Source organism: Hypanus sabinus, chromosome 5 (genome assembly GCF_030144855.1).
Source record: "Hypanus sabinus isolate sHypSab1 chromosome 5, sHypSab1.hap1, whole genome shotgun sequence".
NCBI lineage: Eukaryota > Metazoa > Chordata > Chondrichthyes > Myliobatiformes > Dasyatidae > Hypanus > Hypanus sabinus.
The window spans coordinates 180,718,650-180,783,442 of record NC_082710.1 but is presented as its reverse complement, the minus strand read 5'-3'; the positions used below and the strand labels follow the sequence as shown (position 1 = coordinate 180,783,442).

The 64,793-nt window shown below is 44.8% G+C and overlaps 1 protein-coding gene across 1 annotated transcript; it reads right to left on the bottom strand.

Moving 5' to 3' along the window:
* Positions 1-15,008: 15,008 nt before the first annotated feature.
* Positions 15,009-29,558, bottom strand: LOC132393841 (nuclear factor 7, brain-like). Its single transcript, XM_059969233.1, has 6 exons — positions 29,014-29,558; positions 28,826-28,921; positions 22,205-22,438; positions 20,174-20,196; positions 15,942-16,060; positions 15,009-15,578 (listed from the first exon to the last, which is right to left on the bottom strand). Exons 1-6 carry the CDS (start codon positions 29,422-29,424, stop codon positions 15,043-15,045), a joined length of 1,419 nt encoding a protein of 472 aa, XP_059825216.1. The 5' UTR covers positions 29,425-29,558; the 3' UTR covers positions 15,009-15,042.
* Positions 29,559-64,793: the final 35,235 nt, after the last annotated feature.

Sequence of the window (64,793 nt, the reverse complement as noted above, 5' to 3'; positions counted from 1 at the left end):
GCCTTCTCCCGATACCCTTTGATCCCCTGGCTGATCAGGAACCTGTCGATCTCTGCCTTAAACGCACCCAATGACTTGGCCTCCACATCCGCTCGGGGCAACAAATTCCACAGACTTACCACCCTCTGACTAAAGTAATTTCTCCGCATCTCAGATCTAAAAGCTAACTCTTTATAAGCAAGTTACCTGAGAGAACCCTCCTTAAGCACTCTCTCTAGTGGGCTGCTTTGAAGGTCTCTCTCCTCTGAAGCAAACACCATTCTTTTTATATACATGCAGTCACGTACACAGATACATGTGGTTTCACCCCCTTAGTTTCTGTACAGATGAATATTGTTAACTTTCCTCTTGTCCTAGAATCCCCTACCATGAGCAATAACTTTACCATTACTAATCTGTTCAGGCTTTTTGACATTCGGAATGTTTCTATGACACCCCCCTCATTCTACTGAACTCCAGGGAATACAGCCCAAGAGCTGCCAGACTTTCCTCAATGGGTAACCCTTTCATTCCTGGAATCATTCTCGTGAATCTTCTCTGAACCCTCTCCAATGTCAGTATATGCTTTCTAAAATGAGGAGCCCAAAAATGCTCAAAATACTCCAAGTGTGGTCTCCCGAGAGCATCGGAGCCTCAAAATCACATCCCTGTTCTTATATTCTATACCTCTAGAAATGAATGCCAACATTGCATTCACCTTCTTCACCACTGACTCAACTTGGAAGTTAATCTTTAGGGTATCCTGCACAAGGACTCCCAAGTCCCTTTGCATCTCTGCATTTTGAAGTATCTCCCCCTACTTAAATAATTGTCTGCTCATTTACTTCTTCCACAAAAGTGCATGACCATACACTTTCCAACATTGTATTTCATTTGCCACTTCTTTGCCTATTCCCCTAATCTATCTAATTCTCTCTGCAAGCTCTCTGTTTCCTCAACACTGCCCGCTCCACCACTGATATTTGTGTCATCGGCAAATTTAGCCAAAAATCCATTCATCCCATAGTCCAAATCATTGACATACATCATAAAAAGCAGTGGTCCCAACATCGACCCCTGTGGAACTCCACTAGTAACTGGAGGGCAGCCAGAATAGGATCCCTTTATTCCCACTCTCTGATTTCTGTCTATCAGCGAATACTTCACCCATGCGAGTAACTTCCCTGTAATTCCACGGGCTCTTAATCTTGCTTGGCAGCCTCATGTGCGGCACCTTATCAAAAGCCTAAAAATCCAAGTACACCGCAGATACTACATCTCCTTTGTCTACCCTGCTTGTAATTTCCTCAACAATTTGCAGTGGGTTAGTCAGGCAGGATTTTCAGGTGCAACGTGTCCTTTTTGTACTGGTCGTTCCTCCCCCAGTGATCCAGGAACGCAAAACCCTGCCCGCTTCACCAGTCTCTCAACCACACATTAATATGCCTGTTCATGCTATACTTGTGCTCATTACCAATTGTCACAGGCAGCAATCCTGAGATTACTACCCCGGAGGTCCTGCGTTTCAGCTCCCTACCCAACTCCCTGAATTCTCTCTTCAGGTCCTCCTCCCTTTTCCTACCAGTGTCATTGGTATGAACGTGTACCAAGACTTCTGGCTGGTCAACCTCTCCGTTCAATATACTCTGCACCCGATCTGAGACATCCCGTACCCCGGCACCTGGGAGGCAACACACCATGCGGGTATCTCTATCAGGCTGACAGAACCTCCTGTCTGTTCCCCTCACTATGGAATCCCCCTGACTACCGCATTCCTCATCTTCTTCTCTCCCTTCTGCACCACGGAACCAGGCTCAGTGCCAGAGACCCGATCACTGTGGTCATCCTGGGTCAGGGTCACCCCCCTCAACAGCATCCAAAGCGGACCCAGTATATAACCAGGAAATGTGGGAAAAACTCAGCAGGTTGGTCAGGATCTGTAGGGAGAGGAACAGGCTTCACGTTCCACGTCGGTGATTCAATCACTGCCTGCTGTGTTCTGGGTTCAAGTAATTTCTGTTTTGTTTTAGTTCTTCCAGCATCTGATTGAAGAAAATATAGGAGTGCAGTGTAATTTCTTCTGGAAAGGGGGATAAAGGAGGAGGAATGTGATAGGAGAGGGGTGTGGACCATTAGAGAAATCGATGCTCAGGTAGAATCAGTAGAAAGAGCCAGGGAAGTGGTGTTGATCATGTCTAATGGGAGAGCAGGTGAGGGGCTGAATGGCCTCCTTGCTTCTGTTTCTGAGTTCTTCAGAGCAGTGTACAGACTGACCTGAGGGAGGGTAGAAGGGTCCGGGGAATAAATAGAGATGTAAAGCAGGAGGGTGACAAGGTGATTAAATATCGATTATTTAAATTGTCAGGCAAATATCTTTGACACTGAAATGGGGGATCTTGATGCAGCAGAAGATTGTGAGGTGTTGGATACACTGGGATTACTCAAACACGGATGCAGGAAAACTTCCTGACTTCCCCCCTGTACAGCCCTCCTCTGATGTGAGGTCCCACTCTTCCTAATGAGACTAATGGAGGTGACAGCACACACACCGGCCCTTCGACGTAACATGTCCCTGACAACCAAGCTGGCTTCCTCAGCACGTCCCATTTGACAGCATTTGGCCAGCATTCCTCTAAACGTTTTCAATCAAGAACTTGTCCAAATGTCTTAAAAATGTTTCAGTTCTATTAGCATCTACCATTTCCTCTGGCAGCTCATCCCATTTACCGACTGTTGTGAGTGAGGAAACAGATTCGATAGGTATCACAGACAAGGAGTCTGGACAGACAGTCTTCGTAGTAAAGGATTTTATTTACAGAAGGCAAACGTGAGAAAATGGCTACAGGAGCAACACACACACACACACACACACACACACACACACACAATATACAGTAGTTGGATAGGCAATAAAACACACGCGGACAATTAATAACGAACGTGGGAAAACTGCATGGGAACAAAGTACACACACACTCACACACAAACACACTCACACACTCACACACTCTCACACACACACACACACACACACACTCACACACACACACACACACACACACACTCACACACACACACACTCACACACACACACACACACACACACACACACACTCACACACACACACACTCACACACACACACACACACACACACACACACACACACTCACACACACACACACACACACACACACACACACTCACACACACACACACACACACTCACACACACACACACACACACACACACACACACACACACACACACACACACACACACACTCAATACGATATCTGCCCCCCTCGGCTTGTGCAGGCACGGCTCTTCCGCTCGGGGACAATACTCACACTCCAACCCTATTCAATGCACAACTCACCAACAGCTGGGTGGTCCCTCGGAGACAGCAAAAATGACAGCGGCTCAAGCACACGTGGCTTCCTTTATAGTGCAGCAGGACTGGTGAGTCCAGCCCAGGTCATTCACAGGGAAGCCAGTGGCTCGGTGCCAGTCGAGTTAAACTGATTACAAAGGCCAATTGCCAAGTACAAAGGCCAAGTACAGGGCGAATTAAAGGAACCAATGGTCCAATGTGCATTGATGGGTGAGGAGGGGTCAAACTTTGATTGGCAGGTGCTGTGTCTTCCGACCAGGTAATAGGCAGGTGACAGTCACGACCCTTCCAATACACCATCCACCTTCTGTGTGGAAAACTTGCCGCTCAGGTCCCCTGCTAATCTTTACCCTCTGAGCTTAAATCTGTATCCTCTAGTTTAGACTCCCCTCCCCTGGGGAAAGACTGTGACCATCGACCTCATCACTGCCCTGCAGGATTTTATCAATCACAATAATGTCTACCCTCACAAAATGCTGGTGGAACACAGCAGGCCAGGCAGCATCTATAAGGAGAAGCACTGTCGATGTTTTGGGCCGAGACCCTTCGTCAGGACTAACCGAAAGGAAAGATACTAAGAGATTTGAAAGTAGCAGGGGGAGGGGGAAATGCGAAATGATAGGAGAAGACCGGAGGGGGTGGGATGAAGCTAAGAGCTGGAAAGGTGATTGGCAAAAGTGATACAGAGTTGGAGAAGGGAAAGGATCATGGGACGGGATGCCTCGGGAGAGAGAAAGGGGGAGGGGAGCACCAGAGGGAGATGGATAACAGGCAGAGTGATGGGCGGAGAGAGAGAAAAAAACAAACAACTAAATATTGTCAGGGATGGGGTAAGAATGGGAGGGGGGGCATTAATGGAAGTTAGAGAAGTCAATGTTCATGCCATCAGGTTGGAGGCTACCCAGCCGGTATATAAGGTGTTGTTCTTCCAACCTGAGTGTGGCTTCATCTTGACAGTAGAGGAGACATATGCCTTACGAGCCTGACTGAGTTCTTTGAAGATGTAACAAAACACATTGATGATGATAGAGCAGTGGATGTAGTGTGTATGGATTTCAGTAAAGGATGATGGAGCTGGCTGAGTTTACAACTTTTTGCAGCTTTGTGTGCCTGGACCTGTGAACAGCCTCAACCAAACAACCTTCACGTTCCTGTCTGATCCCAGCAGCATTCTGCTTGATCCAATTCAGGACGAGTTCACAGGTATTTCCATGAATATTTTATGTCTAACGGAATGATGGTCACTGGTCCCAACGTGCCCCCACCCCACTGTCACATCCACCACTTGCCCAGAGTCATGTCCTGAAATGGGTCAAGTGTGACCCCTTCTCTAGTCGGGTATCTACACGTCACTTGTGAGACCATTCCAGACCACACTTCACCAATTCTACCCTGTCCGAACCGTCGACACCATGTCTGTCCCAGTCAATGTTAGGGAAGCTGAAGTCTCTGACTATTACAGAGTTATCTGCATTCTCCCTACACATGGGCTCTTCTGATTCTCACTGACATTTGGCATCCTACGGTACAATCCCAGCAAAGTGACAATCTCCATATTTCTGACTCCTACCAGTAACCTACTGGCCGTTCCCCACAAGGATCTCTCTACGTGCTATGGTGATGTTCTCCCGAATCAACATCGCAACTCCCCTTCCTCTCTGACCCCCACTTCTGTCACACCTTTGCATCTGTAGCACAGTGAGGTGGTTTTGATCTTATTCAATGGGAGAGCAGGTGTGAGGGGCTGAACAGCCTCCTCGCTGCTATTTCTGATGTTCAGAGCAGTGAAAAGACTGAGCGGGCATAGAAGGGGTCGGGGAATAAACAGAGGTGTAGAACTGGAGGGTGGTCCCCAGTAAAGAGACACCTGACAAGTGAGCGGCTTTAAAACTGAGTCTGAGGTCTGTAAAGGTTCAGGATCAGCCTGTCCTTGTCAGAGTGAAGGGCAAGACTGGAGGGATGAGGGAACCCTGGCTGACGAGGGTCACTGAGGCTCTGGTTCAGATGGAGTCGTAATTCAGGGGAAACCAGCTGGGGTCCTTGAGGAGTAGAAGGGGTGTGGAGAACACTGCAGAGAGAAAATCAGGAGAGCAAAAGGGGACAAGAGAAAGCTTTAGCAGGTCAGATAAAGGTGATTCCAAACAGATTCTGTGAGTCTGTGGAAAACAAAAGGGTAACTGGTGAGGGAATATGTCCCTTGAAGGATCAGTATGGTCATCTATGTGTGGAGTACACAGCAGATGGGTGAGGTCTGAAATAAATACTTCTCATCTGTATTGACTGTGGAGAAGGTGACGGAAGCTGGGGAATTCCGGGAGGAGAATACGAATGTCCTGAAACATACCGACATTACAAAGGAGGCAAATCAGTTTTCTCTCCCGGGTGATCACATGGATCACATGGTGATCACAATAATAAAATAAAACGGGCGGCATGGTGCCCTGTTGCCTTGTGGGATTCAGTGAAAACTAGAGTTAAGATTGTATCAGTCATGATCTTGTTGAATAGTGGAGCAGGCTTGAGGGACCGATTGGCCTACTCCTGCTCCTATCTCTTATGTTCTTATGAGGCTGCTCAGCTTAAACACAGAAACCTGAATAAATCCCGCGGTCTGATCCAGTGCATCCTCTGTCATGGTGGGAATCCAGGGAAGAAATTGCTGGGCCCCTGGCTGTGATATTTCAAACACTGAGCACAGAACAGTACAGCACAGGAACAGGCCATTCTGCCCACGCTCTCTATGTTGACCATGATGTAACCACATTTGCCCGCAAAAGATCCATAAACTCCATTCGCTGTCTGTTCATTTCCCTGTTTAAATGTCTGATAAATATCACGATCGTATCTGCTTTCACCACTCCCCATCCCGGCCGTGCGTTCCAGGAAGATACTATTCATTGTGTCCAATAACATGTCTTGAACATCTCAGTTCAATTTTGAAGATCTTACTTTAAAGCTTTACCCTTCATAGAGAGATCTAGGAATAACAGTGCATAGTTCCCTGAAGGTGGAGTCTCATATAGATAGGGTGGTGAAGAAGGCTTTTGGAACGCTGGCCTTTATAAATCAAAGCATTGAGTATAGAAGTTGGGATGTAATGTTAAAATGGTACAAGGCATTGGTAAGGCCAAATTTGGAATATTGTGTGCAGTTCTGGTCAACGAATTATAGGAAAGATATCAATAAATTAGAGAGAGTGCAGAGACGAATTACTAGGATGCTACCTGGGTTTCAGCACTTAAGTTACAGAGAAAGGTTGAACAAGTTAGGTCTCTATTCATTGGAGCGTAGAAGGCTGAGGGGGGGATTTGATCGAGGTACTTAAAATTTGAGAGGGATAGATAGAGTTGACGTGAATAGGCTGTTTCCATTGAGAGTAAGGGAGATTCAAACGAGAGGACATGATTTGAGAGTTAGGGGGCAGAAGTTTAAGGGAAACACGAGGGGGTATTTCTTTACTCAGAGAGTGATAGCTGTGTGGAATGAGCTACCTGTAGAAGTCGTAGAGGCCAGTTCAGTTGTGTCATTTAAGGTAAAATTGGATAGGTATATGGACAGGAAAGGAGTGGAGGGTTATGGGCTGAGTGCGGGTAGGTGGGACTAGGTGAGATTAAGAGTTCGGCACAGACTAGGAGGGCCGAGATGGCCTGTTTCTGTGCTGTGATTGTTATATGGTTATATGGTTATATAGTGTCCTCGGGGAGATTACACTGACTGAAACTGTCTCGGAATTAGAAGAGGTGGTCTCACAGGGTAGAGGCAGGAATGATCTTTCCCCTGGATGGGGTGTGGAACCAGGGGTCACAGACTCACAATCAGCCATCACCTCAGCAGGACAGAGATAAGGAAAAATTCCTCTCCCAGTGTGTGGTGAATCTGTGGAATTCTCTACAAAATATTTCTGGATTTAAGAGGAACAGCGATGATGGGATGGTGCAGGAAATTGGCACTGAGGTCAATGATCAGCCATGATCTGAGTGACGGTCAGATCAGGAGCAAGGGGCCAAATGGCCACAACTGCTCCTGTTTCTCAATTTCTTGAAACACAAATCGATCTTTGTGTCTTTTAATTTTTTGGTCTTCAGTCTGTTGGATTACACAGGGGAACGGTAACCAATGCACTCTGTGTAGAGCATCCTCTGTACCCCGTGTTGACTGTATTCACTCCACTGTCCCCAGTGTTTGTAACAGGATGCAGAGTTTGTTGTGTTCATTGTTTTTGTGCCCAGTGAGAAAAACGACTGTGTAAACACCCGGGACACTTTACTGCATTTACACAGCGACTGTACCTAAATACCAGTTGTAGTTGTTGACGGCTGCGTCAACAGCTACTGAACATAGAACACTGAACAATACAGCGCAGGAACAGGCCATTCGGCCCACAAGTCTGTGCTGAACATTGTGCCAATTCAATCTCATCCCATCTGCTTGTACGTGGTCCACAACCCTCCATTCCCTGTCTGTTCATGTGTCTGTCTGAATGTCACTGAAATGTTGTTGTTGCATCTGTTTCCACCACCTCCCCTGACAGCACATTCCGGCACCGACCATTCTGTGTAAAAAAATACTTGCCTCATCAATCTCCTTTAAACCTTCTCCTCTCACCTGTCGTATTTACACCCTGTAGTGTTTGACATTCCCACGCTGAGGATAAAGAGACTCTGACTGTCTATCATGTCTGTGTCAGTTGGTGACTGTTTCCTCGACAGCTGCTGAATCACTGTGTTCCAAGACCTCTGTACCTTGTGATCCGCTCAGTCTGTGAGGATCCCTCCCTGGTGAGGAGAGGGAGTGTGGACTAGACCAAGACTGTTGTAGCGTGTCAAACAACGTCTGCAGAGGCAAAGGGATGGCGGCGATTCACGGTGCAGGATCGCCACCGGCTGCTCGAAGCCGGTACTGCAGAGAGAACTGAGTCAAGATTAAATTTATCATCAAAGTACTTATATTGTATGTCACCATATAGTGTCTTTAGATTCATTTTCTTTCAGGAAAAAAATACAATAGACTTTATGGAAAAACTATGCTGAAACAAAGTCTGGCAAACAACCAATGTGTAAAAGAAGACAAATCGTGCAAACAACAACAATAAAATCATAAATAACACAGAGAACTTGAGATGTAGAGTCTTTGAAATCGAGTCTCTAGATTGTGGAGACAGTTCAGTGTTGTTGTGAACAGCTGTCCACGCTGGTTCACGAACCTGACTGTTGTAGTGTAATAACTACCTGAAATATGACTTGTGGATAGGTGGGTTAATTGGAAACCGTGTTCCTTGTGTGTGTCTGTAGTCGAATCTGAAGAGTGTTAATGAGATCACAGGGAGAATTCTTTTAAAATACTATCTATGTATTAATGTTGAATTAATGGTATTAGACAGCGAGGACTCTTTAATATACTACTGTCTGTCAGCAGGAATTCAAGAGTTAATAGGCATCTGCTGTCAAATCATCAACACAGTTTTGTATGCTCAATAATTGCTGGTCTTCAAATGTAACAAGATGTCGTTCAGTGAATGCTGATGACTGGCACATAAGAACGTGAGAAATAGGAGCAGGAGTAGGCCATCCGGCCCATCGAGCCTGTTCCACAATTCAATAAGATATTGGCTGATCTGTCCGTAAACTCAGCTCCATCTACCTGCCTTTTCCCCATCACCCTTAATTCCTCTAGTATGTAAAAATCTATCTAACTGCATCTCTAATATATCTAGTGAGGAAGCCTCAACAGCTTCCCTGGGCAGAGAATTCCACAGATTCACTGCTCCCTGGGAAAAACAGTTTCTCATCATCTCCATCCTAAATCTTCTCCAATGAATCTTGAGGCAATGCCCTCTAGTTCTAATCTCATCTACCAATGGAAACAGCTTTCCTACTTCAATTTTATCTATTCCTTTGAAAATTTTGTGTGTTTCTATAAGATCCCCTCTCATTCTTCTGAATTCCAGAGAGTATAGTCCCAGGCGACTCAATCTCTCCACATTGGTTAGTCCCTTCATCTCATCTACTCTGCACTGCCTCCAAAGCCAGTATATCCTTCCTCAAGTATGTAGACCATAACTGCACGCAGTACTCCAGGTGCAGCCTCTCCAGGACCCTGTATAGTTGCAGCATGATCTCCCTGCTCTTGAATTCAATCCCTCCAGCAATGAAGGCCAACATTCTGTTTGCCTTCTAAATAACCTGTTGTACTTGTAAGCCAACTTTTTGCGATTCATGCACAAGCACTCCCAAGTCCCTCAGCACAACAGCAGTCTGCAATCTTTCACCATTTTAATAATAATCTGCTCTTCTAATATTCCTTCCAAAGTGGATGATCTTGCATTTATCAACGTTGTATTCCATCTGCCAGAGCTTGGTCCACTCACTTAACCTATCTATATCCCTCTGCAGACTCTTCACATCCTCTGAACAATTTGCTTCTCCACTCAGTTTAGTGTCATCAGCAAATTTCGACAGGCATATATCAGGACTTCGCGTTGAGGATGCCCCGAAGCGCAGTGTCCTGGTGGAGTCTGACCTCAGGCTCCTGTACATCTAGCCCAGAGCAGCCTTTGCCTCAGAACGTCGAGACTCAGGTTATATCCTGACATAGGTTGCTGTTCATGTGGAGTTGGCACGTCCACCATGTGACCACATGTGTATCCCTGGATGCTCAACTTTATTCCCACTCCTCAAAGACGCATGGGTTGTTGTCAGAGAAACTAATTCATTCACATAAACACTCTAGACAGTCAGAGATAATAGAGACACAATGTCGTGTGGGGGCCCGATCCCCTAACATTGGGATCCCCACCTGCGAAGACCAAGACAAGCACACCTTTATTTATACAGAAAGTTGAGACACGTTACGGGGCAACAGTTGTACAAACATCTCTGATGGTTAGCTATAACTCACATACGTTATATATGTCTGTCATACACATATATATATGTATACATATATATACACATACGTCTGTCATCGTGCATAGATTGATTTGTCTCGCAGGCATGCCTGTCATGTTTTCAGCTAAGGAATGTATCACATTCGAAAAGCTTCATTAAATCCTTAGATAGAGTAAGTCATTTAAGTACGAAGATATAATTTGTTTTATGTTAGTAGCTAAGAGGTGAAGAACAAAACAGGATCTTTTTCAATTATCAGAAACTTGACAGCTGACAGGGTCCTCCCAACAATTTATGTCCTTCACTGTCTTTATATTATTTACCCAGCTGTGTTAAGCACGAACACCAGCACTAGACATATTGATCATTAAGTGAAGGTACATGGTGTTAACAACTCAGGTATTTTAACCCTTTATTCAAAATCTTCCTCCACAATTGTTGATTTCTTTGGACGCTATTGATTACAGCTCGATTGTGTGGTAGAATCTTGATGGAGTTGATGAGAATGCAGGAGGACTCTTCTTAACAAAATATTTATTATTAATAATGTAGATGGACAATTGAGGACTTTTGAAATACTGGCTGTTACCGGAGACTCAAGCGTTAACAGCCATCTGCTGTAAGACATGGTCAGACCACACTGACAGTAGGCTCGGTAATAGTGAGTCCCTTGTCTAAGGAGGGATGTGTTGGCACTGGAAAGAGAGCAGAGTATGTTCACGAGAGTGATTCCAGGTATGAAAGAGTTAAGGCATAAGTAGTGTTTTTATAGCTCTGGGCCTGTGCTCAATGGAGCTCAGAAGAATGTCCAGGGACCTCATTGAAATCCATTGAATGTTGAAAGGCCCAGATAGTGTGGAGTGGAGAAGAGAGAAGGGGGGGGGGGTGGAGAGAGAGTGGGGGGGGGAGAGAGAGGGGAGGTGGAGAGAGAGAGGGGGGGGGGAGAGAGAGAGAGACTATAAAACCCTGCTGAAGTCACATCGTTCAACTGAAACTCACTTACTCTACCAAGCTAAATATTTATACTAATAAAGAGTGTCTCTCACTGAGTTGATGATCTTCCAGCAGCAGTTTCCGTGCTGAATGACTCAATGACACCGAGATCACCGGAAACAGGAACGTCAGCACTGAGGCCGGCAGGTCAAATGTCTCTTGTTTACAGAGGGACGATGAAATATTGCAACCTGCAGTAGCCCTGGCCTGACTTGAGGGTCCTGACTTCTGTAAGATCTCACTGTTGTGGAGGGAAGGAGTTGTGTTCACAGTTCTGTGTGTGTGGGGGTAGGGGTGACCCGATGGATGAATGGAGAAATTATGGGGTGTTGGGAGGGTTTACACACACGATATGAAGAGGTCGGATCAGGCAGGTCACTGGGCCTGACTAATCTGCAATTGGGTTTATTATTGTAGTGATGGCTTGCAGCAGGCTGAAAAGTTTGAGCAGGTAGATATTCAGTAAGAGGATGTGCTGGAGCTACTGGAAAGCATCAAGTTGATTAAGTCGTCAGATCCGGATGAGATGTACCCCAGACTACTGTGGGAGGCGAGGGAGGAGATTGCTGAGCCTCTGGCGATGATCTTTGCATCATCAATGGCTATGGGAGAGGTTCCGGAGGATTGGAAGGTTGCGGAAGTTGTTTCTTTATTCAAGAAAGGAAGTAGAGATAGCCCAGGAAATGATAGACCAGTGAGTCTTACATCAGTGGTTGGTAAGTTGATGGAAAAGATCCTGAGAGGCAGGATTTACGAACATTTGGAGAAGTATAATATGATTAGGAATAGTCAGCATGGCATTGTCAAGGGCAGGTCGTGCCTTATGAGCCTGATTGAATTTTTTGAGGATGAGACTAAACACATTAATGAAGGAAGAGCAGTAGATGTAGTGTATACGGATTCAAGCATGGCATTTGATAAGGTACCCCATGCAAGGTTTATTGAACAAGTAAGGAGGCATGGGATCCAAGGCAACATTGCTTTGTGGATCCAGAACTGGCTTACCAACAGAAGGCAAAGGGTGGTTGTAGACGGGTCATATTTTGCATGGAGGTCGGTGACCAGTGGTGTGCCTCAGGGATCTGTTCTGGGACCCTTACTTTTCGTGATTTTTATAAATGACCCTGATGAGGAAGTGGAGGGATGGGTTAGCAAATTTGCTGATGACACAAAGGTTGGAGGTGTTGTGGATGGTATGGAAGGCTGTCAGAGGTTAGAGCGGGTCATTGATAGAATGCAAGACTGGGCTGAGAAGCCGCAAATGGTGTTCAACCCAGATAACTGTGCAGTGGTTAAGTTTGGTAGGTCAAATCTGATGACAGAATGTAGTATTGAAGTTAAGACTCTTGGCAGTGTGGAGGATTAGAGAGATCTTGGGGTCTGAGTCCATAGAATGCTCAAAGCAGCTGCGCAGGTTGATTCTGTGGTTAAGAAGGCATATGGCGTATTGGCCTTCATCAATCGTGGGATTGAGTTTAAGAGCCGAGAGGTAATGTTGCAGCTATATAGGACCCTGGTCAGACCCCACTTGGAGTACTGTACTCAGTTCTGGTCGCCTCACTACAGGAAGGATATGGAAACCATAGAAACGGTGCAGAGAGGGTTTACAAGGATGTTGCCTGGATTGGGGAGCATGCCTTATGAAAACAGGTTGAGTGAATATGCAGGAGGAAATCTGCAGATGCTGGAAATTCAAACAACACTCACAAAATGCTGGTGGAATACCGCAGGCCAGGCAGCATCTATAGGGAGAAGCACTGTCGACGTTTCGGGCCGAGACCCTTCGTCAGGACTAACCGAAAGGAAAGATAGTAAGAGATTTGAAAGTAGGAAGGGGAGGGGGAAATGCGAAATGATAGGAGAAGACCAGAGAGGGTGGGATGAAGCTAAGAGCTGGAAAGGTGATTGGCGAAAGGGATAGAGAGCTGGAGAAGGGAAAGGATCAAGGGATGGGAGGCCTCAGGAGAAAGAAAGGGGGTGGGGGGAAGCACCAGAGGGAGATGGAGAACAGGCAAACAACTAAATATGTCAGGGATGGGGTAAGAAGGGGAGGAGGGGCATTACCGGAAGTTAGAGAAGTCAATGTTAGAATCAGGTTGGAGGGTACCCAGCCGGTATATAAGGTGTTGTTCCTCCAACCTGAGTTTGGATTCATTTTGACAATAGAGGAGACCATGGATAGACATATCAGAATGGGAATGGGACATGGAATTAAAATATGTGGCCACTGGGAGATCTTGCTTTTTCTGGCGGAACAAGCGTAGGTGTTCAGCGAAATGGTCTCCCAGTCTGCGTCGGGTCTCACCAATATATAAAAGGGAGCACAAAACACAATATACCACACCAGCTGACTCACAAGTGAAGTGTCGCCTCACCTGGAAGGACTGTCTGGGGCCCTGAATGGTGGTGAGGGAGAAAGTATAAGGGCAGGTGTAAAACTTGTTCCGTTTACAAGGATAAGTGCTAGGAGGGAGATCGGTGGGGAGGGATGGGGGGGGGGGAACGAGTGGACAAGGGAGTAGCATAGGGAGCGATCCCTGCGAAAAGCAGAAGGGGGGAGGGAAAAATGTGTTAGGTAGTGGGATCCTGTTGGAGGTGGCGGAAATTATGGAGAATTATACGTTGGACCTGGAGGCTGGTGGGGTGGTAGGTAAGGACAAGGGGAACCCTATCCCGAGTGGGGAGGTGGGTGGATGGGGTGAGGGCAGATGTGTGGGAAATGGGAGAGATGCGTTTGAGAGCAGAGTTGATGGTGGAAGAAGGGAAGCCCCTTTGTTTAATAAAGGAAGACATCTCCTTTGTCCTGGAATGAAAAGCCTCATCCTGAGAGCAGATGCGGCGGAGACAGAGGAATTGTGAGAAGGGGATAGCATTTTTGCAAGAGATGGGTGGGAAGAGGAATAGTCCAGATAGCTGTGAGAGTCTGTAGGCTTATAGTAGATCTTTCCTTTCGGTTAGTCCTGACGAAGGGTCTCAGCCCGAAACGTCGACAGCGCTTCTCCCTATAGATGCTGCCTGGCCTGCTATGTTCCACCAGCATTTTGTGTGTGTTGAGTGAATTTGGCCTTTTCTACTTGGACCGACGGAGGATGAGAGGTGACCTGATAGAGGTGTATAAGATGATGAGAGGCATTGATCGTGTGGATAGTCAGAGGCTTTTTCCCAGGGCTGAAATGGTTGCCACAAGAGGACACAGGTTTATGTGCTGGGGAGTAGGTACAGAAGTGATGTCAGGGGTATGTTTTTTTACTCAGAGAATGGCGAGTATGTGGAATGGGGTGCCGGCAATGGTGGTGGAGGCAGATACGACAGGGTCTTTTAAGAGACTTTTTGGATAGGCATACGGAGCTTAGAAGTCTTGAGGGCTATAGGTAAGCCTAGTAATTTCTAATGTAGGGACATGTCCGGCACAACTTTGTGGGCCGAAGGGCCTGTATTGTGCTGTAGGTTTTGAATGTTTCTATGTTTCTAATATCTTTAGCCAAAGGGTGGGGAATCTGTTGAATGCGTTGTCACACGTGTCTGTGGAGGCCGGGTCAATGGAAGTGGTGGATAGGTTCATCATTAATTACGGCGTGAAAGGTTATGTGCTGAAGACATGACAATGCGAATAGGTGGGAAATGGATCGGTCATGGTGAAATGGCAGAGCAGACTCGATGGACCAAAAAGCCTAATTCTGCTCCTATTTCTTAGATTCTTATGGTCTTACTTCAATAAACGAAATGGTACAAAACCCTAAATTCAATTACCTTTATTCACTTTCCAAGCTAATTTACAATCTTTCCGATTTAGACATTCAGAATGGAATCAGAAGCGATGGTCAACCAGTTTCTGTCCAATGTTCGGAAGAAAGGATAAAGTTTCTCCGCGAATCTAAAGTTACTGAATGTGTACAGAAGGGACTTGTTGACCACATTGTAAAATGAAACTGTACCTGCTTCGTAACTGATAAGGACCCCTACCCTTTGGGGAATGGGTTCAGCAGGGAGTTCCAATCGACGTGTAGTATATGCATATATTTTGCTATCCATCTGCCCGATTGCCCAGGTACCATTATATGGTTTTAGTACCAGACGTCCATTCCTCTCTACAGACTCCGCTGCCACTCCCAGAGCCCAGCGCCGATTGTTCCTCACAACCACCTCCCAGTAATGTCTGCCCGATGTGAATCCCTCCGATCCCAGTACACAGGCCCCATATATAAACCTTCGCCCAGTGTCAGGACGACTGCAGCTGGTCCTGATCCATCTCAAACTCTTCCGATCCTCAGACACCTCGAGCCGCAGATGTGCCGTTTCCACGTCCAGAGTCACAGAGGCAGTGTCTAATCGGGGGTGGGGGGAGGTGGGGGAGGAGAAGCAGAGGATTAGAACATCCTGAGAGATCGCGGGGAAACTCAAGGCAGCACAGTACCGAGATCTGAGGAGAAGCCTATTGCTAAACAAAACAACTGTCAGAAGTAGAACTTGGTCCTGGTATATCAGCCTCGTTTATAGGGCAACATAGGTAGGTACCTAGAAAAAAAGGGTTTGGCCGTGTATGGCGAAATGCGGGGAGATTCGACCAGTGTGCTGGCTTCACATGGACGTGTTGGGCTAAGGTCCCGTTACATTCTTGGTGGACTCTAACTACTTACTGCACAGAAATGTTTGATAAATTAGAGTGGAAACAAGAGAGTCAGATTTACCTTCGCTGATGCAATTAATTTCTTCACTCAGCATGGCTTTCAACATACTTGCATGATCCAATTTTTTAACAGTCAGGGTACCGTCTTTTATTAACATTTCACGGACTTCCTCGCTGATCCTGCCAGTATGAAAGTTCAATGATTCAAAGATTCAATATCTTCAAGGCACGACTGTGCAAGCGCGTGGACGTCAGCGGTAAGGATTTAACAGGAAGACAGCTTTATAGAACAGTTGAGGGAGAAAGAGTAGGAGGGCCCTGGCTCAACGGGGCTTAGGTGATAACGAGTCAAAGTGAGGTAAGTTACTTGTGAGGAATAGGACAAATGTCTGTGAGGCCGGTGTTCTGTACTGGGTATCAGATGTGGGATGTCCAGGAGACTCCCTACCTCTTGACGGCCACATCCGCACTAGGTGTGTCGACCTGCAGCTCCTTAGGTACCAGGTTTGGAAATGGAGATGCAGCTCGATGACCTTCGTCTGGACAGGGAAAGTGAGGAGATGACAGAGAGGAGCTATAGGCAAGTAGTCACACTGGGGCCTTGGGAGTCAGGCAAGTGAGTAACTCTCAACATAGGGAAGGGCAAGAGTCACATACTAAAGAGCACCTCAGTGGCTACCCCTCTTAACAATAAGTCCTCTTGTTTGAGTACTGTTGTTGGGGGATGACCTACCTGGGGGAAGCAACAGTGGCCGCGCTGCTAGCACAGAGTCTGTCCTTGTGGCTCAGAAGGGCAGGGAAAAGAAGAAGGCAACAGTGATAAGGGACTCTATAGTTAGAGGTCAGAAAAGCGATACTGTTGACACAGGGAAGAAAGATGGATGGTAGTTTGCCTCCCAGATGCCAGGATCCGGGATGTTTCTGATCACGTACATAATATTCTGAAGTGGGATGGAGAACAACCAGAGGTTGTGGTACATATTGGTACCAACGACATAGATAGGAAAAGGGAGGTGGTCCTGAAAACAGGGAGTTAGGAAGGAAGTTGAGAAGCACGATCTCAGAGGTACTAATCTTGGGATAACCGGCTGTGCCACATGACAGTGCGTATAGGAATAGAGTGATGTGGAGGATAAATGCATGGCTGAGGGATTGGAGCGGGGGGCAGGGATTCAGATTTCTGGATCATTAGGACTTCTTTTGGGACAGACATGACCTGTAGGAAAAGGACGGGTTACATTTGACTCCGGAGGGGACCAGTATCATGGGAGGGAGGTTTGCTAAGGCTACTGGGAGACTTTAAATTAGAATTGCTGTGGAGTGGGAACTGAACTGAAGAGGCGGAGGAAGAGGCGGTTGGCTCAGAAATAAAGAAATCTTGTAGGCAGTGTGAGAAAGAGGATAGGCAGGTGATAGAGAAGGATGCGCTGAGACTGATGATTTTAGATATGTCTATTTTAATCCAAGAAACACCATGAACGAAGCGGATGAGCTTAGAGCCTGGATCAGCACTAGGAGCTAAGATGTTGTGGCCAGTACAGAGGCTTGGATGGCTCAGGGGCTGGAATGGTTACTTCTGATAGACTTCTGATGTTTCAGAAATGACAGGGAGGCAGGCAAAAGAGGTGGGGGCGTGGCACTGCTGGTCAGAGATAGGAGGAAGTCATTAAGAGATTGTCTACTGAGCCTCTGTAGGTGGATGTTAGGAACAGGAAGGGGTCAATAACTCTACCGGGTGCTTTTTATAGACCACCCAATAGTAACAGAGACACCGAGGAGCACATAGGGAGACAGATTCTGGAAAGATGTAATAATAACAGGGTTGTCATGGTGGGAGGTTTTAATTTTCCAAATATCAATTGGCATGTCATTGGAGGGGGAGGGTTAAGAACAGAAAAGTTAGTAAAGCATTTAATTGGAGTAAGGGAAAATATGAAGCTATCAGGCAGGAACATGGAAGCATAAATTGACAACATATGTTCACAGGGAAACGTACGTCAGAAATGTGGCAACTGTTCAGGAGGTATTTCCGTGACGTTCTGCTTAGGTAAGTTCCAATAGGACAGGGAAAGGATGGTGGATACAAAGGCTGGTGCAAATCTAGTCAAGCCAAAAAAGAAAAGCTTACAAAAGGTTCAAAAAAGTAGGCAACAATAGAGATCTAGTAAATTATAAGACTACCAGGAAGGAGTTTAGGAATGAAATTAGGAGAACCAGAAGGGGCCATGAGAAGGCCTTGGCCAGCAGGATTAAGGAAATCTCTGAGGCCTTCTACAGATATATGAAGACCAAAAGGATAAGGCGTGAGAGGATAGGACCTATCAAGTGTGACAGTGGTAAACTGTGTATGGAACGGGAGGAGATAGCAGAGGTACCTAATGAGGACATTGCTTCAGTATTCACTACGGAAAAGAACCTTGTTGGTTGCAGGGATGACTTACAGCGAAATGAAAAACTTGAGCACATAGACATTAAGAAAGAGGATGTGCTCGAACTTTTGGAATGCATCAAGTTGGATAAGTCACCGGGACCGGACGAGATATACCCCAGTCTACTCTGGGAGGCGAGGGAGAAGATCCTCTGGAAATGATCTTTGCATTATGAATGGGGTCTGGAGAGGTTCCGGAGGAGTAGAGGGTTGCAGATGCTGTATTTTTTTCAAGAAAAGGAGTAGAGATAGAAGATCCAGAGAGGCAGGATTTATGAATGTTTAGAGAGTCATAATGTGATTAGGAATAGTTAGCATGGCTTTGTCAAAGGCAGCTTGTGTCTTATGAGGCTGAATGAACTTTCTGAGGATGTGACTAAACACATTGATAAAGGTAGAGCAGTAGATGTAGGGTATATGGATTACAGCAAGGCATTGGATAAGGTACCCCATGCAAAAAATTGAGAAAGTGAGGCATGGGATCCAAGGGGACCTTGCTTTGTGGGTCCAGAATTGCCTTGCTCACAGAAGGCAAAGTGTGGTTGTAGATGTGTCGTATTCTGCATGGAGGTCTGTTCTGGGACTCTTACTCTTTGTGTTTTTTATAAATGATCTGGATGAAGAGATGAAGCGATGAGTTAGTAAATTTGGTGCTGACACAAGGGTTGGGGGTGTCATGGATAGTGTGGAGGGCTGTCAGACGTTACAGTGGGACACCAATAGGATGCAAATCTGGGCTGAGAAGTGACATATGGAGTTCAACGCATGTAAGTGTGAGGTGGTTCATTTTGGTCGGTCCAATATGAGGGCAGAATATAGTATAATGGTAAGACTCTTGGCAGTCTGGAGATTCAGAGGAATCTTGGGGTCCGAGTCAATAGGACACTCAAAGCTGCTGTTGACACAGGTTGACTGTGTGGTTAAGAAGGCATCTGCTGCATTGGACTTCATCAACCATGGGACTGAGTTTAAGAGCTGAGAGGTACTGGTACAGCTATATAGGACCCTTCTCAGACCCCACTTGCAGTACTGTGTTCATTTCTGGTCACCTCACTACAGGAAGGATGTGGAGACTCTAGAAAGGGTGCAGAGGAGATTTACAAGGATGCTGCCTGGATTGGGGAGCATTAGAGTTGACCTGATAGAGGTACATATCGTGATCAGAGGAATTGATCGTGTGGATAGTTAGAGGCTTTTTCCCAATGCTGAAATGGCTAACATGAGAGGGCAGATTTTTAAGGTTTTTGGAAGCAGATACAGAGGAGATGTCAGTGCTAAGTTTTTTTACTCAGAGAGTGGTGAGTGCATGGAATGGGCTGCTGGTGACGGTGACAGTGGAGGCGGATATGATGGGGTATTTTAAGGGACTCCTGGATCGGTATATGGAGCTTAGAAAAATAGAGGGCTATGGGTAACCCTAGGTAATTTCTAAAGTAAGTGCATGTTTGGCACAGCATTGTGGGCTGAAGGGTCTGTATTGTGCTTTAGGTTTCCTATGTTTCTATATATTTATTATCCTAGTATATAGGCAGTATACAATCCTGAGATTCAATTTCCCACAGGCAATCACGGAATAAAGAAACATCTTGGAACCCAGTCAAAGTGAACATCAAAAACCTAACGTGGAAAAATAATAACGAATCACGCAAATGGTAAAAAGACACAGACGAAAGAAAATCAGGCAGAATATAAAACATCAAACCACAGGGTCCTTGAAACAGTGTAGGAATGTTCTTTACAGTTCGGTTCATTTCAATTTGGCGTTGCGTTATCATTCCCGATAATTCCCGATTCCCATAAACATTCCCGATCTTTGGAGATATTGTTTAAATTGGTGCAGATATTTATTAAGTTGCATGTCCTACCTTCTGGTCCCACAAACTTCCTCCTGAAAGAAAAAAAAATGCATGTCTGAATTGTTGGAGAATTGACTTCTACACCCCAACATCAGGTATTCCTTCTCAGTTAATTAACACTGTCATGGATGGTCCCAAGCCGACAGCGAAGGGACGAGTGCTCGGCATAACACTATCAACTCCATGCCGTAAAAACTGAATGCCAGCAAAAGCTCCAAAGACTTCAATCCTGGGAGAGGAAGGTCTATACCTGGGGACAACTTGAACGACTGTCCAGGGGCAGAAGACTCCGGCAGGCTCCTGCTGGTGGCCTGTGCCCCAGCAGCAGTGAATGGCTTAAGTACGTAAGTTGTTCAAACGCTCCCCTCTGAATCAGAACATTTCATTTCGGCAAACGTAACGTTAAAGATTTCAGCAGATCATGCAGATTCTGAGGAGGCAGAGCGATAGGTGATGTTTAGGGCCGACGGTAGCATGCCCTGATCCAGGGTATTGGCCCGAAACATGGGCTATCCGCCAAACTCCACGAAGCGTGTTTGACGCGCTGAGTTCCTCCCAAGTCTTGTTTCCTTTCTGCAGAAAGGCATCTGTAGCGTTTCATTTCTCCCTTTCAACTAAGCTTCTGCAAGATAACAATGTCCCAAGCAATCTGATGTTTGCATAATGGTAGGAATAGGTAACTTCACTAAAGACCAAAGTTCAGGAATTAACGAAATTTACATAGGCAAGAAACACAAATAATCGGGACAAGCTGATGTAACTAGACACATCTCATATGTTGTTCACCTCGAAAATTCAGCACCAGTTCACACTCACTGAGAAGAAACCACTCGCATCCACCACTAAAGATATACCCAGTGGTCACCTCGTTAGCTACACTGGACAGGTCTGAGGAGCAGCTTCATCATTTCTGCCGTCAAATGTCTATATGGACAATGAACCAATGAACGCTAAGAGAAAATCTGCAGACGCTGGAAATCCAAGCCACACAGACAAAATGCTGGAGGAACTAAGCAGGTCAGGCAGCTTCTACGGATAAGAGTACAGTCGATGCTTTGGGCCGAGATCCTTCAGCAGGACTGAATATTACTTCCCTATTTGCACTATATATTCAACCTATACTAGATAAATATGAATATCTTATTGTAATTCAGATTTTATTATCTACATTGCAATGTGCTGAGGCCGCAAAATAACATTTTTCACGCCAGTGATATTAAACCAGATTCAGATTCTCATTACACTCATACACCTGCTCGTTAATGCAAACAGCTAATCAGCCAATCATGTATCAGCGACAATGTACAAAATCATGCAGACGTGGTCTGGGGGGAGCAGAATTAGTTATTCTTCAGACCGAACAGTAGAATTGAGAAGAAATGATCTAACTGACTTTGACTGTGAAATGAATTTTTAGTGTAAGATGGAATGATTTCAGTATCTCAGAAATACTGATCTGGGATTTTCACACTCAGTAGTCTCAAGAACTTACAGATAATGCTTCAGAAAGCAAACCATAAATAAAAATTCCAGTGAGCGGCAGTGTGTGGGTGCAAACAGCTTGTGAGTAATAGAGTTCAGAGGAGAATGATGAGACTGGTTTAGACAGTAAGTCACAGAACTACACATTACCGCAGTGGTATACAGAAGAGCATCTCTGAATATACAACTCATCAAAGCCTAAAGCGCATGGGCTACATTAGCATCAGACAATGAACATACCCTCAGTGGCCACTTCATTAGGTACAGGATTAGCAAGTAAAATGTGCTTTCAGGATACAACTGAATATAGATATGATGTACAGTAGTTTATTACTCATAGATGACTTTTGTGAATATGGAACCGCAGCTGGAAATGTGCCGTTTGCAGGCAGTTCACATAAACTATATAAGACCAATCCGTTGAGTGACAAAGCAGTATGATCCAAGAAACATTGACTGGTTTCAATAAACTGTTGGTACAAACCGACATTGATTTAAAATGTACCCGCCACTTAATGGCTGTGCATTTTTGCATTAAATTGAAATGTAACGCCTTACCTTCAGATATGTTATGCCGTCTTGCAGTTGGATCCTTTCCTGCAATTTTGAGATGTTGAACTGACACGAAGTTAAATACTCTTTAATATTTTGAAGATTATTCTCCATTGGATTTAGAATCCTCTGCTCTTCCTTCCTGACATCCTGGAGTAAATGCTTCTCTTTCTCGAAGAGAATCTGATGCAAATCATCTAATAAGGACTTGATGTGGGACGTCAGACTAACTGACTGTTCCTGTGAAATAAATAGTGACGGATGTTATTATTGCCAATTTAAGATTATGTTAACTTCTGTCTTGTACCGCTTTCGAGGGCATAAAACATAGAAACATTAGTGGGAAGGATGAGGATTGGGAAGCTTTTAAAAATCAGCCGAAGGCAACAGTAAAGTCAAAAGGAGAGAAAAGACAAAATATGAAGGTGGGCCAGTCTATAATATAAAAGAGGATACAATAAAAGCCTGTTGTAGATATATTAAGAGTCAAAGAAAGGCAAGAAATGACGCGGCAGAGGTAGCAATGCGGAGAGGAAATGGCGGAGGAATTTATTGAGCATTTTGCATCAGTCTTCACTGTGGAAGACACCAGCAAGATGCCAGAAATTCAAGGGAGCATGGGGCAGTAGTGAGAGTTAGTGATTACTAAGGAGAAGATGCCTGAGAAGATGATAGACTGAAGATAGGAATGTCATCTGGACCAGTTGGACTACACACCATGTTCCGAAAGAGGTGGCTGAAGAGATTGTGGAGACATTAATAATGATCTTTCAAGAATCATTAGATTCTGGTATGGTCCGGAGGACTGGAAAATTACAAAAGTCATTCCACTCTTTAAGAAGTAAGGCAGGCAGAAGAAATAAATGTATAGTCCAGTTAACCTGACCTGAATTTGGGAAGATGGGTCCATTATTAAGGATGAAGTGTTGGTGTACTTGGAAGCACTTAATGAAAAAGGGCAAAATCAGAATGGTTTCCTTAAGACAAAAATATGCCTGGAAAATCTGTTAGAATCTGTTAAAATCTGTTAAAAACAAAGGGTTCAGAGAGCTTGGTAATGTTAGAGATCTAGAAGATTATAAGGCTAACAGGAAGGAGCTTAAGAAGGACATTAGGAGAGCCACAAGGGGACATGAGAAGGAATTGGCAGGCAGGATTAAGGAAAACCCCAAGGCATTCTACAAGTATGTGATGAGCAAGAGGATAAGACGTGAAAGAACAGGACCTATCAAGTGTGACGGTGGGAAAGTGTGTATGGAACCAGAAGAAATAGCAGAAATACTCTACTTCAGCATTCACTATAGAAAAGGATCTTGGTGATTGCGGCGATGACTTGCAGAGGATTGAATAACTTCAGCATGTAGACATTAAGAAAGAGGGTGTGCTTGAGCTTTTGGAAAGCATCGAGTTGGATACGTTGCCAGGACTAGATGAGATGTACCACAGGCTACTGTGGGAAGATTGCTGAGCCTCTGGCGAAGATCTTTGCATCATCCATGGGGACGGGAGAGGTTCTGGAGGATTGGAGGGTTGCAGAAGTTGTTCCTTTATTCAAGAAAGGGAGGAAATTATTCCTTTTTTTCAGGAAAGGGAGGAATAGCCCAGGAAATTATAGACTAGGGAGTCTTACTTCAGTGCTAAGTTTATTAACATCTGGAGAGGTATAATATGATTAGGAATCATCAGCATGGCTTTATCAAGGGCAGGTCGCACCTTATGTGTCATGGTCCAGTCCGAAGTCCACATTCCGGTTCGCGGTCCGGTCCGCAGACTCCGGACTCCGGGTCCTCCGATGGTCCCTTGCTTTGGTTAGACTCAAGCATTTGCACCTGATGCTCATCTTGGGGCTGGGAATATAAGTGGCTCTGGGATTGAGTGGGGCAGGGCATTCTCTAGGAGCGAATGGCTGGTGGCAGTTTAGAACGGCCACTTGCCATCTTTAGGTTGTGTTGGAGATCCATTGCTTCTTCGAGCCTTGCTGTCAGTAGTCGGAGCTGTCATTGTGGTATTGATTCAGCTGTTTCCTGTGCCAGCTGGGTGGCCGTCAGCCTCTCCGAGCTAGGTAGGGATCCGGTTGTTTCCGTTGCTAGCCGTAATGGCTACTCGGAGCTACCCCGATACAGAGATGGAACTGTCTGTCATTCTTTGTTATTTGTCTCTTCCTGTCCTCGCCCCGTGGAGTAAGTCAGGCTGTTCTGCCATTACCCGATGGATGGTCCTGCCCCACCTTGGTGTGGGGTTAACGATGAGTCCCGGCTTGTTGAAGTGGAAGTCTCGGCTCTATGTCTATGTCCTGTCCAGTCTCACGTTAGCGTCTTGTAAAAGATGAGTCCTGGCTTGTCAAAGGAGAAGTCCAGGCTCTATCCATGTCCTGTCCAATCTCATGTCAGTGTCTCGTTCAAGGTGAGTCCCGGCTTGTCGAAGGAGAAGTCCCGGCTCCATGTTGATGTATAGTTCTTAATCTGCCTCCTAGCTCCAACCTCCGAGTTAGGCAAACCAAGCCTCGACGCAAGCCTCCAGCCCCGGGGCTCGACGCAAGCCTCCAGCCTCGAACCCCAAGTACCCAGGCATCATCACGCCTTCACCTGGTTTGGGGTCGGAGCCCAAGGCAGGACCCAGGTTCTGGATGCTTGTCTGGACTCGGGCTCGGGGTCCACGCCCAGGCTCCTTGTTCCCAGTCCCTCGTCTGGTCCTGCTTCCCTAGCCTAGGCTGCACCCTGTCACTTCCTGTTCCTGGTACTTCAGTGCCTATGTCCTGCATTTGGGTCCTGATTCACCACCCCCATTATGACATTACGAGCCTGAAAAATTTTTGAGGATGTTCATTGATGAAGTGTATCTGGATCTCAGCAAGGCATTTGATAAGGTACCCCATGCAAGGCGTGTTGAGAAAGTAAGGAGGCATGACATGCAGGGGCACATTACTTTGTAGATCCAGAACTGGCTCGCCCACAGAAGGCAGAGTGGTTGTAGACTGCATGAGGTTGGTGATAGTGGAGTACCTAAGGGATCTGTTCTGGGAACCTTACGCTTTGTGACTTTTATAAAGGACCTGGTTGAGGAAGTGGAGGGATGGGTTAGTAAGTTTGCCGATGACACGAAGTTTGGAGGTGTTGTGGATAGTGTTGAGGGCTGTCAGAGTTTGCAGCGGGTCATTGATAGGATGCAAAACTGGGCTGAGAAATGGCAGATGGAGTGCAACCCAGAGAGGTGTGAAGTAGTTCATTTTAGTAGGTCAAATATGATGGCAGAATACGTATGGTATTAATAGTAAGACTCTTGCCAGTGTGGAGGACCAGAGTGATCTTGGGGTCTGAGTCCAGAGGATGCTCAAAGCAGTCACGCAGGTTGACTCTGGTCAAGAAGGCGTACGGTATATTGACCTTCATCAATCGTGGAATTGAATTCAGGAGCCGAGAGGTAATGTTGCAGCTATATAGGACCCTGGTCATATCCCACTTGGAGTACTGTGCTCAGTTCTGGTCGCCTCGCTACCAGAAGGATGTGGAAACTATAGAAAGGGTGCAGAGGAGATTTACAAGGATGTTACCTGGATTGGGGAGCATGCCTTATGAAGACAAGTTGAGTGAACTCAGTCTTTTCTCCTTGGAGTGACCGAGGATGAGAGGTGACCTGATAGAGGTGTATAAGATGATGAGAAGCATTGATCGTGTGGATAGTCAGAGGCTTTTTCCCAGGGCTGAAATGGTTGCCACAAGAGGACACAGATTTAAGGTGCTTGGTAGTGGATACATAGGAGATGTCAGGGGTAAGTTTTTTTTATGCAGAGATTGGTGAGTATGTGAAATAAGCTGCCGGCAACGATGGGGGAGGCGAATACGATGGGGTCTTTTAAAAGACTTTTGGATAGGTACATGGAACTTAGAAAAACAGAGGGCTATGAGTAAGCCTAGTCCTTTCAAAGGTAGGGACAAGTTGGCACAAATTTTTGGGCCGAAGGGCCTGTATTGTGCTGTAGGCTTTCTATGTTTCTATGTTTTTATCTTTCGAGGAAATGACAGGCAGGATAAACCCTTACTCTTTGTGATTTTGATAAACAACCTGGATGAGGAAGTGAAGTGATGGGTTAGTAAGTTTGCTGATGACATGAAATTTGGAGCTGTTGTGGATAGTGTTGAGGGCTGTCAGAGGTTGCAGCGGGTCATTGATGGGATGCAAAATTGGGCTGAGAAATGGAGTGCAACCCAGATAAGGAAGATGAGAGGATGTATAAAATGATAAGAGGCATTGATCGTGTGGATAGAACATAGAATAGTACAGCACGTTACAGGCCCTTCGGCCCACAATGTTTTGCCGACCCTCAAACCCTGCCTCCCATATAACCCCCACCTTAAATTCCTCCATATACCTGTCTAGTAGTCTCTTAAACTTCACTAGTGAATCTGCCTCCACCACTGACTCAGGCAGTGCATTCCACGCACCAACCACTCTGAGTGAAAAACCTTCCTCTAATATCCCCCTTGAATTTCCCTCAACTTTCATTAAAGCCATGTCCTCTTGTACTGAGCAGTGGTGCCCTGGGGAAGAGGCGCTGGCTGTCCACTCTATCTATTCCTCTTAATATCTTGTACACCTCTATCATGTCTCCTCTCATCCTCCTTCTCTCCAAAGAGTAAAGCCCTAGCTCCCTTAATCTCTGATCATAATCCATACTCTCTAAACTAGGCAGCATCCTGGTAAACCTCCTCTGTAGCCTTTCCAATGCTTCCACATCCTTCCTATAGTGAAGCGACCCGAACTGGCCACAATACTCCAAGTGTGGCCTAACCAGAGTTTTATAGAGCTGCATCATTATATCACCTCACTATAGCAATAGTGATGAACTGAGAACTGAGGATAGTCAGAAGCTTTTTTTCCCAGGGCTGAAATGGTTGCCACAAGAGGACACAGGTTTATGTGCTGGAGAGCGGGTACATAGGAGACGTCAGGGGTAAGTTTTTTTTAACGCAGAGATGGGTGACTGTGTGAAATGGGCTGCCAGCAACGACTCTTGGATAAGTACATGGAGCTAGAAAAACAGAGGGCTATGAGTAAGCCTAGTCATTTCAAAGGTAGGGACATGTTGGCACAAATTTGTGGGTCGATGGGCCTGTATTGTGCTGTTGGTTTTCTATGTTTCTATATTTTTATCTTTCGAGGAATTGACGGGCAGGATAGACAGAAAGTCGATGGATCTTCAAAATGACTCTGACAAATTACAGTGCGTGAGCCTGCCTGACACCATGGTATAACAGAAAACACTTTAGCATGGTTATACGATTGGCTGTTTGGCATGAGGCATACAGTGAAAATAAAGAGCAAATTTTCTCGTTGCCTGCATGTGATTGGCGGTGTTCCACGGGATTCGCTGTTGGGACCATCTCTTACCACGTCATACGTCAACGGTTCGGATGATGAGACTGATAGACCAGGTTTACGGACGATACAATTATAGGTGAGGATGTGGGCAGTGCTGAGGAAGCAGGGAGACTGCAGACGGACTGAGACTGATTAGGAGAATGAGCAAATAAATCGCATTTGAAATATGGTAGGGGGATGTGTATGGTCATGCACTTTGGTAGAAAAGTGTAGGTTATTTTTTTTATCGGAAGGAATTTGAAAAAAAAAAATCCGAGGTGAAACGGATTTGGGAGTTCTCGAGCAGGATTCCTTCAAGGTAAATTTGCAGGTTGAGCCTGTGGTAAGGAGTGAGGGCAATTGCAATATTTTTGTTCATTTCGATAGGACAAGAATATAACAACTATTATGTAACGCCGAGGTATTATTAGACACTGCTCCGATCGCATTTGAAGCATTGTGAGTTCTGGGTCCCTTACATAAGCTGTGCTGGCATTGGAGAGGATTCAGAGTAGGTCACAAGAGCGATTCCCCAAAATGAAACCGTGAGCTCGTGATGAACGTTTGTTATCTCTGGGCCTGTACCTGTTCAACTTTAGAATAACTTTCTCATTGAAACCTATTGACAATTTAAAGACCGAGATATAACGGATGTGGGGAGGATGTTTCCTATAATGGGGAAGTCTAGGAACAGAGGACACTGCCTCAGAATAGCGGGACATCTATTTACAACAGAGATTACGGCGAATTTCTTGATCCAGATGGATCTGGACGGCTGTGTAGGCCGAGCCAACAGGTGTATTTCAAACGGCCATTGCTTGATTATCAAAGGCATCAAAGTTTACCGGGTAACGGCAGGAGAATGTGATTGAGAGGAGTAACAGATAAGCCATGATGAAATGACAGCACGGACTGGATGGGCCGAGTGGTCCAATTCTGCTCCTTATTTTATGATCTTATGGTCTAATGAAATATGCGCTGCTGCAAAATTCAAAAACTATATCTAATTCCAAATTTGTACATTGCTACCCGTTCACCTGACTCTATATTGAAACATAGAGCAGTGTGGCTGAGACAGCAGGTATTATACTTGATCTTACAAAGCTTCGGAAAATTCAAACAGGAAAAAGTGCTTGTACCGTACTCCTTTACACTGATACTATTAAAAACTTTATACATAGTGATTGTATCCTGGTGACAACAATTAATCTGCATTTGAAGCTATTATCCAGCGCTCAAGGTCACACAAATGGAAGACACAGAGCGCACCTGAACTTCAGCGATTTTCTGCGCTTGCTGTCGCTCTATTTCCTTGATGGTCGATATCCTCTTTATGAGATTCTCTATGGAACTTTTATCTCGATTCTTGGCGTGAATTTGAAAAGAAGACAACAAAAAGAGTTAGAAATTTCTTTCAAATAAACGAAAGAACGTGATCTACTTCGTTTTCCCTTTACCTTGTACATTTTAACAGCTTCCTCAATCAGCAAGAAGCGGTGTCCTTTGTGTTCGGTATCAGCCACACACCTCACACAGAGCAGGTTCTTATCGGTTGAACAAAACAGCCTGAGTTCTTCCCGATGTTTATCACACTGTGGTTTATTTTCCTCCTCCTTCATAGTCAGAGAGAGTTCTCGCGCTTTCGCAGCCAAACTTCTTAAGGTTAGATTTACCCGGAGCACACGGTCAGAAATCTCGACTCCACATTCCGGGCAGCTGATTCTCTCACCCCTTTCCCAACACTGTGTGATGCAACCGTGGCAGAAGTTGTGTCCACACTCTACTATAACCGGATTGGTGAAGAAATTTAGACAGATCTGGCAATTTACAACTGAGATTAAATTCTCAAACAGTTGGTTCGAAGCCATCTTAACTTCTGTTACTTCGTGATTCAGTATCCTTCCGGCAGAGGAGGAGCTTCTGTTATAGTCGATCCGTACGCTTCAATGAATGAACCACTAATATTCCGGAGGGCGGGTCCCTGACAAATGCCGCAACCATCAGCGTTTAATTCAGCAATGCTGAAATTTACTTTGCTTCTGTTCCCATCACACTCTCTGATTCAATTAAGAATATGTAAAATGCCATAAATCACCGGTTTGTAGCCTGTGGGATCGATGCTCAGAAATGTAGTAGCTCGAGGCTTTTAATGGACAGTAGGCACGGCAAAAGTTTGTCTTCAACCCGACAAACGCAGCTGCTGTCAGTGCTAAAGCAAAATGTAAACCGCGTAAATCAGCACACGGAGGCGGTCGTTAGGGGGCTTTTTATTCGCTTCTTTGTATGTCGACCTATTCATCTCGAAACATTAATAGCTTGAACACCGCGTCCAGTCAGAATGTCGCCTAGTGTCCGAAATTCCCCGTCTTTAGTGTAAACAGGAAGTCAGCACACAGAATATATGCACAGGCGCGTTTACACTTACATCATACACAATTATCAGCGGCATTTGCATTTGTCCAGGGTGTTCAGGATCTTTTTTGAAAACATATTCTGGAAATTTTAAGAAACACACAAACATAAAATGCTGAAGGGTATCAGCAGGCCAGCCAGCAGCATGGAAAGGCATTTCGGGCCGACACCCTTCATCAGGACAGTTTAGTCCTCTCCATGGAAGCTGCCTTACCTGTTGAGTTATGTATTTTGTGTGTTGTGCTTGTTTTAAGCTCAATGGGTGAATGAATACAGCATGCCAGTTGGTGATTTGATACCGTGATCCCCTTTCAGCAAATTAGATCCGTCACAGTGGCGTGTGCCTACAAAGAGGATCATGCTTATGAGAGCCGGAAGTAAAGTGGACAGACAATGTTATCCCCAGAGTTTAAATGACTAACACCAGAGGCATGAATTTAAGGTGAGAGGGTGTAGGGTGTAACTTCAAAGGAGATGTGAGGATAGATTTTTTTACATAAAAAGTGGAGGCTGCCTGGAATGGGTAGAGGGCGAAACATCATGGAGATTTAAAAGGCGTATAGACAGCCACATGATTGTGAGGAAACTGGAAGGGAATGGACAGTTTATAGGCAGAGGGGATTAGTTTAGTTTGCTACGGAATACTAATTTAATTGGTTCGGCCGAAGGGTCTGTTCCTGTGCTGTGGTTTCTATTCTAACGTACCACTCATACAATGATCCTGCAATATCATATCAACAGCGATTTAGTTCTTTCAGCGCCCAACTCAAACTGCCCGCGGATTATACAAAAGGTTGCCCAGAAAAATAATTAATTGGGTGTATACAATTAATTTCTTTACAGCAGCTTGTGCTGGAGCACGATAATTAACGTGTTATTCCGAACATGGTGTTGTTCACTGGGGCACACCAGGGTGCCTAAGATGAACCAAGCCTTATGAGACAGTGCCAATCTGAAATAATTCGTCCACAGAGTCCCACACTCCAGGGAGGGTCCTACACTCCGGCGAGAGAAGCTAAAACCTGGTGTAGCGGTAATAAAGCTGACTTTGCCGAGGATCGTGACCTTGTCAGAACCCACTTGTGCTCAGTTCTGGTCGCCTCACTACAGGAAGGATGTGGAAGCCATAGAAAGGATGCAGAGGAGATTTACAAGGATGTTGCCTGGATTGGGGAGCATGCCTTATGAGAATAAACTCGGCTTTTTTTCATTGGAGCGACGGAGGATGAGAGGTGACCTGATGGAGGTGTATAAGATTATGAGAGACATTAATCGTGTGGAAAGTCAGAGGCTTTTTCCCAGGGCTGAAATAATTGCCCCGAGGACACAGGTTTAAGGTGCTGGGGAGTTGGTACAGAGGAAACGTTAGGGGTAAGTTTTTTTTACTCAGAGAGTGGTGAGTGTGCAATGGGCTGCCTGCAATGGTGGTGGAGGCAGATACGACAGGGTCTTTTAACAGACTTTTGGATAGGTACATGGAGCTTAGAAAATTAGAGGGCTAAATGTGAGACTAGCAATTTCTAAGGTGCATGATCAGACAAAGCAATCTCCTTATACCAGTGGAAGCAAGTTACTGTCTATAAAAAAAAAATAGTCAATTGTGCTGTAGGTTTTCTATTTCTTCTACGTTTTTTACGTTTTGTCCTGGTAGAGAAGATTGTGAGATCCTGAGATCCCAAGAGCTATGCCCCCTGGAGCTTATATCCTTGGCGCTAAGCTCAAGGTGGAGGCTGCAGAAAAAGACGATCCAACCAAGACTACAGTGGTGGACTGGCGGAAGATGATGACAAACACAATGGCAGTGTAGGCCAAGGAAGGCTGTGGTAGTGAAGGATTGTCAGCCGTCTTGCATTACATGCCACTTGCACTGCACCGCCCCACTCGCTCAAGGACTGTGTGGTGGTCACTCGTGCATCAACATCCTTGCGCTAAACAAAGTCACACACAGACATTCTCCATTAAAAGACGAGCACCTTAAGAGAACATTTTAATCGATGCCAGTGATAACACTACTAACTAATAATGTCGAGTAAAAGGCTTGAACAAGCAGCTGGCCAGAGCTGATTGACGGGGTACCATATCAGGGAAGACGGCAGTGCGGCAATCACTGGAGTACAGGTTTCCAACAAGATAATTTGGTCGCAGCGACTTCACCCTGTTCAAAAAATGATGCACACTAGTGTCTGGAACATTTGTTCTAATGCTCGGGACCCTTTTGGACATAGGTAATGTAAAATACTGCAAGTTCTGTCCACTGGTTCATTGGGAAGACCGACGACGGGGCAGCTGCGAGACCTGCGGCGTTGCCTGTTGCAGCCGTCCAGGAGAGGCGGCAGTGTAAGAGAGAACATAGGTGCGGTGGCCGCGTTGGAATGCGAACTGGTTTAGGGAGTCCCTGCAGGACAGCTCTCCCGTCGGTGCTGCGGTCCCTGGAAAAGAACCTGGATTGCGTTCATCTGCGGCTGACCTAGCGGGAGATAAGGTACTGTTGCATTCCTGTTCGTGTAAAAACGTAGCTCCGAGGCAACACCCGTGCACCATCAATCATCAGGCCATTCAACTCCGGACTTGTGTTAATATTATCCTGTGACTGCATGTGCTATCGTTAGTATGTGTGCGGTGTGAAGTGTGTACTATACGGCCTGTGGTTTACACCTTGGCCCTGCAGGAATGCTGTTTCGTTAAGCTGTATACTGTACATGTGTATAGCTGAATGACAGTTAAGTTGAGAGAAAAGTGGGAGCAATGGCAGATTGTCATCCAAAGCAAACAGGAACATACAAAGGGGTAGATGAAGAAATTGCACCTGACAAAGGAAACCAGGATTTGCAGAAAAGACAAAGAGAAGGCACACAATATGGCGAAGAATAGTGGGAAGCACAGCATTGTGCAACGTTTAGAAATTAAAAGAGGCAAAACGATTAATAAATTCCTCCGCCATTTCCTGTCCCGCATTATTACCTCTCTGACGTTATTTCTCGTATTTCTTTGACTCTTATTATATCTACTACAAACTTTTTGTATTCTTTTTTATATTATAGACGGGCTTACCTTCATCTTCCATCTTTTCTCTCCTTTTAACTTTAGCTGGATTTTAAAAGATTCCTAATCCTTCACCTTCCCACCAATGTTTCTATGTTTTATACCCTCGCAAGCATTACTAGACAGAAGTTAACATAATCTTAAATTAGCATTAATAACACCCGTCACCACTTATTTCACAGGAACTGTCAGTTAGTCTGACATCATTAGAGGATTTGCATTAGATTCTCTTTTGAGAAAGAGAAGCTTTACTTCAAAAAGTGGGGGAAGAAGAGCAGAGGATTCTAAATCCGATGGAGAATAATCTTCGAAATGTTAAAGCGAATTTATACAGCTGGAACTCTCAAACCAGCAGGAAAGAATCCATCTGCAAGATAGTATAACGTATCTGAAGGTAAGACGTTACATTTCAATTTAATGCAAATATATATGCCACTAAATGGCGGGTACAACTTTAATTTTAATTAACAGTTCATTGAAACGAGACAATAGTTTTTGTTTTGGATTGTACCGCTTTGACACTCAGTACATTGGTCTAACACAGTTATCTGTGAACTGCCAGCAACCTGCACAGTTGCGTTTTACTGTACCAAGTAGCCACTGAGGGTATGTTCATTGTCTGATGCTAATGTAGCACACACGCTTGAAGCTTCGATGTGTTGTATATTCAGAGATGCTCTTCTGTACACCACTGCGGTAATGGAGCAGTCTCCATTTTGTCAGCTTGTACCACTCACAGCATTCTCCTCTGACCTCTCTTATTCATAAGCTGTTTGCATCCACACACTGCCGCTCACTAGAATCTCTTCTTTTTTTTTCTGCAGCATTATTTGTAAACTCCAGAGACTACTGTGCGTGAACATCTCAGATCAGTGGACTCTGAGATACTGAAATCACTTCATCTTACACCAAAGATCATTTCACAGTCAAACCCAGTTAGATCATTGCTTCCTGATTCCACTGTTCGGTCTGAAGAATAACTAATCCCCCACCCCCCAGACCACGTCTGCATGATTTTGTGCATGGAGCTGCTGTTACATGATTAGCTGATTAGCTGTTTGCATTAACAAGCAGGTGTATGAGTGTAATGAGAATCTGACTCTGGTTTAATATCACTGCAATGAAAATGTTGTTTTGCGGCATCAGTACACAGCAATACAGAATAATAGACACTAAATAACAATAAGATATTCATCTTTATATGGTATAGGTTGAACTAGTAGTGCAAAAAGGGAAAACGTATTCAGTACTGATGAAGGATCTCGGCTCAAAACATCGACTGTACTCTTTTGCATAGAAGCTGCCTGACCTGCTGAGTTCCTCCAGCATTTTTGCGTGTTGCTTGGATTTCCCGCGTCTGCAGATTTTCTCTTAGTGTTCATGAGTTCGTTGTCTATTTAGACACTTGATGATGGGAGTGACGAAACTGCTTCCCGGTCATGTCTAGTGTACCTAACAAGGTGACCAGTGAGTATATCTGTCGTGGCAGATGTAGTTTTTTGCGGATTTGATGTTTCCTTTGAATGGATTCCATGCTGTTTCTTTGTTTCGTGGCTGTCTGTGGGAAGAGAAATCTCAGGGTTGTATACTGCACACATACTTAGATAATAAATGTACTATGCATCTTTGAATCGTTGAACTTTAATGCTGGAAGACAATGAATTGTTAATAATAGATGGTACCCTGACTGTTAAGTTGGACCAAGCAATTATGTTCAAAGCTATATCTGGTGAGAGTTTAATTGCACCAATGAAGGAAAATCTGACTTTCTTATTTTTACTCTAATTTATCAAACAATTTTTGTGTAGGAGTAGGAGTCCTACGAGATTGAAACAGGACCTTGGCCCAACATGTCCATGGTCTCTGTGTTGACCAGCACACTGGTCCCATCTGCCTACATGTGGCCCTACCACTCTAAACTCATTTTTTTCTAGGTTCCTATATACATTGGCCCATGAATATTGCTGATATAACAGGCCCAAGCTCTACAGTTGATTGTTTAGTGACAAATTTCTCCTCAGATCTCGACACCATGCATTGGACAGACATTACTGGGAGGTGGACTTGGCGAGCAATCACCGGGATATGGGAGTCGCCGCAGAGTCTTTAGATACTGAAACCATATAATGGTGCCTGGGCCATCGGCAAGATTCATCTTAATTGGAACTCTCTGCCGAACCCATTCCCCAACGGGTAGGAGTCCTTATCGGTTACGAAGCAGGTACAGTTTCATTTCACAATGTAGTCGACAAGCTCTTTCTGTACGCCTTCAGCGAGTTTAGATACTCGGAGAAACTTTATCCTTTCTTCCAGACATTGGACTTGACCATCCGTTCTGGTTCCATTCCGAACGTCTGTCGGAAAGGTTGTAAATTAGCTTGGAAAAGGAATAAAGATAATTGAATTTAGGGGTTTTGTATCATTTATTCTAGCGAATTAAGACCATAAGACATAGGAGCAGATTTAGGCTATACAGGTCAATTTAGTCTGCTCCATTTCTGCCCATAATCTTTCATGCCCTGTCTAATCAAGAATCTATGAACCTCAGTGACCTGGCCTCCACAGCTGCAAGTGACAAGAAATTCAGCCTATTCGCCATCCTCTGGCTAAAGATGATCCTCTTCATTTCAGTTCTAAAGGAGGATGTGCAAGCTGAATTAACCGCAGCATAACATCAGTGAGACAAACAAGAAGGTTATGTACTTTAGGAGTACTAAGCCTGCAATGCTTCCTGTTAATATTGACGGCGAGAACGTGAATGTGCTGAGGACCTACAAATTTGTGGGTGTTGGGGGGGGGGGGGTGGCGGTGTCCCTGGATGGCATACCTGAGTGGAGCACCAACACAAGGACTGTATACAAGAAAGACAAGAGTTTCCTCTACTTCCTGGGTAGCATGCTGCCCTCTCCTTCCTACCAGTCTGTTGTCGCCAGTTCAATCTTCTATGTGGTGGTGTGTTGGGGCAGTGACATCAGTCCGGGTGATGCCAACAGGCTCAAAAACTGACAAGAAAAGCAAGTTCTGTTATAGGAGTCAAACTGGGCACACTGGAGGCTGTTCTAGACAAATGACCATACAAGATATCCTGGCATTTCTGGACAATGGCTCTCACCTCTGCATGCCACTTTGGCTGAACAGCGGATTAACAGACTAAGTAATAGTCTTAGTAATAGACTAAGACTCACTAGTCTAATAGATTCACTAGTCTATAATTAGCTGGACTATCTCTACTCCCTTTCTTAAATAAGGGAACAACATCCGCAACAGTCCAAACCTCCAGAACCTCTCCCGTCCCCACTGATGATGTAAAGATCATCGCCAGAAGCTCAGTAATCTCCTCTCTCGCCACCCACAGTAGCCTGGGGTTCAGCTCGTCCGGTCCCGGCCATTTATCCTTCTTGATGCTTTCCAAAAGCGCCAACACATCCTCTTTCTTAATATCTACATGCTCGAGCTTTTCAGTTTGCTGCAAGCCATCACTACAATTACCAAAAATCCATTTCCATAGTGAATACTGAAGTAAAGTATTCATTAAGTAACTTTGTTATTTCCTCCGGTTCCATACACACATTGCACTGTCACAGTTGATAAGCCCTATTCTTTCATGTCTTATCCTGTTGCTCTTCACATATTTGTGGAATGTCTTGGTGATCTCCTTAACCCTGCCTTAACACCTGTTCCCAATTTAGGCTTCCAATTTCCTGCCTGATCGCTTCATAATTCCCCTTAATCCAATTAAACGCTTTTCTAACTTGTCTGTTCCTCGCTCTCGCCAATGTTGTTGTAAAGGAGATAGAAGTATGCTCTCCCACTGAGACTTGACACCTGACCAGGTCCATTTCCCTTATCTACATATTGTGTCACGAAACATTCCTGAACACACCTAGAAAATCTTCACCCCATCTAAACCCTTTGCTCCAGGGAGATGCCAATCGATATTTAGGAAATTAAAATCTCCATTACGACAACTCTGTTATTATCACACCCTTCCAGGATCTGTTTCCCTATCTGCTCCTTGATATCCCTGTTACTAATAGGCGGCCTATAAAACACTCAGTAAAGTTATTGATCCCTTTCTGTTCCTAACCTCCACCCATAGAGACTCGGTAGACAATTCTTCCATTTCGTCCACATTTTCGTGGACACGATCTCTGATCAACAGTGCCACTCCTCTACCTCTCTTGCCTCCCTCCCTGTTTTTCCTGAAACATATAAAAACCGGCACTTGAAGTAACCATTCCTGTCCTTGAGTCATCCAAGTCTCTGTAATGGTCACCACATCATTGCTCCAAGTACAGATCCACGCTCTAAACTCATCTGCTTTGATCACAATATTCCTTGCATTAAAACAGACACATCTCAAACCGTCCGTCTTAACGCATCCCTTCTCTATCACCTGTCTATCCTCCCTCGCACACTGTCTCCAAGCTTTCTCTATTTGTGAACCAACCACCTCTTCCTCCGTCTCTTCAGTTCGGTTCCCACCCCCCCCCCCCCCCAGCAATTCTAGATTAAACTCTCCCCAGTAGCCTTAGCAAACCTCCCCACCAGGATATGGGTTTCCCCTGGGATTCAAGTGCAACCCGTCTTTTTTGTACAGGTCACACCTGCCCCAAAAGAGGTCCCAATGATCCAGAAATCTGAATACCTACTCCCGCTCCAATCCCTCAGCCACATATTTATCTTCTACCTCATTCTAATCCTATACTCGCTGTCACATGGCACAGGCAGTAATCCTGAGATTATTACCTTTGTGGTCCTGCTTCTCAACTTCCTTCCTAACTGCCTGTAGTCTGTTTTCAGAACCTCTTCCCTTTTCCTGCCTATGTCTTTGGTACCAATGTGAACCTTGACTTCTGACTGTTCTCCCTTCCATTGCTGGATATCGTAGACACGATCTGAAACATCCCAAACCATGGCACCTGGGAGGCAAACTACCATGCGAGTTTCAATCCTGAATCGCATGTCTCACAGAATCGCCTGTCTGACCCCCGGCCTATAGAGTCAACTATCACTACTGCCTCTCTCTCCCTTTTTGCTAACCCTCTGAACCACAGGGCCGGACTCTGTGCCAGAGGCGCAGCCACTGTTGCTTCCCTCAAGTAGGCTGTCCCCCTCAACAGTACTCAAACAGGAGAACTTATTTTCGAGAGGTACAGCCTGAGGGTTACTCTATAGTACCTAACTCTTCCCCTTCCCTCTCCTGACTGTTACCTACTTGTCTGTCTCCCGTGGCCCCTGTGTGACCACCTGCCTATAACTTCTTTCTATCATCTCCTCGCTCTCCCTGACCAGACCAGGGTCATCGAGATGCAACTCCAGTTCCCTGAAGCATTCCGTTAGGAGCTGCAGCTCAACACACTGGGTGCAGATGTGGCCATCCGGGAGGCTGGGAGACTCCAGGGCCTCCCACATCTGACACCGAGTACAGAAAACTGGCCTCACACACATTCTTCCTTTCCGCAATTAACACAGGTAAACCTACCTCGCCTCGTTACCACCTAAGCCCGCTGAGCCAAAGACGCTCTGCTATGCTCACTCCACTGCCCGCTCCGAACGCTGTCCTCTGGAAATGGCTGTCTTCTTTTTGAACTTTCCCCGCTCTACTGGCTTACGTCACGCGCCTGCGCATTCTTGCCTCTCATTACACCGAATAGTAAAATGCCTTCGCTCGGGAAATCCTTAGCCGTTCCATTCGTAGCCTTCTTCCTCCGAATAAAGTTTTACTCTTTATATAACGTTTCACTCTTTATGTAACTGAATAAACTTCTGTTATCCTACTTTATGTTATTGGCGAGTCTTCCCCCATATTTCCTCTTTCCCCTTTTTGCTGTTTTTTTTTTTGGAGACTTTTGTTGGATTCTAAAAGCTTCCCAATCATCCAATTGCCCATTCACCTTTGCTACCTTATATGCCCTTTCCTTGCTTTTATGCAGTCTTTAACTTCCTTTTTCAGCCGCAAGTGCCATTTGAGAAATTTATTTTATGTGGAACATATCTATACTGCGCCTTCTGAACTGTTCCCAGAAACTTCAGCCATTTCTGCTCTGCCGTGAACCCCACCAGTATCCTCCTCCAATCCACCTGGGCAAGCTCCTCTCTCATGTGTCTGTAATTCACTTTATTCCATTGCGAAACTGATAGAAGTGACTGATGCTCTCCCTCTCAAACTACAGCATGAATAGAGTCATATTATGATCACTGCCTCCCAAGGGCTCCTTTATGTAAAGCTCTCTAATACGGTCTGGGTTATCACACAGTAATCTAAGATAACCTTTCCCCGAGTCGGCTTTAGCACGCGCTGGTACAAGAAGCCATCTCGCAGGCATTCAGCAAATCCCCTCCCTTTCAATCCGGCACCAAAAGAAGGAGCCGGATCACCCTGTGGCCATTCGCATCCCGGGTAAGTATCTCAATTTGGATTGTAGAGGGACGGTGAGAGATGACCACAGCTGTGTGGCACCTTCGGTATCATCTCAATAGGTGATGGCCACTTGAGTTGGTTCCTTACGTTTTCATAGCCGGGGAAGGTGGTGAAGATGAGCTCGCACTCCCAATGGCGTGAACCTCAAATACCTCTGACAGCTCCTGACCTCCATATGTGGTTTAGCTACAGCGAACGGCGGAACTGATTCCACTAACACGAGAAGGGGTAAAGTCGGATTGCTGGTGCCTTAAAACCAGTCGCTCCGGGCAGATGAGGTTCATCAGCCGTGGTTGACAACTCATCTCGGAAAAGGAAACCTCTGATCTCAAACCAGTGTCTTACCGCTATACCCACTCATGGGGAAGTCTTCGGGAGTAAGTCCCGAGGATGAAATCCAGAGCTGGAGTCCCAAAGGTGGTCCTACGCTGAGTTCAACGCAGACTAGCAACTCCTGCCTTACTTCTGGTGCCAAAGTGTATCGGTTTCTGCAGCTCCCGCAGATTTATCAGCTACATTGGGGGGGGGGAGTTTCTTGTACTGAATCATAGGTAACAACCTGCCCTCCACAACATAATTTCCAGGCTTGCAAATCATGTAGACAATTGGGAAGCATCATCCATGATCGACGTCTGACAGCGCAGGGTGGTGTGTGTGTGGTGGTGGGGGGGGGGGGGGGATCTCAAATAAATTATCGTCGATATAATGTGCGTGGCTGGATCTCGCTACCTGAAAAAGGTGAGAGACATAAGCACTCGTCGACGACAGCCGCTGTGACGATGGTTTTCCTTTTACTTGCTCTTACTAATCAATCCCCTATGCCGATTGGTCTCGGGTTAAATCTCTAATAGGCGCCGGGACCCGCTCTTGCAATTTATCCTGGGGAACTGAACCTGAATGAATTCCCCTCCTCTCCAAGCATCCGGTCCGAGTTGGCCGCTGGTCAAAACTCTATATTGGCATGAACACAAAAAATCCATGAGATTGATACACTCACAATTTGCTTTACCATTTCATCGATTCATAGAGCATAGAACAGAAACAGGTCCTTGAGCACATCTAGTCCGTGTAAACCACGAATCTGTCTCGTACCATCGACCTGCACCCGGGCTGTGGCACATCATACGCCTCAAATTGATGCGTCTACCCAAACTTTTCTTAGTTATTGAAATCGAACCTACATCCACCAAATCAGTGGCAGGTTGTTCCACACTCCTACAAATTTCTTCTGAAAGAAACTCCCCCTCATGTTCTGTTTAAATATTTAATCTTTCACTGATAACCCATGACATTTAGTTCTAGTATCGGCCAGCCTCAGTAGAAATAGCCTGCCAGTATTAACCTCACGGAAAAGGATCTTGGCAATTGTAGGGGCGACTTACATCAGATTGAAAAAGCTTGAGCATATAGACATTAAAAAAGAGGATGTGCTGGTTTAAATTTCTGGGACCGGATGAGATGTACCCCAGGCTACTATGGCAGGCAAGAGAAGAGATTGCTGAGCCTCTGGCAACGATCTTTGCATTACACTGGACAACAAAGATTTTGCTTCCTGAATACCTTTAGGTGTATCGTATGAACTTTGGGCTACTGATCATGAAAGCCACCATGAAATTTCCCTACCACGCGTCATTTTAAAAAATCACATGTTTATTATTTCAATTCATAATTCAAGTCTATTAATATATTGCATACAATGTAAGCTGGAAAGTTTCTTATCTTGTCCAGGCATGCATGTTCAGGCGGCGAGGCTGCTGGATGACAAAACAGGGTTTAGTAATAATTATTGGGTTCAGGACTGTAAGGATGGAATTTGCTATCACCAGGCACAAAAATTTCTATGAAGGATTTTGATACTTAATACAGATGCCTCCCAGAATAACTGATGCCAAGATTAAGGAAAGCATTTCTGTTGGTCCACAAATCAAACAGGTCATCAATGACAGGCAACTTGAAGAATTTCTAGTGGGACCAGAGAAAATCACACTGAAGGCATTCAAGGAATTTTTTTCTCGGCATCTGCAGAGCACCAAACTACATGCAGCTGGTTGAAAGCATGCTTCAAGCATATAAAACCATGAAATGCAACTTGCCACTAATGATTCATATTCTGCATTCCCATTTCGACTTCTTCCCTGCAAATCTTGGTGCTGTAAGTGACGAGCATGGTGAAAGGTTTCACCAGGGCATTACAGTCATGGAGAAAAGATGCCAAGGCAACTGAAATCCATTAATGCTGGCAAATTATTGTTGGACACTTAAGCGAGAAGCCTCAGACACTGAGCACAAATGAAAATCATTACAAAATATTTTTAATTTAATTGAACTATTGCAAAGCATCAGCACCATTTTGCAATTAAACACATTATATTCAATAAACGTTAATTTATTGTTTCTCCAAATTCCTACGTGATACAAGTAGTCTGAAATTATAGTTGTGTTCATCTTCAAGCTGTCTATCATAAACAAAAAACAATTCTGAGGAAGCAACACTTTTGAAAAAAAAAATGTTGTCCGTGCTATCAATGAGGACGCGAGAGGTTCTGGAGAATTGGATGGTTGTGGATATTGTTCCCTTATTCAAGGAAGGGAGTAGAGATAGCCCAGGAAGTTTGGAAATTAATGACCAGTGGCTCTTTCATCAGTGGTTGGGAAGTTGATGGAAAAGATTCTGAGAGGCAGGATTTTTGAACATTTTGAGAGGCTTACACTGATCAGGAATAGTCAGCTTGGCTTCGTCAAAGGCAGGTCGCGCCTTACGAGCCTGACTGAATTTTTTGAGGATGTGACTAAACATGTTGATGAAAGCAAAGTAGTAGATGTAGTGTATATGGATTTCAACATGACATTTGATAAAGTACCCCATGCACGGCTTATTGACAAAGTAAGGAGGCATGGGATCCAAGGGGAGATTGCTTTGTGGGTCCGAAACTGGCTTGCCCACCGAAGGCAAAGTGTGGTTGTCGACCAGTCATATTCTGCATGGAGGTCAGTGACCAATGGTGTGCCTCAATCTGATCCCTTCACTTAGTGTTTTTTTCATAAGTGACCTGCATGAGGAAATGGAAAGATGGGTCAGTGAACTTGCTGATGACTCAAAGGTTGGAGCTGTTGTGGATAGTGTGGAGGGCTGTCACAAGTTACAGCAGGACATTGATAGGATGCAAATCTGGGCTGAGAAGTGGCAGAAGGAGTTCAACCCAGATAAGTGTGAGGTGGTTCATTTTGGCAAAATATAGTATTAATGGTAAACTCTTGAGAGTGTGCAGGGTCAGAAGGATCTTGGGGTCCAAGTCAATAGGACATTTAAAGCTGCTGCGCAAGTTGACTCTGTGGTTAAGAAGGCATACGTTGCATAGGCCTTAATGAACCGTGGGATTGAGTTTAAGAACGAGAGGTTATGCTACAGCTATTTAGGACCCTTGTCAAACCCCACATGGAGTACTATGCTCAGTTCTGGTCGGCTCACTATAGAGAGGATGTGGAACCTATAGAAAAGGTGCAGAGGAGATTTACAAGGATGTTGCCTGGATTGGGGAGCATGCCTTATAAGAATAGTTTGAGTGAACTCAGCCTTTTCTCCTTGGAGCTGCGGAAGATGAGAGGTGACCAGGGCTGAAATTGCTACCACGAATCAGCATAGTTTTAAGGTGCTTGGAAGTAGATACAGTGGAGCTGTCAGGGGTAAGTTTTTTACACAGAGAGTGGTGAGTGCGTGGAATGGCCTGCCGGTGACGGTAGTAGAGGCAGAGTTGATAGGGTATTTTTAAGGGACTCCTGGATAGGTACATGGAGTTTTGAAAATAGAGGGCTCCTGCTAACCCTAGGTAATTTCTAAAGTAAGTACATGTTCAATGGTCAGCACAGCATTGTGGGCCGAAGACCTTGTATTATGCTGTAGTTTTTCTATGTTTCTAATATTATATTCAATTTTACTTATGCCCTTTCGGAAGTAGAGCGGTTTTGTGTGTTATAACTGAGGCAGAAATTCCTTTCAACACTTAGAACACAGGAACATTGGAAAGCATTCGACAGAGCAGTTTATTTGGCCCAACAAGACTTGCCAATTCACCTAGTGCATTGAAGTACCTGTGGATTTTAAATTTCAAAGTCGCTAAGGTATTACTCTCAATTACACACCTAGTTAGTTTGTTCCATGTGTCCACAGCTCGTTGTGTATAGAAATGGTTCCTGATGTTAATCTGAAATCTGCCTTTTGAAACCCCGAACCTCCCGTTTCTACTTCCCACCGAAGATCCACAATCACACCTTTCTTGGTAGATCCATTCTTTCAGCTTGTTTCTGCCTCAGTGAGCTCATATCTGCATACCCGGGCTCTGTCTTATCCGCCGTAGTTCAGTCCCTTTCTACTACATCCGTGACACTTCACACACTCTGGATCTTTTCAATCATCTTATTTTCACTGTCACTGCCCATCCCTATATACCTCCAACCCACACCAGGAAGGCCTCAAAGTTCTCCGTTTCTTTCTGGACACCAGACTTAACCAGTTTCACTACACCACCACGCTCCTCCGTCTAGTGGAACTTGTCCGCACTCTCAATAATTTCTCCTTTAGCTCCTCCCACTTCCTTCAAACAAAAGAGGTCGCCATGGGGATTCACATGGGTCCCAGCTTTGCCTGCATTTTTGTCAGCTTCGTGGAACAGATTGGTGTCCGCCCCGCACTTTCCCTGCGCTATATCGACAACTGCATTGGTGCTGTTTCTTGCATCCATGCTGAGCTGGTCGACTTCATCAACTTTGCCTCCAACTTTCACTCTGCCCTCAAACTTACCTCTTCCACTTCTGGCACCTCCCCCACCCCACCCTCCCTTTCTCGATCTTACTGTATCTATCTCTGGGAACAGTTTATCTACTGATGTCTATTATAAACACACGGATTCTCACACAGACTATATCTCTTCCCACCGTGTTACTTGTAAAAACGCCATCTCCTTTTCTCACTTCCTCCATCTCCGCCACATCTGCTCTCGGGATGAGGCTTTTCATTCTTGAACGAAGGAGATGTCCTCCTTTTTCAAAGAATGGGCGTTCCCTTCTTCCACCATCAACTCGGCTCTCAACCGCATCTCTTCCAGTTAACGCACGTGGCTCTTACTGTACCCTCCAGCCACCCTACCAGGGATATGGTTCCTCTTGTCCTCACCTATCACACCAGCAGCCTCCGCGTCCTGCTGCCCCCACCCCCACTTTGTGCTTTTCGCAGGGATATCTCCCTACGCGACTCCCTTGTCTAGTCATCCCTCCTCACTAATCTCCCTCCTGGCACTTACCCTTGCAAGTGGAACAAGTGCTACCCCTGCCCCTACATCTCCTCCCACATTGCCATTCAGGGCCCCAAACAGTCCTTCAAGGTGAGCCCATTGGGGTCATATACTGTGTCCGGTACTCCCAGAGTAGCCTCTTGTTTATTGATGAGATCCAACGTAGGTTGGGAAACTGCTTGACCAAGCACCTGTGCTCCGTCCGCCAGAGGAAGTGGACCACATTTGAATACCACTTCCCATTCCCATTCTGATATGTCAATCCATGGCTTCCTTTACTGTCGCGATGAGGTCACACCCAGGTTGAAGGAACAACACCTTATAGTCTGTCTGGGTCGTCTCCAACCTGATGAAATGAACATCGATTTCCGGTAATGCCACCCCACCTTCACCAGTCCCTATCCCATTTCGCCCCATTCACCTTATATCTCTGCCTGCCCATCGCCTCCCTCTGGTGCTCCTCCGTCCTCTTCTTTCTTCCATGGCCTCCTGTTCTCTTCTATCGGATTCCCACTTCTCCAATCCTGTATCTCTTCTCCTCGTGTTTCTCTCTCCCCTCCCCCAACTTTTAAATTACTCTTCCTCTCTTTTTTTCTCCAGTCCTGCTGAAGGGTGCCGGCCCGAAACGTTGAATCCATTTCTTGCCCTAGATGCTGTCTGTCCTGTGGAATTCCTGCTGCATTTTGTGTGTGTCGCTCTTACCATAATTAACTGCTTTCTGTTTTTGATCCAGGTCTGCACACCTTACCCTGAATTCCTATCTCCTGTAATTTGATTGCCAACTTATTGAGGGGTACCTTGTCAAAAGCCATCTGAACGTCTAAGTAAGTGATATCATCCGCTAAATTGTCATCATAAATTTTATTTGCTTCTTCATAAACGTCCAGCATATTAGTGATACATGATTTCCCCTTCCTGAACCCATGCTGGCCTTCTGCTAACACGCCTGTTCTCCTCAGCTGCTTTTCCATCCCATTCTTCATTAATGTTTCCATTATCTTACCTACGATACAGCTTAGACTCACTGATCTAGAGTTACCAGGGTCATGCATCTGTGAAAGCGTTTGGAAAAGTGGCTTATCTCAAAATCTAGGCACAGCAGAAACTCGGTTGGCAAAACTGAACGGCTAAACAAATCCCTTTTGATCCCAAATTTCACGTGCAGATTAGCTTGTAAATAAAGCAAGGTAATCGCGAGAGAAATATATTTTAAATACTATATATTAGGGCTCTTTAACAGTTAGCTACACAACATCCTTCAAAGGAAAACCACAGTATAGATGGTGCTTTCTGGAATTTCCCTTACCACTAAGTTCTTGGAATGTACCTGCAACTATCGGCAGATATTCGTGAGTTCCTCGCCCCAGCCAAGTCTCTGAGTCATGAATCACTCCCATGCATTCGCTCACTAAGATGTTACATGGGATCAATTCAATATTTTAAGCTCCCAGTCAGTCAGACACCAAAGGCCCACTCGTCGATGCTGGCAAATTGCCAACTAAATCTAGTCTCTTTTGTCTGAGTCTGCCCCACAATCCTCTAACCCTCAAATCTATGTACCTTGGAGATGTATTTTAACCGATGTCTATAACACCATAAGACATTGGAGCAGAAATAAGTCATTCGGCCCATTCGGCAAGTCCGCTCCACAAAATCAGCAACGTACTTACACCAAACTCTGCCACTCCTCTGACAACGCTCTACCTGCATGCCATTCTAGGTCTACAAATGGTGCTCAGTTATCTTTTTAATCTTTCCTCATCAGATGCAAGCTATGCTCTCAACTTTTAAACAACATTACTGGCAGGGGATTCACGCCAGTATTTCCAGTATAAAGCCCCTGTGAAGTGAAACTCAACATCATGAATGACAGTGATGCTTCACTCTCAGATAACCTCAACGCCTTTTATACACGGATTGAAAGGGGGAATAAAACTATAGCAATGAGGATCACTGCAGTGTCCGGTGACCCTGTGATTTCTGTCTCGGAGGGCGACGTCGAAACACCTTTCAACAGGGTGAAGCCTCGCTAGGCGACAGGCCCCGAAAGAGTGCCTAGTAGGGTTCTGAAAACTTGTGTTATGTTGCCAACCAATTGGGTTGGTTCACATACGTTTTCAACCTCTCGGCACTGCAAACGGGCATCCCCACAACCTCAAAAAGTCAACAATCATAGCAGTGCTGAATAAGAGCAGAGTGAGCTGTTTTAAAGACTGTTTCTTCTGCTTCTGCTTGGCACTGCGCAAGCACTGCCGGACGGCTGATATAACGCACAGTCAGTGTGAACGCTGTGGGAGTTAAATTGTAAAGTAAGCTTTTTTGACTAGATCCCCTAAATTGATTTGATTGAGTCTATCTTTCAAAATATTAATGCCAGAAATATTGAACAGGTCTGGCGGCAGAAGATTCCACTCTCTTGTTGATCTTGGGTAGAGGGAGTACTGGGAGCAAATCTTATTGAATGAAGAGGTTTCCAGTGTGTCAGGTCCAGTTTGCTGTCGAGTTGAACTGACCCTGGGACGAATTTGGATGTTTGACGGAGTGATGTTGTGAACTTCTTTGGAAATGAAAATTAACCGTAGTTTAATACGTCGGTTTTCAAGTGATTCCCACTGAAGGTTAGACAGCATGTTGGTGACACTGGATTTCCTGCTGTAATCGTTTAACACAAAGCCAGCAGCTTTGGATTTTTTCGATGGACTTCTTATTGTTAGCTTGATGGGGATCCCATCTGGCCGCGCAATACAAGCTTTGGATGGACGAGTGTGTTGTATACCATGTCCTCGACGGATTCACTACATGGGTGGAGGTTTCATCACCGGATACCAAGCATTTTGTTTGCTTTGGCTGTAATCTGATTGATGTGGCATGTCCAGTTAAGATTCTTGCTAATTTCAACACCAAGATATGGGTGGTGGGTGACTGTTTCAAGAATCTCTCCACTGATGTTGTATGTCGTGTTGATTGGTTTAACTTTGTGACTGACATGCATAGTTGAAGGACAATGTCGTGTTGATTGGTTTAACTTTGTGACTGACATGCATAGTTGAAGGACAATGTCGTGTTGATTGGTTTAACTTTGTGACTGACATGCATAGTTGAAGGACAATGTCGTGTTGATTGGTTTAACTTTGTGACTGACATGCATAGTTGAAGGACAATGTCGTGTTGATTGGTTTAACTTTGTGACTGACATGCATAGTTGAAGGACAATGTCGTGTTGATTGGTTTAACTTTGTGACTGACATGCATAGTTGAAGGGCATTTGCCATGGAGACTCCCATTGACATCATGAATCAACATCGTTTTGCAGCAGCTGAGCACATTGGTCATTTTTTATCTCACGGTAGACTATGCAGTCATCTGCAAAGAGTCTGACTTCGGACTTGACTATACTTGGCAAGTCGTTGATGTAAATGAGAAAAAGTAAGAGTCCCAAAACGGTCCCTTGGGGCACTCCAGGTGTTACTGGAGATTTAGGGGACTCTGCCCCCTCGAGAAGCATACTTTGCTGTCTATTGGTAAAGAACATGTTTAACCAATGTAGAAGGCTGTTGCTAATGCCTACATGTTCAAGCTTACTTAGCAATCTCTGGTGGGGGACCGTGTCCGATGCCTTACTGAAGTCGAGTATGATCAAGTCTTCTTGGCTTCTATTGTCAAGGATCTTTGCTAAGTCACTGATCGACCCTACAAGTTGTGTGTCACAAGATCTGCCCTGTCGGAACCCATGTTGGTGGTGAGGAAGAACATTGTGTCTGTCTGGATGGTCCATAATGTGACGGTGAATAATAGGCTCCAGAGTTTTACAAGGGATGGAATTGAGTGAAACCGGTCTGTAATTTCCCAGATTTATGCGCTCACCCTTCTTATAAATTGGGACGATACTCGCTTTCAACCAATCGTCCGGTAATATCCCAGTATCAATAGACTTCTGGAATATCTTTTGCAAAACAGGAGCTAGACTGGAAGCACAAGTCTTCAGAATCATGGCTGGTATTTGATCAGGTCCTGGTGCTTTCTTGGGCTGTAATTCACCGAGAAGCTACTTAACGCCTGTTACAGTTATAATGAGATCTGCCAAGTCTGGGGTATTGCGGGGGAGTTAAGTGGGGAGTTCATTCAAAATTTCCTTTGTAAACAGAGAGCAAAACTGCTGGTTAAGTGCTTGTGCTTTGTCTGCAGCAAGAGATACAATGCGGCCCCCGGTGAGAGAGACGAAATTCCACAAACTTCGTGCCTTGTAGATTTAATAAAGTTGTCACTCTTTAAGCTCTCACCGATGACCTGATTAATATACTGATGGTAAGCTTTCCTGATATTCCTGTTGTCCGGTAGCACTCTCTTTTATGGTGATGAAGTGCTTTGACATGTTCGGTATGGCAAGATTCAACTCCTGCCTAAGAAGAGCCTGGGACTACTGCAATCTACCTATTGCCACAATACAATTGCGTTGACATGTTGGGTATGGCAAGAATCAACTCCTGCCTAAGAAGAGCCCGGGACTACTGCAATCTACTTATTGCCACAATAGATCTATAGCGGATGTGATCACACTGGCTCTTCACACGGCCTTGGATACCCCGGACAATGCTAAGTGCCTCGAGCTGATGTTTATTGACTACATGTCAGCGTTTAACACAGTCAATCCTACGTTTCCGGTCAAAACGTTCCAAGTCCTTGATCTATATACCTCCCTCTGCAATTGGATCCACGACTTCCTCAAAGGAAGACCACAGACTCTGCGGATCAGAACTTAAATCTCCACTTTGCCGACAATCAACACTGTCACACCTCGGGGATGTATGTTTAACCCAGTCTTTTGTTCTCTACACCCATGACTGTGTGGCGAGACACCCATAACATGCCATCTATAAATTGGCTGACAACAGATCTATTCTTTGCAGAATTTCAGATGGTGATGAAAACGCATACATCAGTTAGTGGTGTCGCAGCAGCTACCTGGCACGGAACCCAAGTAATTGATCGTGAACTTCAGAAAGGGTAGGACCGTGGAACATACCACTTCTCATCGATGGATCAGAAGTGGAAAGGGTGAAAAATTTCAAGTTTCTGGGTGTCACCATTTCTAAGGATCTATCTATCCTGAATCCAACATATCAAGATAGAGAGTTAGCGGGGTAGTGTCACGTACCCCATGACGGGTTAAAGAACCATCAGAAATGGCAAACACCGTGGAGTCTGGTACTGCTATAAACTAATGCTATTTATTAGTAAGGACTCAATACAGATAAATGCAGATATATCAAACAGGTTAGCAATGATTATATATATAAGTGTGGAAATATGAAAACCAAGCTTCTTCAAGCCTAGGGATAAATGGATACGGTCTTACGATTGATGAGTGAAGTTTAGTTCAGTTCGTGGTATTGAGTCGAGTAGTGATGAAGAGGGAGAGGTAGAGGGAGAGAGAGATTTGAGTCGTCAGGTAAGCTGACGCCGTCGATCGTCCCGTTGTCCTCCAAAATCTTTTGGAAGTCTCCGACTGTGACCATAACAAAGGAGACCGTTCTTCTGTGGTGGAATTATTAACCCAGGCGAGGGTCAGACACACGAATAACTCCCCACCGTTCACAGCCTTTTCACGCTGCGAGAGCCACTGATCGATTCTCCTGATCGATCCTCCAAAAACCCACCCTTCTGTGGGCACAATGTAGCTCATCCAGTGTCCAAAACTATGTGTGTCTGGGTCCAGCAGCTGACCTGGTGTTTAGCTCAGCAAGCTGAACACCAGCTGTCCATCAAACTGCTCCGCCCTGCTCCCTCTGTAAGAACTTACAAGCAGGCAGTGTCCTTGTGGAAATGTCAACAAACTGCCGAGAAACCATAACATCAATCTTCCGAGTATTCTTCGTCTCTCTCTCTTAATAACAAAGTCTCTGCGTTGGAAACCTCCCTTTCCTTTTAAGAACACAGTTCATAGGGTCAATTCAGGACCCTGTGACAGGTGAGTTGGGAGGTAGAGGAGTAGACCATAACACCTGGGTGTATGGTTAGGATATTTGGCACAAGGTGTCTACTCCGCCATTTATTCATAACTGATCTTTTTTTCTCCTGCTCAGCCCACTCTCCAGCCTTCTCCCCATAACCCTTGATTCTGCGTCCGGTTGTCTGGCCTGTACAACTGCCTGCGGTAAAAAAAAATCCACAAATTCACAACCGTCTGTCTTATGAAATATCTCCACATCTCTGATCTAAACAGACGCCCCTTTATCCTGAGGTTGTGCCCCGTTGTCCTTAATCCCCCAACCATGAGAAACATCCTTTCCACACCCGCTCTCTAAAGGCCTTTCAATATTCGAAAGGTTTCAATGAGACCCCCCTATCCATCCATCTCAACTTCAGCGAGTACAGACCCAGAGATATCAAACGTTCCTTGTATGATAACCCTTTCATTCCCAGAATCATCCCTGTGAACCACCTCTGGACCCTCTCCAATGCCAGCACATTTGTTCTAAGATGAGGGGCACAAAACTGTTCACAATACTCAAGGTGAGACCTTACCAGTACCTTATAAAGCCTCGGCATCACATCCCTGCTCTTCTGTTCTAGACATCTTGAATGAATGCTAACATTGGATTTGCCTTTGTCATCACTGACTCACCCTGCAAGTTAATCTTTAGGATGTTCTGTACAAGGACTCCCAAGCCTCATTGCATCTCAGAATTTTGGATTTTCTCCCCGTTTATCCTGCACATTTACTTCTACTACCAAAGTGCATGACCATGCATTTTCCAACATTATATTTTATTTGCCACTCTCTTAAGTAAGAGGTGCATAGGAGGAGACAGTGACGCCTAACGGCGACTCCTTTGCTTGCATCTGCGGAGCAGCCCCATCTCTATCTTTAATATCTCTATTTTTCCCTTTCAAGATTCTTTTGAAGACCCTGACCTGGAGTTACAGACTGACTTCAGTTCGTTGTGGTAATGGGACCCGCTCTCGGGGTTTCACGTGTGGCCGTTATTTGATATGCCAAGGATGCAGCCTAAGAGGGTCGCTTGACTTCAGGGGTCCGAGATCACGTGGCTCTGGAGACGGGCGGACCGAGGTCGATGTCTCTGCAGGAATCCTGTGTGTCGTGGGAAACGAAGATCGAAATCAGCGAGCTGGCTGCTGGGTGTGTGCTCAGAGACCAGCGTTCTTCGGATACAGAGCTTGGAAATAGCGACGCAACGGGCCTTTAACATCGTAAATCAGCGAGTTGTTTGTTATGTCTCCCCTCTCGCTGTGAAACGGAGACATTTCTTTCTCCTCTATTAGGGAGAGAGTGCGCCTGTAGTATGTCGAATACCGGGAGAACAAGCAGTCGTTGGGGTTCTGCAAGTCTGGGTCTTTGCTGCACGCCAGAATGCTCGGTGCGGGGGGCCGATACATTTTTTGCTGGCGGGGAGGGGAAATCGTTGCTTCGCTGCTGCTTACGCGTGGGAGGGGAGAGCTGTGGGGCTTTGGGGTTTTAACTTCCAACCGACATTTATTCTTTGGGGCACTTCTCTGTTTTCGTGGACGGTTGCGAAGAAAAAGTATTTCAGGATGTATATTGTATACATTTATCTGACATTAAATGTACCTTTGAAACTTTTCATTCTCCTAATCTGTCTAAGTCCTCCTGCAGCCTACTCTTTCCTCAGCACTACCTGTCCATCCACCAGTCTTCCCATCATCTGCAAACTTGGCAAGAATGCCATCTATTCCATTTTCGAAATCAATGATATACTGCATAAAAAAGCGGTCCCAGGATCGACACCTGCGCGGCACCACTCCTAACTGGGAGCCAACCAGACAAAGGATCCTTTTATTCCCATTCGCTGCGCATGGATGGATGGACGGATAGGTAGATGGATAGGTGGATAGATAGATAGATAGGTGGATAGATAGATAGATAGATAGATAGATAGATAGATAGAAAGGTAAATGACATTGAACAACTTTAAATCGTGGATCGTTTATAGACTTTGACCTTACCAAACAATACACCCATATTTTCAATCAGGTCTTTAATATATGTCAGAAACAGCAGAGGACCTAGTAGGAGTCCCATCAAAGATCACTAATCATTAACACAAAAGGGCCTTTGACCCCCAGACTTCTATGGGCATCGATGGTTCTCCCCTTATCACCCTCTCTGGAGATTCTGAATTCTAAAGAATCTGCCTGCAATAGCAGCAGGGAATTGCCATTAGTTTCTGCTTGACTCCTCAACCGACTCCTGAAAACGCTATGCGCGTCCAAAGATAGGAAAATTTGAATGCGAGCCAGCTTTGCTTATCTGTCCAATTGAAAATGGTGAACAATGCACCTCACAGTAATGAATGTCAGACCTGAGTATTTTTTAAACTTTCAATACACCCGTTCCAAATCTAAGTAAAAGAAAATTGATAAAACAAGAAACGACAGAAATGCTCAGAATCTCATAATAAGACATTAGGACTATGAGACATAATGTAGGAGCTGAAATGGGCTCCATCGAATTCCATCGAATTTCTTCGTGACCGATTCATTAACACACTCACAGTGCAAAATACATGCCAGATATGGAGGCATTTTGTAAGCTAAAGAATAATTGACATTGATAATATTGATATTTAATAATAGGTAGCTAGTCAAGTCGACACCATGAACATAAATTGCACATGAGAATGATACGTTCAAAATTTGCTTAACATTTAATCGAATCACAGAATCATTGAACAATCAGAATAAAAACAGGCCCTTCAATCCATGCTGGTGTGAATCATGGATCTGACTAGGCGCATCGATATGGTCCCGGACCGTAGCACTTCATACGCTTCCCTTTCATCCAACTTTCTCTTGAATGTTGAAATCGAGCACACATCCCCAACATCCTCTGGTAGGGCTGTTCAGACTCTCACCATCAAATCTTCCCTCATCCTTCTACGTTTCAAGGAATAAAGTCCTAACCTTGTCACCCTTTCCATGTTATTCAGCTCCTAACGCTGTGGCAACGTAAGACCATAAGATCATATGACCATAGGACCATAAGAGAGAGGAGCAGAATGAGGCCACTTGGTCCATCCTCTTAGCTCTAATCTCCTGTTTACTCAAACCACCACCCGCCCACCAACCCACCCATATTCTTCCTGTCCTGACCAATCAAGAACACCTCTGCCTTAAATATGCACAAAGACTTGGACTACGTAGCTGCCTGTGGCAAAGAATTCCACAGATTCCCTACTGTATTTCTCTAAAGAAATCCCTGCTCATCCCCCTTCTAAAAGGACGGCCCAATATTCTGAGGCTATTCTAGAAAATATCACACCACTGTTCAAGAAAACGGATGTAGGTGAATGACAGGTACAGTGGCATGCAAACGTTTGGGCAATCCCGGTCAAAATTTCTGTTAATGTGAATAGTTGTAGAAGTACTGTGAGAAGAATAGTGAGTAGAAGATGTACTGATCTCCAGAAGTCATAAAGTAAAGATGAAACATTATTTTTGACATTTTAAGCAAGATTAGTGCATTATTTTTGTAGTTTTGTACAATTTTAGAGTAGAAAACAGGAAAGGAACACCATGCAAAACTTTGGGCACCCCAAGAGATTTGAGCTCTCAGATAACTTTTACCAAGGTCTCAGACTTTAATTAGCTTGTTAGGGCTATGGCCTGTTCACAGTCGTCGTTAGGAAAGGCCAAGTGATGCAAATTTCAAAGTTTTATAAATACTCTGACTCCATAGAACTATAAAACATTACAGCACAGAATCAGGCGTTTTCACGCTTCTTGGCAGTGCCGAACCATTTTTCTGCCTAGTCCCACTGACCTGCATCTGGACCATATCCCTCCATACACCTCTCGTCCATGTACCTGTCCAAGGTTTTCTTAAATGTTAAAACTGAGCCCGCATTTACCAATTCATCTGGCAGCCCATTCCACATTCCCACCACTCTCTAAGTGAAGAAGCCCCCCCCCCCCGCCCCCCACAATGTTCACCTTAAACTTTTCCCCCATCACCCTTAACCCATGGCCTCGGTTTTTTTTATCTCCCCTAGCCTCAGTGGAAAAAGCCTGCTTGCATTCACCCTATCCATCCCCATCATAATTTTATATACCTCTATCAAATCTTCCCTCATTCTTTTACGCTCCAGGGAATAAAGTCCTAACCTATTCAACCTTTCTCTGTAACCCAGTTTCTCAAGTCCCGGCAAAATCCTTGTAAACCTTCTCTGCACTCTTTCAAACTTATTAATATCCTTCCTGTAATTCGTGACCAAAACTGCACACAATGCTCCAAATTCAGCCTCATCAATGCCTTACACAACCTCACCATAACATTCCAACTCTTATACTCAATACTTTGATTTATAAGGCCCAATGTACCAAAAGCTCTCTTTACTACCCTATCTGCTTGTGATGCCACCTTTAGGGAATTTTGTATCTGTATTCCCAGATCCCTCTGTTCTACTGCACTCCTCAGTGCCCTACCATTTACCTTGCATGTCCTACCTTGGTTTTTCCTTCCAAAATGCAATACCCCACACTTGTCTGTATTAAACTCCATCTGCCATTTTCAGCCCATTTTCTAGCTGGTCCAAATCCCTCTGCAAGCTTTGAAAACTTTTCACACTGTCCACTACACCTCCAGTCTTTGTATCATCAGCAAATTTGCTGATCCAATTTACCACTTTATGATCCAGATCATTGATATAGATGACAAATAACAATGGACCCAGCACTGATCCCTGTGGCACACCACGAGTCACAGGCCTCCACTCAGAGTAGCAATCCTCCACTACCACTCTCTGACTTCTTCCATTGAGCCAATGTCTAATCCAATTTACTAGCTCACCATGTATACCTAGCGACTGAATTTTTCTAACTAAACTCCCATGCGGGGCTTTGTTAAATGCCTTACTGAAGTCCATGTAGACAACATTCACTGCCTTTCCTTCATCCACTTTCTTTGTAACCTCCTCGGAAAACTCTAATAGATTGGTTAAACATGACCTACCACGCACGAAGCCGTGCTGACTCTCCCTAATGTCCCTGTCTATCTAAATACTTGTAGATCCTATCTCTTAGTACTCCTTACAATAATTTACCTACTACAGACGTCAAACCTACCGGCCTATAATTTCCAGGATTACTTTTAGAGCCTTTTTAAACTGCGGAACAACATGAGCTATCCTCCAGTCCTTCAACACCTCACCTGCAGATAACAACATTTTAAATATATCTGCCAGGACCCCTGCAATTTCAACACTAGTCTCCTTCAAGGTCCGGAGGAATACCCTGTCAGGTTCTGGAGATTTATCTACTCTGATTTGTCTCAAGGTAGCAAGCACTTCCTCCTCTTCAATCTGTATCGGTTCCATGACCTCACTACTTGTTTGCCTCATTTCCATTGACTCCATGCCAGTTTCTTTAGAACAAACTTTGTAAGTACAGACGCAAAAAAAATTGAGATCTCCCCCTTTTCTTATGTTTCTACATATAGCCGACCACTCTGATCTTCAAGAGGACCAATTTTATCCCTTTCTATTATTTGGACTTTTTCCAGTTTAGAACTTCAACCCGAGGACCAGATCTATCTTTATCTATGATCAAGTTGAAACTAATGGTATTATGACTCCTTAAATCTTGTCCCAACAACCAACAGCCATGGGCTTCTCTAATAAGCTGCCTAGCACTCCGAAAACTAAAATAAATGATGCCCACAAAGCAGGAGAAGGCTATAAGAAGACAGCAAAGCGTTTTCAGGTAGCTGTTTCCTCAGTTCATGGTGTAATTAAGAAATGGCAGTTAACAGGAACGATGGAGGTCAAGTTGAGGTCTGGAAGACCAAGAACAATTTCTGAGAGAACTACTCGTAGGATTGCTAGAAAGGCAAATCAAAAACCCCGTTTGACTGTAAACGACCTTTAGTAAGATTTAGCAGACCCTGGAGTGGTGGTGGACTATTCTAATTTGCAGCGACACCTGCACAAATATGACTTCCATGGAAGAGACATCAAAAGAAAACCCTTCCTGCGTCCTCGCCACAATATTCAGCGTCAGAAGTCTGCAAAGGAACATCTAAAAAAGCCTGATGCATTTTGGTAACAAGTCCCGTGGACTGATGAAGTTGAAATAGAAATTTCTGGCCTCAGTGAGCAAAGGTATGCTTGGAAAAAAAAAGGGTCCAGAACTTCATGAAAAACACACCTCTCCAACTGTTAAGCAGAGGGTTGGATCGATCATGCTTTGGGCTTGTGATGCAGCCAGTGGCACAGGGAACATTTCAGTGGTAGATGGAAGAATGAATTCAATTAAATAACAGCAAATTCTGGAAGCAAACATCACACCATCTGTAATAAAACTGAAGATGAAAAGAGTATGGCTTCCACAACAGGATAATGATCCGAAACACACCTCAAAATCCACAATGGACTACCTCAAGAGGCGCAAGCTAAAGGTTTTGCCATGGTCCTCACAGTCCCCCAACCTAAACATCATCGAAAATCTGTGCATAGACCTCAAAAGAGCAGTGCATGCAAGACGGCCCACAAATCTCACAGAACTAGAAGCCTTTTGCAAGTAAGAATGGGCCAAAATCCCCTAAACAAAAATTGAAAGACTCTTTGCTGGCTACAGCAAGCGTTTACAAGCTGTGATACTTGCCCAAGGAAGTGACCATGCAGGGTATCCACTCTTTTGCTTTGGGTCCTTTTCCTTTTTTGTTATCTTAAAGTTGCAAAAGATGGGAAAAAGTGATCTTGCATAAAATATTAAAGCAATGTGTCATCTTTAACTTTATGCCTTTTGGAAATCAGCTCATCTTTTACTCGCTTAACTATTCACAGTAACAAAAATTTTGACCGGGGTGCCCGAACTTTCGCATGCCACTGTAAATATACAATAGGTATTTTAATATCTGTGACTGGGAAAATGCTTGAAGCTATCATTCAAGAAGAGATTGCAAAACATCTGTAAAGAAATAGATCTATCAAGCAGACGCAGCATGGATTCAGCAAAGGCAGGTCCTGCTTGACAAACTTATTGGAGTTCTTTGAGGATACAATGAGCGCAGTCGAAAGAGCAGAACAGATGGACTGATTTATTTGGATTTCCAGAAGGCGTTCGAAAAGGTGCTGTATAAAAGCCTTATCCATAAGATAAGGATGCATAGAGCTGGCAATGATGTATTAGCATGGATATAGGATGGATTAACTAACTGAAAGCAAAACGATGAGTTTACAGCTGTTACTGTTGTTGACAATCAGTGCAGTGTAGGGGAATTCAGAGTTATGGGGAAAAGGCAGGTAGGTGGAGATGACCATCTCCATGGACAGACCAGTCATGATCTTATTGAATGGTTGAGCAGGCTTTTATGGGTCATATGGCCTACTCTTGCACCTGTTTCTTATGTTCTTATGCCCCTATGTCCTCTAGTCTTAGGCACTCACACCATAGGAAACATATTCACAACATCCACTCTATCAAGGTTTTTCACCATTCGATAGGTTTCGATTAGTTCACCCCTCAATCTTCTGAATTCTAATGAATACAGGCCAGGAGTCATCAACCTGTCTTCAAATGACTAGCCATTCAAGCTGTGCAATTCTGGAATAATTTCCGCAAAACACCTTTGACCCTTCTCCAGCTTCAGCACATCGTTTTTAAGATATGTGGGCAAATCCTGCTCACGATACTCCATGCATGGCCTCACAAGTGCTCTATAAAGTCAAAACATTACATCTTGGCTTTTATATTCTAGTCCTCTTGAAATGAATGCTAACATCACATTTGCCTTCCGCAACACAAACTCAATTTGTAAGGTAAACTTACGGGAATCCTGCTCAAAGACTCCCAAGTACTTTTGCACCTCAGCTTTTTGCTTTTTTTTCTCCATTTAGAAAATGATTAATCCTTTAATTTCTTACCAAAGTGATTGGCCATACACTGTATTCCATCTGCCACTTTTTTGCCCATACTCCCAATCCGTTTATGTGCTTCTGTAGTGTCTTAACTTCCTCAAAACTACCTGCCCGTCCACCTATATTCTGTCTCTCTCCCTTCCTGAAAAGTGGAGTTGCATTTGCATTATATGCCCGTTCTTTGATTCTCTGTTGGTTTTGACTTCTTTTGTTACTCTCGGTTGTGTTTTCACTTCTTTTGTTACACTCGGTTGTGTCATCTTGCGTTTACAATACTTCTTCCTCTTTGGAAGTACTCAGATAACCTGTGCCTTCGGAGGTGCTTCCAGAAATTCCAGCCATTTCTGCTCTGTCATCCCTGCCAGTGTTGTTTCCCTATCAGTTCTGGGCAACTCCTCTCTTATGCCCCTGTAGTTCCCTTTAATTCACTGTAATACTGATACAACTGACTTTAGCCTTTCCGTCTCAAATTTCAGGGTGAATTCGATTTTATGCCAGTCGAGGTTCTTTTAGTTGAAGTTCCCTAATGAATTTCGGTTCATTGAACAACAGGCAATACAAACTAGCTGTTTCTTTGGTGGGCTCCACCACGAGCTGCTTATATAAGGCATCTTGTAGGCATTCCAGAAATTTCCCCTCTTGGAATCCAGCAGCAACCTGCATATCCCAGTCTTCCTGCATATTGAAGTCGCTCATGACTCATGTAACATTGCCTTTTTTGGTATCCATTTTCTATCTCCCGTTTCAAATCGTAAACCGCATCCTTGCAACTGTGAGTGGGTCAGGATCATTTTTACCCTGGTAGTTCCTTAGCTCTCTCCACAATGGTTCAACAGCTTCCGACCCGATGTCAACTTTTCCTAATGATTTGATTTCATTTCTAACCAACGCCGCCCCCTCTACCTTCCTGCTCAAGTCTTTCGATACAATGTGTATCCTTGAACATTTTTTGGGTTTCTGTATACAACGGCCACCAGGATCTTTTAACCTTTTAAGTGTGTATGACTCCCATAAGCGCCCGCTTACCCTTTCATTTCCTTAGGTCTATCCACAATCATTCAACACCTTCCGCCCCCATGTTACCTCTTTCTAATGAGTTGATTTCACGTTTGTTTGTTTGTTTTTACCAGCAGAGCAACACCGCCCCTTCCGATCATTTGGGTACAGCGCGTATCATTTGACATTAAGCTTCCAGCTATAATCTTCTTTCAGGCACGATTCCATGATGCCTATCACATACATTCTAATCCGTAGCTGCGCTGCCTGTTCATCTACCTAATTCCGATATTGCAGTTAATCAAATATAACACCTTCAGTCCTGTATTCACCCTTTTCGATTTTTTCCCATCTTTTGTGTTGCAGCTCATTCTGTTGACTGCAAACTTGCTCATTCTGCAGCCCGTCCTCACTGCATATTGCCTCTGTTGGTAACCCAACGACCTCGTCTTCCGGTCCCCATCTCACTGCCACATTACTTTAAACCAATCCGAAGAACTCTAGTGATCTTGCACATGAGAATATTGGATCACCTCTGGTTCAGGGGTGTTGGCCAAAAGGAACTACAATATGCAATTAGTAGACTGAAGAATCAAGAACAGGGGTAGCAGATAAAGCGTTTGTCTTTGTTTCCTCTTTTGTGGACTCTGAATTGATTCTTAACTCTTGGATCATCTAACCAGAGCTATTAAATGTGTTCAGATGAAGCTTCAGGTAATGACTGGCTAAACCTGAGACTATTCTCAGACATTTGTTGTGTCAATGGCGTTCTGGGACAATCTAATTAATTAAATGTCGACACAAGGAACGGCTAAATCTGAGACCATTCTCGGAGGGGCATCTACTTATCGGGTAAAAACCCAGACCTTTCAAAGAAGCAATTTGTAATCTCGTTAAACTCTCCGCCCGTTGCCTCACTGAACTGGTTTGGACCAGTTAGAATTAAAAAGCACAAATGCCGAAGGCTGGGGCCGACAGAACCATGAAACAGTGTTGGTTGTAGCCCAGTACAATGACCAGTCAGAAGGTAGTTCAGGTGACCTTGAAGGAATGGGATGGAGAACCAAAAGTTCGATTGATAATATAAGAGTCAGGAGCTCCAATATGAACAGGCGACAACTCTTCAGCAACCAGAGGCCAACCATCGCGGATCAGGGGGACCCCGCGGACACGTGGAAATCTCTTTATTGTCTGTTCATGGAGGGTCAGGGATTCTAGTTCGATGTACACAGGTATTTAGTTTCGAAACCCACGTGCTATTTAGTTGAGACAATAACAGTTACTTGTCAGTTAACGAAGATTCTATGTGCCTCACTGATCATTGTTACAAGGGGTGTTTCTTGTAATGGGGTCACCCGTCCCTTCTGTAGAAATTGTACTTTCCCCCGAAGAGACCTCAGTAATCCTTAAATCTGTACCCCTGCCCCGTGTACCAGTTCCTCAGCCACGCATTCATCAGTCAAAATCATCCTACTCTTATGCTCATTGGCACCTGGCTTATTTAGCAATCCAAACTACAGGTCCCGTTGCTCAGTTTTCTACCCAGCTCCCTAAAATCTCTCTTCAGCATCTCCTCAACTCTGACATTGGTGTCAATACGTACCAAAACTTCTCTGTTCCTCTGACTAAAGAATGTCTGTCAACACTGCAGTCCTCTAAGCTCTTTTGAACCAGCACACCCGTTACAATCCCAGAGACCTGGACACTGTGGATCCCCATAGGTAGGGTCGATCCCTCAATGGTTTCTAAATGTTTCGAAGGGATCGGCCTCATGTGTACTCTGAACTAGCTGTGCATTTCCAATCCTCCTGACATTCACACTCCCCACCGACCTCCCTCAAGGCACTTATCCCTGCAAACGGAAGAAGTGCTATACCTGCTCCCACACTTCTTCCCTCACCACCATCCCAGGCCCCAGACAGTCCTTTCAGGTGAGGCACCACTTCACCTGCGAGTCAACTGTGGTGATATACTGTATCCGGTGCTCCCGATGTGGCCATTTATACATTGGGGAGACCCGCGGCAAACTGGGAGACCGTTTCGCCGAACACCGACGCTCAGTCCTCCAGCAGTGGCGGGATCTCCATGTGGCTACACACTTCAATTCTACAGACCTCTCCCACTCCAACATGTCTGTCCATGGCCTCCTCTACTGTCAAGATGAGGCCACATGCAGGTTGATGGAACAATACCTTATCTCCCGCCTGGGAAGCCTCCTACCTGCCGGCATGAACATTCAACTCACAGACCTCCGTTGATACCCTAGTCCCCCCCTTACTCCATCCCTATCTAGAATTTTAGTCTGGTTCTCTTCCCCACCCCCTCACTATAATCTCCCCCAGCCCTACCTTTCTTTCTCTTTTATTTTCCATAATTCTCCACCTTTCCCCGTAGCCTATTTCCCTTCAACCTATCACTTCCCAGCTCTCTACCATCCCTCCCCCTACTTCTTATCCCCCCTCGACCATCCCATGTTACTTTAGTCCTGATGAAGGGTTTTGGCCCGAAACGTCGTCACTACCTCCTCCCATAGATGCTGTCTGGCCTGCTGAGTTCTGCCAGCATTTTGTTCACCCACTTACCCGTCGTCTGCAATCTAGGGGTGTGATTACCTCTTTGTACGTCCCGTCTCTCACCTTCTTATTCTCCCGTCTGAGTCGAAGATCCTTTATACGTCCTTCCAGGAGCTGCAGAAGTCTCCCAGACTTCGCACATCTCACTCACGGTACAAAATAAACCTCTGGTGCCATTCTCACGACACTAGCAAATAAGGACGAACAAACAGGAACAGAAAGAGAGAAACATACCAAAACTTAACACAAAGTGCACTGCAGATGCTGTGGTCAAAACAACGCGTACAACACGCTGGAGGAACTCAACAGGTCGGGCAGCATCCGTGGAAACGAGCAGTCAATGTTTCGGGCCGAGAACCTTCGTCAGGCCATACCACAACTTAACCTCGCCCAAGCCTGATCGGCCAAGTCTACTCTAAACACCGACACACTCAAAAGAATGCCGCTTCACTTGCACACCTGATATTTTAATTGGCACTTTTCAATAAACCCCTCTTGCTAATTAGCAACCCCTCAGCTCACTGAAACTGCCGTAAAGCTCTGCCTTTAAAATCCCGATTGCCGCCCTAATCGAAAGCTGGCTCTTTTTATGCACCTCTGACTTCAGATGTCTAACTCTTTGTAAGCCTTCTCTGCACTCCTTCAAACTTAGTGTTATGAGATATATATCATTATATTCATTTTAACCGCGTCCTTTCGCAGGAAAAGCAGGTTTTCTTTGTTATCCTATGACAAAAATTACTTTCAACTTGTAATCAATATTATTATCATATAGATAGAGATCAGTGCATTTGTGTGACATATCTTCGTGACATGGCTTACCTTTATCTGACTCATTATGCATTGTTGCAGTAGTAATCTTGTTCGATATGACTTCACTGTAGGCTCGGTGACTGGGGTTGCTTGTCTGAGAATTGGCACTGGGGTTCCCTCGAACCGGAATCCTGCTTGAATGTAACGTTTACTTTAGCGACATGAATTGCTGTGTAGCATATAATGACGGCCCAGAATCCGTGCGGCCCAAATCTCACACAGATCCCTGGGGCGTTCTAGCTCTGTGTTTCTCCCCCGGTTTCTGACACAGGATATGGAAACTGTCGGAGTTTTCTAGAACTGTTGGAGGATTTGAAGAGCGGGAACTGGACCCGGAACAGAAAAAGTTTCTCTGACACTGGGAGAAGGTTTACAGACCAGTCTTGCACGCTGGAGTCGGAGGGATTCCCATCGAGCTGACATTTGTTGGGGAGAGGTAGATTTAGGGCGGAATCTGTTACGAAGCTGGGACAGTTTCGTCTTACAGCCCAGACATGAAATCCCATTTGAACGCCTTCACTGCAAATAAATTTACGAGGAAACTTTAAACTTTCTTCCAGACTGTGGATGCAAACTAGCTTATAGTTTGGCCCAGAACCCGTGAAAGCGCTGGAAACGTGGCATATCTCAAAATCTATGCACAAAAGAAATTCAGCTGGCAATACCCTCCAATTAAACAAACCGGTTTTAATCCTCAACTACAGTTACAGATTAGCTTGTAAATAAAGTAAAGCAGGTGCAAGACAGAAATGTATTTTACTAAATGACATTAGGGCGGTTTAACTGTTAGTTAGCTACACTGCATCCTTCAACGGAAAACCACGTTACAAAAATATATTGGTTTCAGGAATTGCCCTTGCCGCCTGGTTCGAGGAACCTAGCCGCAACTACCGGCAGATATTCGTGTGTCGCTCATTCCAGCCATGACACTGGGACATGAATTACTCTGATTCAGTCGCTCACTAAGATGTTACGAGGGATCAATTCAATATTTTAAGCACCAACTCAGAGTCAAACATTAAAGGCCCACTCGTCGGTGCTGCCAAATTGCCAACTAAATTTAGTGCCATTCGTCTGAGCCTGCCCCACAACCATCTCATCCTCAAATCTATTTACTTTGGGAATGTATTTCAAACGATGTCCATACTTAGACAGAGGAGTAGAATTGGGCCATTCGGTCGGTCGAGTCTGCTCCACAACATCAGCAATGTCCTTACGCCCAACTCTACCACTTCCTCTGACAGATCGTTTCATTTACACAGGACTCTAGACATAAAAACGACCCCCATATCTCCCATATCTCTTTTTCTGCGCGTTTTCCAGTTTAATTACATGCATTCATGCCATAAATGCCTGAATAGTACCAACTGGAGGGAATTTGCTTGGAAAATAAGGATGAGGTACTTAAAAACCCCTTTAGTAATATCAGTATACGCAGAAGAAAACAGAAGACTTTGCTAGAGAGGCTGTGGCCTAGTGGGAGATTTTGCACATATATTCTGGGACTGTCCCAAATGAAGGGAATTTTGGTACAAGGTAACTGAGAAAATAAGAAGGATTTTAGATATAAGTGTACCCTTTGAACCTCGTCATTTAATTTTAGGCAACCTCCCGTGATCTGCATTACAGAAACATAAACTGTACATGTTAAGAGTCCTGATTCTGATTGCTCATAAACTGATAACTGTCAACTAACTTAAATCTCACCCACCCACTTTGGAATAATGGATACAGAAATTGAAAGAGGTGAACTGTATGGAGACTATCACTGCAAGTTTACAGCTGAAGTTGGAC

What these genes read in the sequence shown, in the direction of transcription:
- LOC132393841 (XM_059969233.1), bottom strand. Translation starts at nt 29,424, where the DNA reads ATGGCTTCGAACCAACTGTTTGAGAATTTAATCTCAGTTGTAAATTGC. An exon ending in AGAAAATCGCTGAAGTTCAG is followed by an intron (nt 22,439 to 28,825) that starts GTGCGCTCTGTG and finishes TTTATTTCACAG; the next exon opens with GAACAGTCAGTTAGTCTGAC. An exon ending in AATTAATTGCATCAGCGAAG is followed by an intron (nt 15,579 to 15,941) that starts GTAAATCTGACT and finishes ACCCCCGATTAG; the next exon opens with ACACTGCCTCTGTGACTCTG.